The sequence below is a fragment of the Rhyacophila brunnea genome, unplaced genomic scaffold, assembly GCF_057557595.1.
Source record: "Rhyacophila brunnea isolate RB1 unplaced genomic scaffold, BYU_Rbru_1.0 scaffold_1, whole genome shotgun sequence".
Classification (NCBI taxonomy): domain Eukaryota; kingdom Metazoa; phylum Arthropoda; class Insecta; order Trichoptera; family Rhyacophilidae; genus Rhyacophila; species Rhyacophila brunnea.
In genome coordinates this window covers 49461577-49533665 of record NW_028232751.1, presented here as the reverse complement: position 1 = coordinate 49533665, position 72089 = coordinate 49461577, and the positions used below count along the sequence as shown (strand labels likewise).

General features: G+C 36.3%; 2 protein-coding genes and 1 long non-coding RNA gene across 3 annotated transcripts; 1 reads left to right on the top strand and 2 right to left on the bottom strand.

Moving 5' to 3' along the window:
- Nucleotides 1–16066: 16066 nt before the first annotated feature.
- On the bottom strand, nucleotides 16067–23935 carry LOC147079899 (uncharacterized). The gene is made up of 8 exons (XM_085948554.1): nucleotides 23882–23935; nucleotides 21716–22051; nucleotides 21487–21628; nucleotides 21152–21217; nucleotides 20335–20512; nucleotides 18758–18949; nucleotides 17057–17542; nucleotides 16067–16667 (listed from the first exon to the last, which is right to left on the bottom strand). Exons 2-8 carry the CDS (start codon nucleotides 22041–22043, stop codon nucleotides 16203–16205), a joined length of 1857 nt encoding a protein of 618 aa, XP_085804680.1. The 5' UTR covers nucleotides 22044–22051; nucleotides 23882–23935; the 3' UTR covers nucleotides 16067–16202.
- A 6098-nt stretch (nucleotides 23936–30033) lies between these two features.
- Nucleotides 30034–32035, bottom strand: LOC147079898 (uncharacterized). Its single transcript, XR_015070839.1, has 3 exons — nucleotides 31833–32035; nucleotides 31371–31596; nucleotides 30034–31066 (listed from the first exon to the last, which is right to left on the bottom strand). It is a non-coding gene; the product is annotated as an uncharacterized LOC147079898 (long non-coding RNA).
- A 1028-nt stretch (nucleotides 32036–33063) lies between these two features.
- LOC147079897 (uncharacterized) lies at nucleotides 33064–42161 on the top strand. The gene is made up of 2 exons (XM_085945829.1): nucleotides 33064–34078; nucleotides 42088–42161. The coding sequence occupies exons 1-2, from the start codon at nucleotides 33064–33066 to the stop codon at nucleotides 42159–42161; spliced, it is 1089 nt and encodes a 362-aa protein (XP_085801955.1).
- The last annotated feature ends 29928 nt before the right edge of the window (nucleotides 42162–72089 follow it).

Below are 72089 nucleotides of genomic sequence, written 5' to 3'. Positions count from 1 at the left end.
TACGTCCTATTGGATTGCTGGACATCACTCTCTTTGCCGGTTCATTGTCATTCATACGGTGCACATGACCTAGCCATCGCAGTCTCCCAATCTTAATTGATTGAACTGCGCTGCAATCATCGTACAGTCCGTAGAGCTCAGCATTATATCTTCTCCTCCAATTGGTGCCATCCCTGATCGGTCCATATACCTATACGGCGGAGAATTTCTCTTTCAAAGATGTTCAGGGCTCGTTCATTTCGCAGAGTTAATATCCAGGTTTCCGATGCGTAGGTGAGCACTGGCTTTTCAAGTGTTTTTGTAAAGAGTGCTTTTAGTTCGACGAGATAGTAAGCGGGACTTAAAATATCTTAACAGACCAAAGTAGAATTTATTCGCAGACATGATTATGTCGAGTTACAAGAGATCCAAGGTATATGAAACTGTCGACCGTATCAAACTTGTATGCACCAATATCTAACTTTGGTGCGACTTCTCGTGGTGTGACATAGACAGGCATGTATTTACTACTTACTTGGGATATAAGCTTTAAAATGAGGGATGCCAGGACGGTTTTTAGCGTCTACTCCCGTAATATCTAGTGCCTATCTGTGCAGACGCTTGATTGTTGTTGTTGAAGGGACCCGGCCTCGGTGGCTTCGCGACCGAGCGAGGCCGGGTTGGAGGTCTCAGTGAGATGATCTGGATGATGATTAAAAAGTAAAGCAAACTTCACGCAGGCGTCCGTCGAATTCTTCGCACACCTCTTGATGCTTCGGCTCGTCTTCTTCATTTCCGGTCACAGCCAGTGCCTGGAAGAGCTCCGAGTATCGCCGCTCGGAGCTCTGCTTCTTGGCGGTTGGCAGGGTTGGGCTGGGTCCTGGTTCTTGCGTGTGGTCTGGAGGCTTACTTCTTTTTCAAGAAGTAGGCGCGTTGAATGGTCTCTCGGCAGTAATCTTTATCTGTTTTGGGCGTCTTTGTCTTCTTCTTTTTCGTTTTCTTCGGTTTTTGGTCGGGTATCGGTGATGCAGGGTCTGGAAGGTTGTTGGTTGCATCGTGTTGCGGTGTAGCGCTTTTTAACGAGAGGGCAGTGTGTTCTGCTACGTCGAGCTTATACACTATCTCGTTGTAGTCTGTCGGCTGGTATTCATTTTCGGAGTCTTGGTCGGGAATTGGTGACGCAGGGTTGTTGGTCTCCTGTGGTTCATCAGGAGTTACATCTGAAGTCTTGCTTGATTCATTTAAGCGGCAGTTAAGTGCCTCTGAGTATACGTCCAAGAAGAAGTATACTCTCGGATCATTCTTGCAATCCTGTTGTTTTTTGAGTCCTTCAGTTTCTCTGAGGTCGGTTCTTATGAGGTTTTCGGGGAATTCGGTGCGATCTAGGAGGTCTCTGACTCCTTCGCGGAGCAAGCGTTTCTGCTCGGAATCGAGATTTGTTCTTGGAAGACTGTTGAGCAGCTTGTTCCTTTCATCATAATAAATCATCAAAGAAGCGCGGGACTTGGGTCGTATTGCTTCCGGGGACTTCCGGCTGTTGGTCTGCTGAGGTTCATCAGGCAAGTCATCTTGTGAGTGGTCGTTGTCACTCTGATCGGACAGTTGGAAGTTCTCGTCTTCTGATTCGGAGTCGGTTTCGGGGTCGTCCGATGTCTTTTCTACGAGCTCATCGGGAGTCGGGGTCTCGGGACTTTCTACTTCCGGGGACTCTGTCGTTTCTGCATATGAGTTGTTGGCAGAGTCGGGAGTCAGGGTCTCAGGTGTTGTGGTTGCGGCCGGTTGTGTTTCCGGGGTTCCGGGTTCGGCCTCAGCGAAGGAGACATCAACTTCCGTCGAGGTCTCCTTGTGAAGTCGAACGTCTGGGATTAATGCTTGTGTCTGGGTCTGGGAAGACGTCGTTGCATTGCCTTGGTTTGTGTTGCGGTGAGAAAAGGCGGTGGTGGTGATCTTCCTCGGTGTTTCGATTGTGATGCTTCGGTGAAGTGCGTGTTTCAGTGCGTGAATTTGCCTCCCTCTGTCATTGTCCAGGAGCTTGACCAGGACAAGGGGCAATGGATGCCGGCTCCTGCCTCGCGTCAATCTCCGGACGCTGATGATCGGGAGGCCTCTCCGAAGAAGATCGTTTGTGATGTCCTCCGTGTGCGTGCCGATCTGGAAGCCCCTGATAACGACCGATAGATGGTCGATATCGTGTCCTGAATGAGTGGCTGGGTGTGCCTCCTTGATCGGCGCGCTGTTGTGGTGTGATGATGTGTGATGGTGAAGAGTGGTCCTTGTCCAAGTATGCGGTGATGGTCGTCTTGGCGGGTTGAAATTTTTTCTCCAGGTAGGAGGAGGGCGGGCGGGAGGGTCTGCGGGTAACGCCGACTCGGCCCGCTCTTGATATGCCGTCAAGAGCAGGAAGTGCAGCGTCATGAGATCCCTCAGTTTGGTAGGCCGGAATGCGGCGAGTCTGGATATTTCAATTTGTATATGCTCCATCTTGTCGTAGGTGGATGATCGGGATCACTTGCGGTGGTGAGCAAAATGGGTATTTGCTCGGTCGGCAAGTAGCGGCAAGAAAGTAGGTAATTCTTTGCTGGTCGGCAGGCGGCGGCAAAAAAGTAGGTAATTCTTTGCGGGTCGGCAGGTAGCGGCAAAAAAAGTAGGTAACTTTGTTGCTGTTTTGCGGGATGTAGCAAAGTAGGTATTTGCTATGTCGGCTGGTTCTGCGGGTAGATTGAAGGTCTTGATTCGGTTGAATATCTCAGCTGGAGTCGGAGCGCACGGAAAGTTTTTGCCTCGTTTATTTGTAAACCCATTCTTTTGGCAGAGGCTTCTAGTGCTGTGAATGCCTTTTTCAGCGCCAATTCTGATATGGCAATGATGTCGATATCATCGGCATACGCCAGCAGCTGCACAGGTTTAGTAAATATCGCGCCGCTGCCACAGGCATCAATCTTTGCATCCTGTATCGCCTTTTCTAGCGCAATATTGAAAAGAAGGCATGCCAGAGCGTCACCTTGCCTTAGGCCATTCAGTGATACAAATGGCTTGGATATTTCCGCTTGAAGCTTTACCCGGCATTGTACTGGTGTCATTGTCATCGGCCAGGACCAGCAAAACAAAACAACGTTCGCCTAAAACTCCAACCAAAAAAACAACGAAAAACACTTCTCCGAACTCAATCGAAGAACCTGAGGCAAAAAAATCAAAATCCAGAAACAACCACCAGCCGCCCCCCCCACAAGTAGATGAAGACTCTTCCTCCTCTGGCGAGGATTACGAAGTGGACGTCTCCCGAATAGACACGGACCAATATGAGGACATCTACACCGACGTTTCAACCTACCTTAATGAGGTCATTACGGCCTTCCGCGGCAAACAGGCAGGTGCCAAGGAACGCATAACAAATGCCCTCCTGAGTCTGTCTGAAGCCCATAGCCGACAAAATCTGGCCATGGCCAAACTGGAGCGGAAAGCAATCGTCCAAGAGGCTAGGATCCTGCACCTCGAAGGACTGCTGAAGGACAGGACCTCCGGCCTAAACATCCAAAAAAAAGCCATCAAGGACCTACACGCCCAGTCCAAAATACTCAAAACCATCCAGCCACAAGCGGCCACAAACGTCATACCCATTGTAACCACTCCTGCAATGTCATGGGCCACAGCACTGGGAAGGAAAAGCCGCCCACCCGCGGCGAATGCAGCAACACTTGCTCCACCCTCCACCTCAACTTCCGCCAACCAGTTTCCGTCCCTACTTCCCCTCGCCCCCAGACCGGGAGTTCTCTTCTTCCCGACCGGTTCTGGGGAGAAGAAGTCGGATACCACGAAGGAAATACTCAAAAAGGCCTTCGACCCCAGGTCTCTTGGAATACAAATTACGGGTATCCGTAACATAAGGAACGGAGGTGTCATTGTTCACCCCCGTTCTGAAGTCGAGGCCAAGGCTCTCATGAAAGCCCTGGAGACCTCGGAGGCTGCCCTGCGAGCCGAACTCGCCGGGAAAAAACAGCCTCGCGTCATAATTTTCAACCTTCCATCGACCCTTACTGAATCACAACTCCGGGAAGCCATATTCACCTCCACCAGGGAACAGACCGGCCTGCCAGAAAAGGCATACAAAGACATCAGACTGAGCCACAAAGCCGGGCCAAGAACCGGCAGATGCCACTTCGTGGTCTTCGCCCCGGCGGCTATCTGGTCTGCCCTAATTGCAGAGGACAGACTCTACATGGGGTGGGAATCCTTCCCCCTTAGCGATTACGTTGGGGCAGTTAAGTGCAATATTTGCCACCTTTTCGGTCACATGGCCAAAGGATGTACGAGCAAAACTCCAACGTGCAGCCACTGTGCCATCACCGGCCATGACCGCGAGGACTGCCCCAACAAAGGAAACCCCCCCAAATGCGTAGCCTGTCACAAGCACAAGCAGCCGTCGGACCACTCCACCGGCAGTCTTGACTGCCCAGCAAGGCTCCACGCTGAACTGCGTGAGAGGGCCATGGTGGACTACACTGCCACGCGATGATCTCCTTCGCTCAGTTGAACGTCAACCTGAGTGACGCCGGCTCGGCGGAGTTAATTGAGACTATGCAGGCCAAAGGCCTGTCTCTGGCGCTGGTACAGGAGCCGTACCACTGGGCCACTGAAAGGGGCCCAAAAGCCACTAAAAAGGGACTCAGGTGTGCGGGTTTTGTCGTCAGCGCCAGGGGTGCTGAGCCGAAGGCCTGCGTTTTCACTCTTGACCCTCGCCTTGGCGTGCTGTCGCTCTCGCACCTGTCAACTGAGTTAGTCGCGTGTGCAGACATAAGCTTTCCCGGAGGAGGCAGCGTGGTGGTTATCTCCGCCTACTTCAGCTTTAAGAGTACAAAGGAACACGTGGCATCAGTGCTCGACGGCATCCTACGCGCAGTTGGTGGCAGGGATGTCATCATCTGTGCGGATGCGAACGCGCAATCCCCCCTCTGGGCGCCCGTGGATACCCCCCTGTGCGACGCGGACGTCATCGAGGAGTTGGTTCACCAGCACAACCTGGTCGTCCTCAACGACCCTAATAGCGTGCCGACTTTTGTGTCGCACGCAAACTCCGGAAGTACCCACATCGACATCACCCTGGCCACTGAGTCCGTCGCGAGACGTATCAGCGGCTGGAGAGTCCATGAGAGCGCTTCCATGAGTGATCACCGGTTGATCATTTTTGAGCTGGCCCCTGACTCCTCGCACGATGGCGGCTCTGACGTTTCCCCAACCCCTCCCGCGCGATTTAGAACGCGCAACGGGAATTGGGAAAAGTTTGAAGAGGCGCTTTCCAAAAAGCTTGACAGGACATCCAGAACCCGATTTCCGGACCTACACTCGGCCGCCTCACGACTGACTGCAGACATCACCGGATCAGCCGAAGCTTCACTCGGACGCTGCAAGCCCAAACCACCAAGCCAGTCGCCGTGGTGGACGCAGCATGTTTCTCGCCTGCGTGATCTTTTCAGAAAAGCGCGTAAGGCCCATCAACATGCACGCCTGCGCAAGCAACCACCTGCCTCCATCGCTCCCCTTGCAACCATGGCCAAATCCACTCGAACGGAATACAAGAAAGCGATCACTCAAGCCAAGAAAGACTACTGGCGTAATTTCGTCACCATTGAGGGAGGTTCGGACCCCTGGGGTCCTCCATATCGCGCACTGAGGCTGGGACTCAGACCGACGAGCCTCTTGTGCGGCATCGAGAAACCGGGTGGCGGATTCACCAGTACCGAGTCTGAAACGGCTGCGGTCCTACTCGAGGCCCTCATCCCCCTGGATGATGAATCCAGGGACGATGACGCCATGAGGATGGCCGCTTTGAGGCTTCTCTTCCCATCGACACGGATCACTCATCGTTGCCTTCCGAACAGGAGATCAACCACATCGTGCGTTCGTTGATTGCTGGCAAGGCCCCGGGCCCGGACTGCATTGACAATTTACTTGTCAAACGCACATGAGCCATCGCCGCGCCAGAGATTACAGCCCTCTTCAGTGACTGCATCAGAAGCGGCACGTTCCCCGACTGCTGGAAGAGGGGCTTACTTAAGGTAATCCCCAAAGCTGGCAGCCGAGAACCGTCTAGCCCTAAAGCCTACCGCCCTCTAACACTTCTGCCCGCTCTGGGCAAAGTGCTGGAGAAGCTACTGTGCCACAGGATTGAAGCCCACCTGGAGACACACTCGCCGCTTTCCGATAAGCAATTTGGATTCAGAAGAGGCAAATCAACAGTCGACGCCATTAGGAACGTGATTGCCATTGCTGAAAATTCTCGCCGTAAATACGTCCTAGGAGTTTTCCTGGACATTGCAGGTGCGTTTGATAGTGCGTCCTGGCCTCTTATACTTCGAAAGCTCCGGCTAAAGAGACTACCAGGAATTTTGTTCGCGTCAATTCAAAGTTATTTCACGAATAGATCGATCGAGTTTCGTGTTGGATCAACAATAATAGAGAGTAAAACCAGCATGGGATGTCCCCAGGGCTCAGTCCTCGGGCCCCTTCTCTGGAACGTACTCTTCGACGATCTCCTTAGAATTCCGCTTCCAACCGACTGTACTGTCATTGCCTACGCAGACGATGCGCTGCTGCTGGTCGAGGCCGACAGCAGGGCGAAGATTGAGAGCACCGTTGGCGAAGCTTTAGCATCAATTGAGGCTTGGGGTAGATTAACTAGACTATCATTCGCACCTTCCAAGACAGAAGCCATTGTCCTTAAAGGACCGAGACGACTTAGCTGTTCGAGACTACACACAGTCCGATTCGGTGACACGAGAGTGAAAGTGTCGAAGATCGTCACCTATCTAGGCGTCAAAATGGACACAATGTTAAATTTCCTACACCATGCCGAAACCCAAGTCCACAAGGCTGGGGTGGCCTTCCAGAGGATCGGCCGCATGGCTGGTGAAGGATGGGGCTTAAAAGTAAGGGCGCTCAAGATCGCCTACGGCGCCATTTTTATGGGAATAGCGGCTTATGGCGCCAGTGTCTGGTGCCCGCGCATTCCCAAGAGTGTCAAACTTAGAATCTCTCTTTTAAGAGGACAGCGCAGCGCGCTCCTGTCCATTACCAAGGCCTACCGTACGACATCAACCGACGCGCTCCCGGTCCTGGCCGGTATTCTCCCACTTGACCTGCACATTCAGGTCAGCGGCGCTTCAGTGTTGCTCCTCAAAGGTGAGGAGGCCGACGTTGGTGATTTTCATCTCGTCCCCCCCCCCTCGACGAGCCGGCGAGGGATTAGCACTACTGAAGCGCAAAATTAGACTCATGTCGCTAGATGCGGCCATTAAGACCTGGCAGCGAAAGTGGGACGAATCCACCAAGGGCCGGCACACATACAGCTTTTTTCCAGACATTCAGTGGCGAATGGAGATAACCAAGTATTTGACTCCAGACCATTACACCAGTCAATTTGTGACTGGTCATGGTGGTTTCGCTGGCAGGCTCTTTGAGCTTGGACTTATAAGCCATCCGACATGTCCATGCGGATGGGAGGTACAGGATGCCAATCACATCCTATGGGAGTGTCTGAGTATGTGCTCCGAACGGGAGGAAATGCTCAGGTCGGTCCAACCAGCTGTTGGACCCATCGGCCCGTCCGACCTGGTTGCTACTAAGGCCAACTATCTTGCATTCAAAAAATTTGCGGCGTCTTACTACGGGCGTGAAGATCTCTTCACATAAATTTTGCTGCCTGTATGATTAGCTTCGTTCTTTGTTATATTAAAATAGTAGCTTCTTTTTCTTTAAAGTAAATTCCATGTGCTTTTTCTCTCCCTGGCACTTTGCATTAGAGTAAACTCAGTAAACTCAGTCAGAGCTCACTTTGAGCGTAGCAACCTAAGTCTTGGGCATCTTCTCCCAGGACACTCCCAGGCCAATTTTTAGATGCTTCACATCACCAATTGATGGGTCCCGTGATACTCTCGATTAAGACCGAGGGTGGTACGGGGCGGGTTTTGGTGGAGGGAATTTAACTTCAATGGTGTCATTGTCATCTCTACAAGTTTAATTATTTTCGTCGGAATTTCAAATTCTCTCATTGCTTCGTATAGCCGGTATCGATTAATGCTATCATAAGCTGCCTCAAAATCGAAGAACAGGTGATACGTGTTAATATTGAATTCAGTGGTCTTTTCTAGAATCTGCCTTAGAGTGAATATTTGAGTAACACATGATCTCCCTCGTCGAAAGCCTCCTTGGTAGCGCCCGAGTATTCCTTCTACAATGGGTTCCAGCCGCTGGAATATCAGAATCGACAACAGTTTATATGCAGAGTTAAGGAGTGTCACACCTCCATACTTGGTGGATTAGGCTATGTAAATGTTTGAGCAGGCTTTCTCCCCCACATTTTATTAATTCACTCTGGAGGTTATCTCTTCCAGGCGATTTGTTTGTTTTTAACCTTGACATGGCACATTTTACCTCATTTAATGTATTGTATTTAATGTATTAAATTCCTACAAAATTAACACCTGGATTTAAAAAAAATGTACAACAGTTTCATTCTTCTCATTAATTTTTTTGTAATGTTTAGTTTTCGTGATAATAAATAGTGTATATCTAAAAATGGTATTTGACTTGCGGCCCGCCGCTCATTTTGAATTTGGCCCTCCATCCAAAAAGTTTGCCCCCCTCTGAACTAAGGTAAGCTCCGATATGGTGTTTTATCGAATATTAATAGATATTGACTGTTTTCAAAAATAAAAAGAACTTTTATCTAATAATTTTTGATGTGTATAAATGTTTTGAAAAAATACGTAATTTAAACTGATCGCTTAATTTTATGTCGTCAGTGAGTTATTGAAGTTTCATTAAATTGGTGTATCGTTGTCATTAGTGTGTACCTATTCATTAGTAGTAATATCGTATTATCTTCTTATTTCTCGTAAGTATACCTGACAAGGGTGTTCTTTTTATCAGATCTCCACAGCCCACTTCTTTCCAAAAGTCACCCTTCGCCACTGATAATTATAATAATTTTAGTATGTACAATTAATACTAGACTCCGATTTCTATATCCAGACATCACGTCACCGCGGTCATTTGGAACTAAGCCCGTTACAATACCGCCAACGTGCAAAAACCGCGTGGCGTAATACTGCAATCGCAAACAGCGCCCTGATGTAGATGTCAATATACTAGAAGGCGCACGGTATAATCTTGATGCCGCATAAAAATGTAATACTATAATTTCACGCGAAATATGCCAAAATACTATAATTTTGAAGAATTCAAGACGAAAAATGTTCATGTAGGTACCTACTATAGCTTTTTCAGAAATACTTTTACACCTTTATACTAATAATCAGCATACAAAAAAAGTCAAACACTGCAGTGTAAGATAAACAGTTTAAAAAAATATTTCTACAACTTATATAAGTACCTACGTACGTAGGTACCTACTTATTTCAACATTTTTATGCAAATGTTCATATGTTGCATTCCGTCACGGTTGTAAAACATTATTAGAGCATATTTGTCTGGACTGGAAAAATCACTGTAGGTATATTGACGATGTCGCACCAGCCCCTCCGATTTAGCGCTACCCTGCACCGCGTGGATCGATATAGTAGCATCGCAGGAACGTGTAGAAGGGTTGACTATATTCAAATTAGGTATGTAATGTTAAAATTGTACATATTATATTCGTATGGCCGTGTAGCTGATAAATATTCGTAATCGAAAGAAAATACAAGAAACCATTAGATACCTATTCATTCACATTATTTACTTATATTCAAAGCAGTAGGTATAATATACCTATCAACAGAGCTTTTTTGTCATGTAACGCAGTGGAACGGCGTTCCTGCACCTTTTTTCACGGTATTTTTAATGTTTCGTAAAGCAATTAGACGAAACAATGTTCGCGCTTACATAGTACAACTTAATTTTCCTGAATCATCTCATATGAAAAGACATAACCTGTAAAGTTTATGTAGAGTTCCCACGAATTTCAGATAGGTAACACTGTTCTTTTTTTAATTTCACTATTTGTGATAAAATGATTGATTCATCATGTTATCACAAATCGTCAAGATTTAACGGCCCACATGCTCAGCGTACGTCAAAATGGAGCTTTTATGCTATTTTCAAAGCATGATCCTGGACATTCCTTAAACGTTGTAGATAATTTATTTACATCATTTTAAAGCCTTATTATCCTTTATATTTATTTTAAACATTTGATGACTGCATTAAGTATTTTTATTACATAAAATAGTTTTCTTTTAAACCTCTCGCTCTAATGTTTTAGAATATAGTCATATTTCAGTACGTCCATGTGAAGTGGTGTTAAGATTTTTTATATTTATTAATTTTTAAAAGCATTTATAAAACCATTAGTAAAATTTATGTCGACATTATTATAGTGTATCGTTTTTAAAAAAAAAAAAATTTTCAGTTAGGTTCATGTTCAAACACGCGCGTTAACATGATCTTACTCCCTACTTCATTTATCATTTGTCAATTTATGGCTACGGCCGTATGTTGTAGCTTAGCCACTGGGGAATGCCAATAGAAATGGCGTATTTCAAAAAAATACTACCCTATTCTTAGGTCAATAATTATTATAAAGCAAACATTATTCGTAAAATGTTTATCACATTTGAATAGTCAAAGACATAGCTTATAATAAGTATCTTTAAATGTGTAAATCTTGCCCATATTTTGAATAATAAAATGCCTAATTCTTGTCAAATTTGGGATCACAGAGATTATCAATATAACAAAAATCTTAACACCACTGCACATTTATGTACTGAAATATGACTATATTCTAAAACATTAGAGCGAGAGGTTTAAAAGAATACTATTTTATGTAATAAAAATACTTTATGCAGTCATCAAATGTTTAAAATAAATATAAAAGACAATAAGGCTTCAAAATTATGTAAATAGATTATCTACAAGTTTAAGGAATGTCCAGGACCATGCTTTGAAAATAGCATAAAAGCTCCATTTTGACGTACGCTGAGCATGTCCCAGTTTTGTCACCATAGTTTCGTATATTAATGTCATAATACCTACTCTATTTTTCATTGTTTATTTTGATTACAATCGAATAAAATGATTTACTTTCTAAAACTTACCTTAGAAAATCTATTTTATTTATTGTTGATATACTTACATAATTTAAAAATTATGAATAGAGCATAATATTGTATTCTTCAAAGATGCGTAAGTATATCACATAGGTAATTCAGTCAATAGCTGATCAATATATTATTATAACGGTACCTAATACGTATTCCTCTTAGTAATATGTATGACAGGTTTTGCAGTGTACAATTATTGGAAAGAACTTTGAATTTGAATTATAGAAAATTGAGTCCCTTGCCAGATTGTCACACATAATATAATAGCTGGTACTGATTGATTAAATCAAACAAGTTGTTTATTAGAATTTTTATTTATTACAAATCTTTGATTAACAATTCAAATTCAGAAAAAACATATGTATAAACAATTTAAACAGATGATTAATCTGAACCAAAAAAAATAATACTTATGTACTTTTTTATTACAAAACTTTGATAAACAATTTAATTTCAAAAAAACATAAACAATTTAAACAAATGAATAATTTGTACTAAAAAAATAATACATATTATGTACTTATGCAGAAATTTTACAATGACTACCTACTTAGGTACTTTTACAAATCACAGGTAAGTTTCAAATATCACAATCAAAATTTAATCATAAACAATATTAACAAAGGAATATTATAATCTCAGTTCATAACCAAAACGAAAAATGTACTCTTCCAGGATTATTGACTCACAAACAAAAAAAAAACATAAGAGGCCATAAATCATGGAATGAAAAAGAAATGGCTAAAACTCATTTTTTACTGGTCATAACTACAGTATGTAAGAAAGAAGTCTTTGTGAATCGGATAATGTTGGAGTAAGCTATACATTAAATCATAAATCTTGCAAAAATGCAATGAATTTAGAATGAAAAGAATATAAAAAAATAAGTGTTTAACATGGACTTGAGCGGCTTTCATTTTAATTATTGCAGACATTGTAATCTGTCAAAATATTGCTGAATAAAAAGAATGCAAAATTTATTAAATACTCATTTTAATATCATGACTTAACATTCACAAGAATTAGTATTGTATATTACAAAATCAAATAATGTGACTCAGTACAAACTTTATAAAATAAAGTTACACTTAAAAAAATAAGTCCAAAATTAAATTCAGATAAAACATAAGTATAAACAATTTAAACAGATGATTAATCTGAACCAAAAAAAAATAATACTTATGTACTTTTTTATCACAAAACTTTGATAAACAATTTAAATTCAAAAAAACATAAACAATTTAAACAAATGAATAATTTGTACTAAAAAAATAATACATATTATGAACTTATGCAGAAATTTTACAATGACTACCTACTTAGGTACTTTTACAAATCACAGGTAAGTTTTAAATGTCACAATCAAAATTTAATCATAAACAATATTAACAAAGGAATATTATAAACTATTTAAACTCAGTTCATAACCAAAACGAAAAATGTACTCTTCCAGGATTATTGACTCACAAATTAAAAAAAAACATAAGAGGCCATAAATCATGGAATGAAAAAGAAATGGCTAAAACTCATTTTTTACTGGTCATAACTACAGTATGTAAGAAAGAAGTCTTTGTGAATCGGATAATGTTAGAGTAAGCTATACATTAAATCATAAATCTTGCAAAAATGCAATGAATTTAGAATGAAAAGAATATAAAAAATAAGTGTTTAACATGGACTTGAGCGGCTTTCATTTTAATTATTGCAGAAATTGTAATCTGTCAAAATATTGCTGAATAAAAGGGATATTTATATAGCTGATCGAAGAATGCAAAATTTATTAAATACTCATTTTAATATCATTCACAAGAATTAGTATTGTATATTACAAAATCAAATAATGTGACTCAGTACAAACTTTATAAAATAAAGTTACACTTAAAAAAATAAAGTCCAAAACCGTATAACAATGAAAATCTGTATAATAATTCAAAAATAGATTTTTTTTCAATACATATAATAATATGTGCAAATGACACATTTGCAGCTGCTACGGATCACAAAAAATACTGTAAATTCTCAGTTCATCTTAGATATCCTAGATAGATTAGATTTCAGTTCATCTTGGATAAAATTACATAACATGACTCTGTGCAAACATAATACACTAAAGATGCACTTAAAAAATGAAGTTAACAATCGTATAACAATGAAAATCTCTGTAAATTTGGATATGTATAATAATACAAAAATAGATTTTTTTTCAATAGGTATGTATCCAAATTAATTTTCAAAAAATACTGTAAATTCTCAGTTCCATCTTAGATAATTATTTATGCCTACACTATTTTAATTCTGTCATGGAGTCGATTCTCGATATTACCTACTACACACAAAAACCTTTTTTTATTGGGAAAATGATAGGTAAATTGTCAATTTTGCACATCTCAGGTGACTACAGAATACTTTACTTTATAATAAATAGACTAGCATTAAATATAAATAGTTATGTTAATATCACTGGAAAATCAACTTTTCAATTGGTACCCAAAAAACTTTTAGTAATTACAAATATATTTTTATCAAACTAATAAACCACATAACCACCATGTGGACTTAAGAGTCTGCAAAGGCAAATTCTATAATAGATTCTATAATTAATTTTACACAGCTACGGATCACAATAAATACTGTAAATTCTCAGTTCCATCTTAGATAATTATTTATGCCTACACTATTCTAATTCTGTCATGGAGTCGATTCACGATATTACCTACTACACACAAAAAACTTTTTTAGTGGGAAAATGATGGGTAAATCAATTTTGCACATCTCAGGTGACTAGAGAATACTTTACTTTATAATAAATAGACCAGCATTAAATATAGTTACATTAATATCACTGGAAATTCCACGTATTGATTGGTACCCAAAACAGTTTTAATAATTACAAATTTATTTTTATCAAACTAACAAACCACATAACGAGGGTAAATCAATTTTGCACATCTCAGGTGACTACAGAATACTTTACTTTATAATAAATAGAGTAATTTGGTACCCAAAAAAGTTTTAATAATTACAAATATATTTTTATCAAACTAATAAACCACACAACCACCATGTGGACTAAGAGTCCTGTAAAGGCAAATTCTATAATTAATTTTACAGAGCTATGATCACAAAAAACACTGTAAGTTATCAGTTCCATCTTAGATAATTATTTATTCCTGCACTATTCTAATTCTGTCATGGAGTCGATTCTCGATATTACCTACTACACACAAGAACCTTTTTTTAGTGGGAAAATGATAGGTAAATCAATTTTGCACATTTCAGGTGACTAGAGAATACTTTACTTTATAATACATAGACTAGGTAGCATTAAATATAAATATTTATGTTAATATCACTGGAAATTCAACTTATTGATTGGTACCCAAAACAGTTTTAATAATAACAAATTTATTTTTATCAAACTAACAAACCACATAACCACCATGTGGACTAATCCTGCAAAGGCAAATGCTATAATAGATTCTATAATTAATTTTACGATCCCTGAAAGAATGCCATTAAATTGAACAATAATCACTCGGCAGGATTCGAATCTACATTCATTGTTAATCATTTCTAGGAATGGCAGCTTCTTTAGTGAGCATTTGAAGTAATAAATATAATTTAATAATAAGATTAATCGACCAGCTATCACCAACTAACTCTTAGAAGAATGTCAGCATATCGCCTCACAAAATACTCGAGCAACATAACCTAACAATAAATGGTAGGAAAATGTCATGCATGTTTGAACCATATTTGTATAAAATTATAACTGACTCCTACGAAATATAAAAAATACTAAGCTACAGACCTTTTGCTACAGTGCAAAAAATGGCAAGACTTCTTTTAAAATACACTGATATTCCCATAGTTCATAATACAGAGAGATGAAAATTACATAATTTAAATTATAATGAGGTCATTTTAATAATCAGAATGTGGACTGACTCAACTTATCTCACATAATATGATAAGTCACATAAATCTATGGAACTTTACGTCTCTTTTTCTCAAAGACAGTATTAATTATTGATGGAATGTTTATATTGTACCTACTGTTAAGTCAGATGACAGAGGTGGAATATCTTTGAAGATTGATTCATTGTAAATATGACACTTGAAAAATTTACAAAGTCTGCAAAAAAATCGTTGCTACTTTACTAAAAAAAACCCAAAAGAATAATTTGATTCATTATTTCAATAATTGAAAAATATAAAAGTAGGAATATTGGGAAAAAATGCAAAAATATAAACCATTATCATCACGGCCAGTTGAAGCACGATGATCAAATAACTTGAAATTAATTTCACTCGGAAATATGTAGGAATTCTTAGTAAATAAAGTCTGCAAACAAATCGTTGATACTTTACTAAAGAAAACCCAAAAGAATAATTTGATTCATTATTTCAATAATTGAAAAATATAAAAGTAGGAATATTGGGAAAAAATGCAAAAATATAAACCATTATCATCACGGCCAGTTGAAGCACGATATTAATTTCACTCGGAAATATGTAGGAATTCTTAGTAAATAAAGTCTGCAAAAAAATCGTTGATACTTTACTAAAGAAAACCCAAAAGAATAATTTGATTCATTAATTCAATAATTGAAAAATATAAAAGTAGGAATATTGGGAAAAAATGCAAAAATATAAACCATTATCATCACGGCCAGTTGAAGTACGGTGATTAAATAACTTGAAATTAATTTCACTCGGAAATATGTAGGAATTCTTAGTAAATAAAGTCTGCAAAAAAATCGTTGATACTTTACTAAAGAAAACCCAAAAGAATAATTTGATTCATTATTTCAATAATTGAAAAATATTAAAGTAGGAATATTGGGAAAAAATGCAAAAATATAAACCATTATCATCACGGCCAGTTGAAGCACGATGATTAAATAACTTGAAATTAATTTCACTCGGAAATATGTAGGAATTCTTAGTAAATAAAGTATGTAAAAAATTGAGATGAGATAAGATATTATACATACTTGGAATAACACTTATTATGTAGGTAACTATCTAATAAACATAAAAATATAAAAAAGAAATTTTCAGATAATCAATTCCAAAAAAAACAAAAGCTGGGTCAGTCAGGTCTATAACTGAAGAACCAGTTTAATACTTCTTTTCATGAGGTGATTTTTGAACCACCTTTGCAGAACTGCTTTGTGTTGAGTGCTGACATCCCGATGTCCCAGGTCGTACACCAACATCACTATCTGTAATATTCAGCGTTTCAATTTTTTTTGGTGGATTGTCCTGATTTGATTGTGCCTTTCTAACAATTGGCACTGGAATTTTAGATTTTTTATTCAATTTGACAATTTGCGGTGCTTTAGTAAAACTCAGGGCTGACGCGGTTGTTGCATCCTCTGACAAACTTGATTTGGTATTTTTTACCTTTGCTGTAAACACGGTTTTTTGGTCAATATCTGTTGGCTTAGGAGCATGTTTAGTTTTAGTTTGGTCCTGAGGCCTACGTTTTTTCTTCAAACAGTCATCTTTTTTCTTTGCATTACAGAAATCCACGGCGTTAACGATAATATCGGTTTCTTCTCGTACTGTCATGGTCTTTTTTCTCTGCAAATAAAGAAAAATAATATAGTTAACACAGTACGTAGCCATTGTAAATATTCTAAATGAAAGTAACACATGAGGAAAGTATACGATTACGTGATAAGAAAACTTTTTGTTTTTGTTAGTTACAAAATTGGCACAACGATTCGATGTGGATCTTGGCCGCCTCACGAAGAGGTCCATAACAGATATTTTTTGACGAGAAATGGATGTTAGTCATTTATATCAACCCATCAGGTCCATTCTCTGGGTCTAAATACACATTGAAAAAGACATGTATTATTTCAAACGCCCACGACGGCCGAGCGATAATATTTAAGCCTATAATGTGTTATGGGTCCTGGATTCGAATCTTGGGTCTCGTGAAAAAAAGGAAAATAAAATAAACTTACATTGCGCACAAGCTTAAAGTCCGTATATGCCCGTACTGCAGAAAGTAAATCGGCGATATGCTGTTTCACTGATGGTTTTAGTATTTTTGGTTCCACCACCCATTGTGGCCGCTGCTTGTTTAGGAGTACACTCTTGATTAAGACTTTTTCGCATATCACTGATAATCCGCTATTTAGATTAATCCACATTTTATGCATCTGGTCATCTGCCAGATCATCCAATTTATCGTATGCTCTGATTGCCTCTTTGATATTTGTCCGTTCTGCTCCCAGCAAAAGACAATTGCTAACAATAGGCAACAGATGCTTAACTGTGTCCTCCTTTAATTTTAAAAATGCATTCGAGCAGACGACAGCATTTAAATTACCAGCAATGTATTCAATAAATTGTTCGACAACTGCATACGTCGCCACCATTTCACCAACGTTTTTATTAATTAGAATCGTTGCGAACACCGCTAAGTTTTCCATGATGTTATCATTGTTCTGAAATGAAAATACATTGGTTTAAGATTATTTTATGAAATTGAATTAAATTTAAATTAAATTACTTATTGAAAATTAATATAAAACACACATTTTACTCTGGACGGAGCATTATATAGACAATAAGAGAACTACCATAACCTATTGACTGTTACTACTGACACAATAATACACAAATAAAAATATAATACCTCTATCGCTAGCGAACAAAATCTCATTCAAGAAAGTGCCAAAGTGCATATTGTGTATAAGTAAATATTTTCCCATTAACAGATTCAACGAAAGCTACCAATGTAAGGTATTCCATAATTGTGGTTATAATAATTTCGATAGAGTCGCAGCGGTCAATAAGTAATATTTTAGCATGCAGCATTTTAGCGTTTTTGACGAGATCACCGTGCAACTGATGCATACTAATATGTTGGAATTATTATCCAGAATTCAGATTTAGTCATCGTCGAGATGTTGGCCAAGTGGTAGGTACTGTGTAATATGATGTATTGTATGACAAAGTAATAGCTCTGTATTTTTTTTTTAATAATTGTATGTAATATTATATTTTATAATATATAACAAAGATTAGTTGAATGAAATTGATTATCGAATTAATATAGTGTGGACTGTATTTCAAACGATGAAATGACTTACTATTTTATTGATATTTCTGGGTATGCTTCGCATCCACAGAATGAATGGACCGCTCGCCACTGCTAGGTAGATACTAAATTAATGAGTTATTTTTTTTAAATAACTTTTGTATAAATATCGTATTTCAAAACTTCAATACGAAAGATTATTAAAATCAAAAACTAAATGATATGATTTTATATCACCAACAAGCCACAGGTGACTTACATTATTACATCTAAACAAGCATACTTGGTATTTTATATAACATATAGATATATATTATTATAATCGCGTGGCAGCAGAATTCCGCACGTACCATAGGTTCGCCACCGCTGGATCAGTGCAAACACGCCATAGTAGGTTACTTGTGATAATTGTGAATAAGATTTTTTTCAACACAAATTTAATTATAAACCATTATTATAGGGGAAAAAAAGAAATCTAATCATTTACAAATTAATTAGTTTAGAGGTTAAAAGCATAGAGATAGGTACATTGTGTAACTACTCCAGTACAATTATATTATCAAGGTAATATAAGAAAAAATCAAATTCCATTATTCTAATATACATTCTTTTAGCTTACCAGTTCTGGATGGTAATCTTCGAAAACCATCTCAACTACATTATCTGGTAATTCGAATTGCGCAATTCCGCGTTTGAATAATTCAATATATTTTTTAATCCATTTCAAAACTGTACTGAACATCACATCATTTTCTGTAGAATGCGTTAACCTTAGGCACTCTAACCCTGAGACTTTGCAGGTCGAACAAGGCTGAAAAGAAAAACATGACAAATGTGTAGTGTCACATCACAAAGAAAAGCTGACACATGAATAAAATTCATAGTGTTTTTGTTGCTCTGTTGTAAAATTTTACAATAAAAAATTAACAGATGTAACACCTTACTACATTATTATTTTAACAATAATATTACTGTCAATACTTAGGTGATTTGTATATCATCGAGCTATAAAAATCATCTAAGCTTCTGTTGGTAATGTGAAGCGGGTGTTGGGGCACACAACTATAAATGTGAAATGGTGCAGATCGCAGACTGCAGTGTAACTCTGCATTTCCAAAATTTTAACAATCTGGTGAAAAACAATTGATAATTGGCATTGTGTAGTTGTTGGACAAAGTGATCCTAATAATTAATACAAATGGGAAATTAGTTTTCACAACATTCAACACGGATATGTGACGTGTTGTTATATATTACATTTAAAATTTACCAAATATTAAAAAAATTAACACTGCAAATAATAATATATATGGTACATAGCCACGATGCTACCAGTCTAAAATATGAAAAGTTGAGAAGCGTTTATTTGACGACAGTGTTGTACTTTTATAAATCGCTTGCAGGTACACGCTCGGCAAATATCGTAATAAATACATAAAACAGACATACACAAACGTAATGTGTGACAAGTACCTGAATTTTAAACAAAAAGTGATCATCTACATCTCGTAAGCGAAACTATAATAAAGACAGATAGGTACCTATCCCATTATATAAAAAAAATAGCATAATGCATAATTGCGCAAAATAATTTCACCCACGAACATGCGCGTGCATAAACAATTATTATATTATCACACTTGTTTTACATTAATTACACATCCTAAAAATTGCATTCGCATATTCATCATGTAAATCATGTAAATATGTATATAGATTCTGTTTATAAACAACGTGCTATATATAAACACGACATCTAGAAAAAGTTAGGTTAGGTTAGGTAACATTAGATCGAGAGGTTAAAAGAATACTATTTTAAGTAATAAAAATACTTTACGCAGTCATCAAATGTTTAAAATGAATATAAAGAATAATAAGGCTTCAAAATTATATAACAAGATTATCAACGACGTTTAAGGAATGTCCAGGCTTATGCTCTGAAAAAACCATAAAATCTCAATTTAGACCTACGTGGGGCATGTGGGCCCTTAAGCAAAATGTATTGTACGACCTGTCAGTTCATGCAATACTTACTAATGATACAAAATAATATGTAATGAGTGGCACATAGAAATATATAATATGGTATATAATGATTTTTTTCTTAATTATCATTCGCAGAAGGAACACTCAGCTATAAGTACCAAATCAAATATTTTGTGCTCGCAACAAATATGCTAGTATGAAGACACTTACCTCGTGGAAATTGTGGCAATATCTACTGGCCAGGGCATCATCCAAAGAAGCGGATATCCCATCGGAGAGCAGCTTTGCTGCCAGGTCAGCCAAATCCTCCAGGTTAACACATTTTGGCACTTCTATGGTTCCCGCATACAGGTGGCATATAGCAAAATGGACAGTCCTAAACATGTATCTGAAAAGAAAACCCAAGAACGCGATTAAAAAAAACAATATTTTATAGAAATGACTACCCCTAGGGCAGTGATGGTGTATCAACAAATATATTCATAATAATTGGTGGCGAATATTAGGGGAAAAAATATAAATTAAAACCATTATGTACATACTTATTATGTATCACATTGATACTGAAGACACGACATTGAGCCTAACTACGTGACGTATTAGATATATCTACTTCAAGAGAATCTCAATCAGGCCTGCCTGTTCTTCAAACCAACCAAATTCCGGCATCTTGTAAGGCCGTTAAATACCATTCACATGAAGTATATGATAAAACTACGTGATGCTGGCATAACATGGGAAAATGCAATAGGACTGGAGAGCGACAGGGATTATTGGAGGTGCTGTGTGGTATTCATGTGCTCAAACTAAGGAATGGACGTGAACTAAGAAAAAGTTATTTGCATCAACATCCAAAGTAGAACATGACCGCCTGCCGAAAGGAATATTAGTTCATTTGGCTTAGAGCAACACTACAAATTTAACCGTTATTTTAAAATTATTAAAAATGCCAAGCATTAAAGAAACAATAAAAAATTAATGTAAATATGAATATGGAAACAAACTTAAATTAAAAAAGAAATCATACCCGTCTAGAGCGATAACATCTTCATAATTGGATTCACCGCTGAACAGTCTTGCAAAATAGTGGCACCTGGAAAAGAATTGTTTAATAATTATTATCAAAACCAAAAAATCCTTAGAAACACCAAAAGATAGACATTTTTCATTCATTTTAAGGTTCAAAAAGAAACTCTTTGAAAATGCAACCTACATTGTATTTATTTTTAGGATACCATAAAAGTAAACAAATACAATATGAAATCTGAGTAGCAACTAACAAAATTGTCACTCACAAGAAGTTGTAAATAAGCAACTTTGTAAAGTAAACTCATTTCATAATTTATTTTAAGTCATTCATACCTTGAAATGAGAACATTTTTATGGGCTTTGATTTGCATCTCCTCATCTGTAAGTATAGTAAGATCCCAGCAAATCTCTTTCAGGAAGATTGTCAGCAAGTCCACGGCGAAGGAACTCTCCGGTGTATAATTTGTAAAAGGGACTGAAAATTGTATTCAATAATTTATTAATAGAAGTTTGGCATGTATTCATTTGAATCAGATTCATATTAGTTTGAAAATATTCTTACCTATAGGTTGTGTCTGAGGTACTACTTCATCATCGATTTCAAAGCTCACAGGTGTGCTCTTCTTTAGCTGAGTGGTTAATGTTGGGAAGATTCTGAGAATACTAGATAAGTTGTAAATTACCACCGATGTATCCAAAATTATATTATTTGGTGAATTTGTCATGTGCAAAGTCGGAGCGGATTCGGTCATTTTTTGAGAACCTATTCTCGCAAATCTCTCATCAAATGCTATGAAATATGATTCATATTTTTTTTTTTTATCTTTTCTATCTGAAGTTTGAACAGATAGTTTTGGTGTCTGCAATTCTTCCTTATTTTCACTCGACATTATAAATTCTGAAACAAAACAAGAAGCCAAATTTTAAACCAATTTAAGTAATATAAACCGGGAATTAGTTATTGATAATTATGTATTTTAAAACTTTAAAAGAATGTCAAAATTTGAAGTTTGTGCAGCTTTGTAGTTGGCCTTTTCATATTAGGATCATTATAGTTTGGATTCGATGTTCCATAGCTCCGGACGTAAATAAACCACATTAATAAGCTCCAATACCCTGTCGTTTGTCCATTTATTCATTGTACGTAGTGTGAATTGACGATTAGTAATAACACCATAATAATATTAATAACGACACGGCGAAAAATTATAACAATGTATTGTCGAATCGGCTGTCAAAAATGTTTTTATTGTTGCTAGGGGTGAGGTCAAACAGAGACGCACATATGGAGCAGAGCGAAAATGAAATAGATTTATCTAGCAATTATTGCCATATTATCGATTGAGTTCGATATATCGACCAACCATGCTGCCAGAAAGCAAAGACAATAGATGGAAAGTTTCGGCAACGTAGACTACTATTTTCGTATTTTGGGGAACTTTTAACAGCAACACAATTGCCGTCAAAAGTTGTTTGTTTACGAGCCCCTTTATGTCACGTTAAAACACAATTATTTAGACAAATAAACGAATAAATATGCGATTAATCTAGGCATCTTTGTGATGAAATACATTTCAGTTATGCTCGCACAATGATATCAGAAATTATGTTTGCGATTAATCAATGATATCATGTTTTCCAATTAAACACACAAATTCACGACAAGGTCGCTTGTATCTCATGGAAAATCACTAGAGTCGACTAATGTCACGTTAAAACACAATTATTTAGACATATAAACGAATAAATATGCGATTAATCTAGGCATCTTTGTGATGAAATACATTTCAGTTATGCTCGCACAATGATATCAGAAATTATGTTTGCGATTAATCAATGATATCATGTTTTCCAATTAAACATACAAATTCACGACAAGGTCACTTGTATCTCATGAAAAATCACTAGAGTCGACTAATGTCACGTTAAAACACAATTATTTAGATAAATAAACGAATATATATGCGATTAATCTAGGCATCTTTGTGATGAAATACATTTCAGTTCATAATATGCTCGCACAATGATATCAGAAATTATGTTTGCGATTAATCAATGATATCATGTTTACCAATTAAACACACAAATTCACAACAAGGTCGCTTGTATCTCATGAAAAATCACTAGAGTCGACTAATGTCACGTTAAAACACAATTATTTAGACAAATAAACGAATAAATATGCGATTAATCTAGGCATCTTTGTGATGAAATACATTTCAGTTCATAATATGCTCGCACAATGATATCAGAATTTATGTTTGCGATTAATCAATGATATCATGTTTTCCAATTAAACACACAAATTCACGACAAGGTCGCTTGTATCTCATGAAAAATGACAATATTTTAAATGAAATGAAAGCACTTTCAACGAAACTTTTAAAAATTGACAAACAACAGACATAACCTCAAACCGAATGATTTGAATATAGGTACCCAACTCAATGAAAATCTACAAATATAAACAGATAAACTAGCCAACTGTAATACGTTTAGTCTCACAGAATGTAGATACAAGCTAAGAGTTGTGTATTTAATTGGACAAGACACCAATCTCAGAGTAAGGTTAAATTCGATGAAGTGGAACAATATCTACAAAAAACTGATTTTCGGCAATGTTCAAACACTAGAGTCGACTAATGTCACGTTAAAACACAATTATTTAGACAAATAAACGAATAAATATGCGATAAATCTAATAATTTACGATTTGTGAGTTTAATACCGGTCAATAAACGTCAACTCCGCGTGAGCGTCACCTGCTACCATAGACTAATATACTCCTGCTACTTAAAATGCAAATATTGCCAGATGGAGTAAAATAAAATTTATTAAAGAAAAAACCTTTTTACTACGAAAATTCTTTTGCCGTCCAGAAAGCTAATTTTATTTTCGAGCCAAAAGTCCGTATAATGCATTTTATTTCAATCGGACACTTCATATTTTGTCATATTAATATTAAAATACTGACATTAGTCTATGATACTGACCATAGACATGGTAATAATAATTATAATGAACGTACCTATTTGTATTATAATCCAGATTCTGGATTTAATAGTCATTTTAATTAATATATTATTTTACAATGGCCTTATTTATAAAAATTACTTAATATTATGGGATAATAATATTTAAATTTAATAAATACTATCCCGTGACAGTCATCTTGTCTATGGCCTTTACCATAATACGATACATAACCTAAAAATGTGACGTTTACGAAGTAAAAATGTAGTCACGATAATTTTAGCAAGCTTTCTTCGGTAATTATGCCGCAGATGCCGTCATGAGCTTCGGGATATACATTCATAATTGCTCATATTTTTATACACCATTTTTAATATGAGTAGATAATGAAATGTATAGATTAATTCACCTTATTACAATAGCGATGGTGCTATAAAAATAGTATTTTGGCAATCTCACTTATGCGATGATTGCAAATCAATGTCATTTGAATGTAGATTCGGTTGCGATGATCGCATAAGTAAAATGACAGAATTAGATCTTTATAAGTAATACAAATGACAAAAAAAATTAGCTTCTTCAGTCACTGTCCACACTTATGGATAACTTTCTTGAGATTTCATCGCTGCGGTCATATGAATGTTAGTCGGCTCTCAGTCGCCTCGTGTGCCGCACAGCCATAAATCAAACTTTCAGAGAATCGCGATCCAATGTTGCTTGTGGAGACCGCACACATCTACCTAGCGACAGTCGAAACGTATAAACGGAATGTCCAATTCATAGGGTTTTGTATGAAATCTGGCGTCTTCGACTCGGAGCCCGAGAAGCATGCTATAGCAGTCTTGTACATAGTCTATTATGCGATTGATGATTTTGCACCCATCATCAATCTTTGCCATATTCTCAACAGTGAGATGTATTATTTACTCCCGGGCAGCATGAGCATAGGTAGAATGACATTTTGTTGGCTACACACAACATCTATTAGTCTCAGTGTCCAAGGCGTCAGGGATCTGATATGACTGACCTAGGATAGAGAGGTGTACTGCAAGTTGGTCGCCAACCTTTGATAGAAGACAGTCTGACAAAACATCAGTCTCTTCTTTAGATAAAATATTTATAAGGCTGATGCCATAACAACTCAATGTGTATTCTTGGAGCTCTTCAAGTCTTGCAGGCTTTTTTTCTCGTGTTACATTAGCCAACGGTTATGCGGAATACAATAACATAATATCTTATTTCTTACTATAGTAGCGATGGTGCTATAAAAACAGTATTTTGGCAATCTGACTTATGTGATGATTGCAAATCAAGCAGGCGATGATCGAACAAGTCTAATCATTGTCGTTTGAACGTACATTCGGTTACGATGATCGCATAAGTAAAATGACAGCATTAGATCTTTATGAATTTTAAATACAAATGACAAAAAAACTTATACATAGAAAATATTAATTTATTACATTTGCAATAACGATTCACATACATAGACATACATCATCGTTCTTCCTTGGAAACCACACAAATCAAAAACAATGTTTTTTCCTGGACACGTTAAAAAAAAGTTCCTGGTATTTAGAAAGTTTACAAATTGTCCCATTGTGTGAATAAAATTTAGTCAGCATTAATTATTGTGGATTATTTATATTCAAATTTTAATTATTATTTATTTTACATATTATGGTGAACTTTACCAATGACATTATTAATGGACGACGCACTCAATACAGTAGCTAGCAAGTAAATTCGCATGTATAGCTAAACGTCACGCAATATCCATCATGCGATATCACGCATCGGGAATTTATAGCAATATGACCTTTATTGTAATGGCGTTAGAGCAGTGTTTCTAATGTCAATGTTCATTTGAGCGAACCCGTTCGAACCGAACTATTCGGCAGACCCAACAAAAAGCATCAGGAATTTATAGGAATATCACCTTTATTGTAATGGCGTTAGAACAGATTATGCCATTCGGCAGACCCGACAATAAAGTGAGTGTCATTTTCTTTTCCAGATGATTCGTCCATATTAATGTCATTGAACTTTACAGACATTCACAATATGACAATTAAAAGCAAAGAAATAGTAACAGTAAAGAGTAAATACAAAAAATATAAAGTAGATACATGTAAGTACTCCAAACGTGGTAGACCATATTATGTGAAGAAATTATAAAACAACGCCCCCCTATACTATTTATTTAATTTAATTATAACGACCGATCCAATCGTTGTCGGTTTATCGATGCTCAGTCAGTACGTGGCTATTTGAAAATGAGTTTTGTAATTATGAAATAAGGATTTTATATCACAGCGTTTGATATTGTGCTTTCACAAAGAGTTTGAAAAACCTACATCATTGTTTATTTACTTGTATATGGTGCTTGCAATTATTATAATTATATGTAAAATATGGTCATACAACGCCAACTGGGCATCTACACACAAGGCATACGTAAGAATATCCCAACTCTCCATGACTCCAATTCTGTTTGATTTTTACATTTTGTATAATATATTTATTATATAGTATATATCAATAATTATTTCATGATATGCGTAAACTTTATATATAAAGAATTTTCCTCGCGTATACAAGAAGGCGATGTGAATAGTGATAATGTGAATTATGAGATTATAATATGTAAGTATTTTAATTTTGTTGAGACGAATAAAATAAATAAAACATAAAATTTATGAAGATTACACATTCACAAAGCTGTGGATAGACAGGGACGATAATGAATGTATTACAATTTCACTGAAACAATAGTCAGGTGCATCAACGTCAACATGACACAGAAATGTACAAATGGACGTGAAATCAGTACATATTTGTTGCGGTGTTTTTGCGATCGATATTACAAAAACTTAAAGAATTCATCGTTGGCAATAGATGTCGATATAACCTTCAAATCAAAAGTCAGCATGGAATATGACGTCTGCGAGTTTGATGTAACCATGGAAAATAACGTTTGCGAATCTCGCCGTTTTTTGAACATACCATTTCTACGAATCCCGTGTTGCGAACGTATTCCAAATAGAGTAAATCAGGAATAATTCAACATTGGTCGTTGAGCGATCCAACAAAGTCATTCAGAAATACACACCTTCCGGAAGACGCATTGTTGACATTGCCTATTTTATCAAACAGGTAAAAGAAATCTCATTGCATTCATTGACCTGCACCGGTGGGGAATTTACATTGCAACGAGAAGTGAAAGAAGGACTTTTGTCAACCAATGACATTATTAATGGACGACGCACTCAGTACAGTAGCTAGCAAGTAAATTCACTCATAGCGACATTCGCACGTGCATAGGTAAACGTCACGCAATATCCATTATGCGATATCACGCATCGGGAATTTATAGCAATATCACCTTTATTGTAATGGCGTTAGAACAGTGTTTCCAGTATCAATGTTAGTTTGAGCGAACCCGTTCGAACCGAACCATTCGGCAGACCCAACAAAAAGCATCGGGAATTTATAGCAATATCACCTTTATTGTAATGGCGTTAGAACAGATTATGCCATTCGGCAGACCCGACAAAAAAGTGAGCGTCATTTTTTTCCCCAGATGCTTCGTCCATATTAATGTCATTGTTGTCAACATTGTAATTTGAATGCAGATTTTCCGACATTGCATTCATGTGCAGTGCCAGATTCCGAAAACATGAAAGAAAGGTGGCGACGTCGTGGAGAAGGCATTTGAGTAATCAAATGACAAAGAATATACAATTAGAGAAAGATAGCTGTAGAAAATGATGAAATTGACGAGGATACCCATATATTACAGTAATTGTTAGTGGAGGATGGTCGAAAAGAAGTTAAGGACACAGTTTTTCTGCTAATTCTGGTGTGGCTTGCGTAATAGGTAAACGCACTGGAAAAATTATATACAAGGGTATTAAAAACAAATATTGTCATATAGTGTTCAACTAGTAAAAGTGAAAAACGTCAGTATCGGTGTAATATTTCTTATTCAGGCCCGTCTACTGGTATGGAACAGACCATTATAGTGGAAGGTTTGAAATATATGATTGATCAACTTAAGGTATGGGTGAAATTTTTGATTGGAGATGGAGATTCAAGTATGAGCGCAAGAGTGCGAGAGAGAGCTCCATTTGGGAATAAAATAGGAAAATTGGAATATGCCAATGATATTGTTAAATGTTACACAGTAGCCAATAATACAAAATATAATTCTCACAGCCGCACTTTATTATGAAGGGAAATCAAACGTCTGAAGGCTGCTAAAAACGAATTTGAAGAATGGCCCTAATCATATGTTTGGAAGCCACTCAGAATGTCAGGCAGAATTTTGCAAGAAATAGGCAATTACAGCCATGAATCCCAGACATTCCTCATCGACATAAATGGTGTTCCAGCTATTTCCGCTCAGATTGCGATCTCTCTTTGCGAAGTTCCATGTCGTATCGTCACTGTACAGGCCAATTACCTATCACTAATCAGGGGGAAATCTGGATCAGGACAGGTGGTAATGCCATAACGCTTGTTGTCAAGCCGATATGAGACAAATTTTTATGCAGCCTGTCGATTATCTCTTGGAGATCGATTATCGATTCAGTTATTTTGTATATTTGACGTCACTAACATACTGATACCGGCCTTTCTCTTTCGAGGAGAATGGTGAAGGCCGTGTCACTAGCAGGCCAGAAGCGGGGTGGAATTGAGAGAAACGCACGTTGTGGTTGCTGGCAGGAGTTTATTATATCGCTATACAGGGTATTGTCGTTGGCTGGAGATGCTTGTTGGTCGAGGTAAGAGTCAGGGCTTGCGGCTCGGGTGCTGCCGACGCGGTCTTTTCTTTTGCTGGTGATGCTGTGGCTTTTCGGTGTCCGAGGCAAGAGAGTCAGGGCTTGCGGCTTGGCGTGCTGCCGACGCGGTCTTTTTGGCCGGACATCTTGTGGCTCGGGATGCTTAAGGCTTGGCTTGCCGCCGACGCGGTCTTTTTGGCTGGATATCTGTGGCTTGAGATGCTGGCAGTTCGGTGTCCGAGGCGAGAGAGACCTTTTTCACGCCCATCCAACTGACAGATCTTCGGCGTCCTGTTCGTTTGTCGGTTGCGAACATCCCTGTTTTACCGACGAATTGACTAGTAAGTGGCGGCGCTTTCGGTAGACCACGACTGTTTTGGCGGGAGCGCGGACGAATTTGAATTTCGGATTTTTGAGGCAGGCCCCGCTCGGTCGAGGGTTGCGAGAACCGCGAAGAGTGGACGTAGGCTGTGGTGTTTTGGGAAAGATGCTGGTTCGATCCGCCCTTTGAGGTGGTCTTCTGTGGGAGACCTTCATCTGGTATCAATACTATTGTCAACGAAACCATTATGACCAATAATATTATCAATAAGTATGTAAACCTAGTGAATCTACATACCTAAAAAACTAAAAATCCTATTTCTGTAACAGTGCCTTCCAATCTGTCGCTGTTTTTTGTGCCGTCATAACAAACGCAGGTTCACGTATTTTCATACCTCGTTCAATATGGCTATCTGCCAGCTCTGGAAGAAATGAGTGCATGTAAAAGTAAGTCAGGCAGGGTATGACTTCTTGCTCAAAACTTGGATCACGATATAATCTTACAACTTCTATTCCACTGTCAGCATATAAAATTAGATCGCAAAAGTCTTTCATTGCAATATACAGTTGACCTTGTATTTGAAACCAGTAATTGTGAGTCTTTTTCAGGCAAATGGTGGAATCAACGATATTGATGCAAATATTATTTTCTAGAGCTGCTACCATAAATTCGTTTGTTGCCAATTGAAGGAAAATATTTAACCTCAATTATTCTATTATTACCTATTAACCCATCTGGACTTGCGACTAAGAATGCTAAATATTTCCATAACCTCTTGAGACCCGAGATAGAACCAGTCATGAGAAAAAATATTTGTGCATTTTACTGTTCCATAAATATTATTAAGATCACAAAAAAAAATTAAAATATTTTTTTTACTATATATTAACTAAAATCCACTACGTGCACGTGTGTGCATCTCAGGTCACAATAGAGTACAATATTGGATACAGTACAAACAATGAAATGAAACAAAAACAATGTGATATCCATATAATGATACAATTTTATTAGAAAAATAATACAATAATCATAATAATATAATGGTGATTGGAAAATTATATTTATTTAGATTAAAAATATAGTACATTAACGGTCAAAACCCTAAAATACTACACATTAATAAGCGCACTTCAGGGAATAGGTTTAGGGACAACCATTCTTTGCTGTAGAAGTAGATCTGTGTTTACTCAGTGTGTTATTGAAGCTAATGGTGAAGAGTTTCTTGGATGACCTTGTATCGATGATGATACTGATGGCTAAGTGACTTTCATACCAAATCGTAGGGTTTGCAAGTCTGATTTTCCATGACTATGAAGTATTCCAATCACAGTGAATATTTTCTTTCCTATAAGTTTGCATGTACAATGAGCAAACAATTTCATGTCCATGTCCAACAAGTCCATGTCCACAGTGGTCAAAGATCCTCACAGTTTACATGCTTGATGTCCTGTGAAGGCAAACACACCACTGTGAAGATTAATGCGGCTCATCGACTTGTAATCAGTATTTTACAACAGCTGACTGAGTGATGCATATCGTTCTTCGTCTTCTTTGAATCATAACACGTATTGGCCTGAAATAACGAATCGGTGAGGTTGAAGCTGGTAAAAAAGTCATATGTGTAGACGTACAAGGGGAGTTGTTGGGAAGCCAACGTAACATCACAGCGTTGCATTGAGATTGTATCGTATCTTCATCAGATAGGTAGGATTCACTTCCCCACATGGAGAATAATTTATAGAGCAATTGGAGTCCAGCACCCAATAAACCATATATGGCCATGAACTGAACTCTTCAGCTCAGCATCATTCGTCTTATTAGGCTCAGCGTACTGAAACAATAGAAAATACAATACTATGAATTAATCGATACATTTATTCCTATTTATTAAGTATTCAACACCAGGAATATAAATACTAATGGCCAATAGTATTAATCACTAGGTATATTAAGTATATTAATTATTCTGTCCATCGAATCCTCAATATGGAGATCACAAAGCCCTTTCATCACAAACTGTATCAATTTAATTGGTACTTAATTGATTTTTTAGCAGTGCATGCACTTGCCTAATAAAATGATAAGTTTGATATTTATGACTAAATGATAAAGTAATATAATATGAGCATTGATACCTTATGGTTTCATAAGCCAGGATAGGATCCTGGATTGTGATTTTGAAGGATGTATCTCAGCCTCTAGCAGTGAGTAAAGTTCACTGGTTCTCCAGAATAAAGTCATCATCTGGGCCCAGGAGATGAATGTGAACATCATTACTGTCGTCAGGGTTATATCCTCCACCAACTTCGACATCATTATCATTCAAAATATCACCAATATGCTGGCTATTCAAGGATTCGTCTAAATGTAAACAAAAAACATAACCTCAATAAATCAGATATACTAATGTCAAAATATATCACTCTAGACCTGAGTTACTCATGTGTGTACCGAATTTTGAAACTATGATATAATATTTTACAAAAGTGTAAAGATAATTTAAAGTATACGGAATATTACTATGATTCATTGTGAAACTAAATACATCATTGGTTTTTAATATAAATAAATATTAATATTTAATTAAACGCACTTACTTGTCAGAGTTGACTTTTTAGCCGCCATTTTTGTCTTGTGCAAATATCCATAACTTCAAAGTCAAAATAACAATTTATTTTAAAACTACATAGGCTAGTGTTTTGCTCTAGTGGTAGAAAAATATACTATCTATACCACTGTAGTCAAATGCGGTTCAAGTATCCATTCAAATCATTACTAAAAAATATTTAAATAACGTCCACATATGTGTACCTCAGGACGCAAGAGGTTATAAAAAGGCCACATTCCTCAAATTTTATATTATTTTTCTGTTCGTATAGCCACACTTTCATTATTTGTACCATATAATATAATGTCTTTGGTTACAACATGACCATTGAAAAGTAAATTTATGACAGTATTGTGTTGCGGAGTACAATCCCTCATTTTGAAAATGTTTCCAAATTTGGAAGCTGCCAGTCTTTTGCGTCTGGCTTCAACCCACAACGGATTGTTAATTTGTCCAACTGATTTCAATTGCAATTGTTCGCAATCCGCCTCAGAAGAAACCTCCGCTCGCAAAGTCTGTAAAATACTATTCATTTTATCCTGTAATTCAGTTTCAGATATATCAGGGTTAGCGGCATTAGGTCCGTATTCACAATTTGGTTCATTATTCGTATTGACATGCACTCTTTTATATGATGAATTAAAATTTAAACGCCCGGCTTTGAGAGTGCTTTTACGTTGGATCCGTCTAAGTACCATTTTTTGTGGTTTCACCAGGTGATTACCCAGTTATATCTTTATGTAAATTTATAATATGAGCTGAACCCAATGTGTGGACTATACCTGCACCAAAGCATCTAGACTCGTACCTAGCTTTTACTTTTAGAAAAGTCAACTCTCTTCCCACCAGTCAATTTACTGACCAACGCCATTTTATAACTCTCTGCAGAGTTTGCGGTAATGTTGGTTGTTAATCTATCAGCTTTGCGTATTATTGCATCTAGATGGAGACGTCTATGTCAGACATTACATGTGATTTTTCTAAGTACGGAACGTGGTTTATTTCAGGATCTTTATTCTTGCAATATTCTGCCTGACATTCTGAGTGGCTTCCAAACACATGATTCGGGCCAATTTTCAAATCCGTTTTTAATTGGTTAACTCTCTTAATTGCACCAAGTACACCAGCCTTCAGACGTTTTTTCGCAATAAAGTGTGACTGTGAGTCATATTTTATATTATTGGCATTTTGTAGAGTTTACTTGTGTAACATTTCACAATATGATTGGCACATTCCAATTTTCCTATTTTATACCCAAGAAACCAGATCGACCACATTTTGGTCAAAGCGAAATACCGGCTATACTGCTAAACGTGCGGACATATAGAGGTGCAGACATCCACAGTGACCACGAACTCTTGGTCGGGAAATCCCGTATAGACCTCAAACGAGACCCAAAACCCAAAAGGACGGTCAGACTCGATGTGGAAAAACTGAAAAGTACCTGTGTGCGTGCAACCTATGAGCTGGAGCTGCGGAAGCGCTTATATGATGCTCGAACTCTTTCTGGTACGTCTTCCATCGACTCGGATCCCTTGGAAGGAAAATGGATATTATTCCGGGATGCTATAATGAGCTCCGCAACTACTGCCTTAGGAGAGCGGCATACGCACAGGCCGGACTGGATGTCACCTCATACATGGGAGATGATTGAGAAGAGGAAGCTCCTGAAAGAATTGCGGGACAATGGTACATACGACCCACAGCGCAGCGCGGAATACCAGACAATGAACCGCGTGGTAAAGCGTTCTGCCCGCCGCGATAAGCGCCAACGCCTGGATGACCTCATTTGGGATGCGGAATCTGCTGCCTACAAGAATAATTCAAGTGCTCTCTTCCGCATCACTAGAGCAATTTGCGCTAGGAAACGTCCAGTGGTCACTGCATTACGCAACTCTGACGGAGTGACAGTCACTGAACCTGCAAAGGTCCAGGAGCTATGGCGCCAACATTTCAGTGATGTCCTGAATCGCCGACCTCCATTGCATCCCTTCGATATTCCGTCGGAGATCACCGCCCTCGGAATCACTACTGCATCGGGATTCTGCGAAGATCCTCCGACAACTGCTGAAGTTAAAGAGGCAGTCAAAAGACTGAAGCGCAGGAAAGCTCCTGGAGATGATGGCATCCATGCAGAATTTCTGCTCTGCGGACTGAGCGCTGTATTGCCGCCCTTGTGTGACCTTCTGCACGAGGTGTGGGAAACGGAGCAGTGCCCCAAAGCCTGGAGGGATGGTACCGTTGTTACTCTGCACAAAAAGGGTAACCCACAAGACTGTAATAATTACAGAGGAATCACTCTCCTCAGCGTTCCCGGGAAGGTGTTGGCGCAGATTCTCCTGTACAGGATTAGAAGTCCCATGCTGGAGGTTTTGCGTGCGCAGCAGAGTGGATTTGTGCCGGGAAAGTCCTGCTCGGAGCATATTTCAACTCTCCGATGCCTCCTGCAAGAGTACCAAGAGATGAATATACCTGTCGCCTGCTGCTTCGTGGACTATGAAAAGGCATTTGACAGTCCTCATCGTGAATCTCTGTGGCAAATTCTGCTAGGCTATGGTGTCCCACGGAAACTGGTTGCCGTGATAAGTGCTCTTTACACCAATACAGAGTGTCGCGTGAGAGCAGCCGGAACATCCTCTGACCTCTTTGAAATCACGTCAGGAGTCAACCAAGGATGTGTACTTGCGCCCTTTCTTTTAATCATCATGATGGATTTCATAATGCGTAAGACGATTTGCCCCGACAGTGGGATACGTTTACATCATAATGACACAACCGATATATGCGAAGAAAAACTGTGCAACTTGGAGTATGCAGACGACGCAGTCGTGTTTGACTCGACGATTGAAAGGTTGGAGGTGACCGTGAACAGGCTCGCTGCGAACTCGAAACGTGTGGGTCTTCATCTGAATGCGGCTAAGACCAAATCCATGTGCAGTGGTGCATGCATCGACGCCGACACTCCTCTCCGGGTTTCCGGTCGGCCCGTCGAGCTGGTGTCCAGATTCAAATACTTGGGGGCCACGGTTGCCGATGATGGTGGTATTTCTGGTGAGCTTAGCATCCACATGGGTGTGGCGGGCTCTGCGTTCAACCAGTTTGGAGTCGCATGGAGGTCAAGGCTGTATTCTGTGAGGACCAAATGTCGTTTGTTTAACGCGTGCGTGCTACCTGAGCTCCTGTATGGCTGTGAGACATGGCATCTTACTTAAACTTCAAGAGTCTCGGCTTTTGAGCTTTGAGAATCGATGTCACCGCCGAATCTTAGGAGTACATTGGTACGACCGCGTTATAAACACCCGAATTCGTGAGCAACAGAACAGCCTTCGGTGATTGAAGTTATCACGAAGAGACGATTTACGTGGCTGGGACACGTATTCCGGATGCCGCCAAAGAGTGCGGCACATCGTACCCTTGTGGCACAGCCTCAAGGATTCCGTCGCTGTGGCCGGCCGTTCCTCACTCTGCAGCGGTGCTACAAAAGCGACCTACGTGCTGCAGGTCTGACATGGCGGGAGGCGCAGGAGTTGGCGATGGACCGAAGGAAGTGGCGCCAACTTGTGCTTGCCCTATGCCCCAATGTTGGGACGTGACAGGGTGGAAGAAGAAGAAGATAAAATATGGAGCTCTCTCTCGTACTCTAGCGAACACACTCGAATCTCCATCTCCAATCAAAAATTTAACCCATACCTTATGTTGATCAAACATATATTTCAAACCTTCCACTATAATGTTCTGTTCCATACCAGTAGATGGGCTTGAATAAGAAATATTACACTGATGCTGATGTTTTTCATTTTTACTAATTGAATATAATATATGACAATATTTGTTTTTAACACCCAATCTTTAATCTAAGCACCCAAGTATATAATTTTCCAGTGTGTTTCCCTATTATGCAGGCCACACCAGAATTTTCAGAAAAAAACTATGTCCATAACTTCGTTTCGACCATCCTCCATCAACAATTACTGTAATATATGGGTATCCCTCGTCAATTTCATCATTTTCTACAGCCAATTCTTTTTCCAATTGTATATTTTTGGTCATTTGATCACTTAAACGGCTTTTCTACGACGTCGCCACCTTTTTTTCATGTTTTCGGAAGCTGACACAACACATGGATGGAATGTTCATTGTACCTACAGCATAATTCTTCAGCCTGACTATGCTTAGGCCATCATTCAAAGTACCCCATACAAATGACGTACTTATTTGTATTTGATTTAGGTGGCTCCGAATGTACAGTAGGTAGCTGTTTTATCACAAAATCAGCATTCAAAGTGCAATGTTGACAACAGCCCATATTTCACTTCTCGCAGCAATGTGAATTCCCCACCCGTGCAGGCTTATGGATGCAATGAGATTTCTTTAATCTGTTCGATAAAATATGCAATGTTAACAATGCGTCTTCCGGAAGGTGTGTATTTCTGAATGACTTCATTGGTTCGCTCGACGATCAACGGTGGCAAATTGTCGCTGTCATCAGTCATCGTAATAGCTAAATGCTCTTCATACGACACTGGTTTCTCTATCATGGACGCTTGGCCCGTGGTTGACGTACCTACCTGACTTACTCGATTTGGATTGGAATACCTACGTTCGCAACACGGGATTCGTAGAAATGGTATTTTCAAAAAATGATGAAGATATCGGCATCTATTGCCAACGATGCATTCTTTAAGTTTTTTAAATATCGATTGCGGTTGGCATGTAATTTCTGCATCAACTGGGACTGGTTGGACTTTCTATTTTTTCTTCTGGCTTTGAAGACATGCGTTTACGACGTTTTTTCAAGTATTTTGACAGTTATAAAAAACATCAAAATACGACAAAAATGCATGCCTTAAGACATGCGTTTACGTCGTTTATTCTAGTTTTTTGACAGTAACAAAATAAGTAGGTACTTACCAGTGGCGCACCCAGGATTTAATATTGGGGGGGGCCCAAGGAGGGAAATGTAAATTAGTCCTATAGGCTCTTTTTCTTCTTCACAGCCTAATTTCTCGTTTATCGGTCTTTTGTCTATTGCACTCGGGTGTACTTACACCATGGTCCCCACATCCTGAAACGGGCCCGCAGGCTAGGATATTTGGGGCCCTGACGCACACTTAATTTTCCGCCCCTGTGTAGGGCGCTCCCATAAGGAGTAGTGCCTCCCAACCGCTCGGTCTGATCCTGGTAGTCAATGTACCACCGGTTAGATGATTACGACCCTCGACAAAGCAGAACAATATTTAATATATGTAGAAGTCCCGCAGTTTGCTCTGACAAGTCCCACCACTTCTCAGGGTGAACTGTGGAAGAGATAAGTCGGTCACAGACCATGTACATATAGGTAATAAGATAATAGGATTAAATTTTGACTAAATATAATATGCTTAGGTAAACGTAACGTGCTCGTCGTAGGTCAAAATTGAGTTTTTATTGTATTTTCAAACCATGATCCTGGACACTCCTTAAACGTTGTAGATAATCTATTTATATAATTTTGAAGCCTTATTATCCTTTATAGTTATTTTAAACATTTGATGACTGCATAAAGTATTTTTGTTACATAAAATAGTATTCTTTTAAACCTCTCGCTCTAATGTTTTAGAATATAGTCATATTTCGGTACATAACTGTGCAGTGGTGTTAAGATTTGTTACATTTATTAATTTTTAAACGCATTTATAAAACCATTAGTATAATTTATTACGAGATAATTTTTGTAAAATATTCACGATAATGACGAATTGTAAAATAATGGTTAATGAAATGTAATATGCAATGGGTTAGCGAAATAATAAAGTGGGACATATGGACGGGCGTTAATAGTATATGGTAATTAATGTAATTAAAGTAATATTAATATTAATCATAATATTATGTACATCGATATCACTATATGTTTGGTTGATAGACTGACATCCGTCAACCTTATATAAATGTGTAGCATATGGCGGTATCGGTGTGAATGGGTAAGAAATACGACCACCACTAACGGATAAAAAGGCAAGATTTTAAAATCCGATATCAGAAAACGTCTGTTTTGTGGATTCCGGGGGTCGCCTCGGCGACGCTTTGTTGCCCCGGGACCCTCACGATCTCGTCTGCATAACTAATTAGAAATAATTAGGTTAATGTTAAATAATTAGTTAATAATAATCAAGTTAATTTTAAAATAATTAATTAATAATATTCGAATTAATTTTTACTTAATTAGTAATAAATGTGGTTATTTTTGTGGACTTCGAGATATAAATAAATCAGACGTATTTAAATGTTTTTTTTTTATTTCGAGATTTAAATAAATGACTTTTCATTATTTACTTGTGAATTTCGGATGCGAACAATTCAGACCTTTTCCTTTTGGATAATTGTGGCTTGTAGACGTTAAATAATTTTGACATTCGACTTATCGTGATTGTTTAACGAGAATCTAGTTACATATAAACATTATTTCACTGACATTTGATTATAAACTTTTGAATAAAGGGTGACCATAAGTTAAATTGTGTAACAACATTGATAATATACCAGTTATGAAGTTTAACCAGTGTTTTCTTGGGTTATCGACTTTCTTTCTCTACCGTAACTTCTTGGTTACTCCACGTCTATGAGATTCCTGCCTGTTCCTCCACATTAATGAACCTCCACTTCCAAGTGCCTGAGCTAGTCAGGAAGTCGGAGGCCTTCAGCCCCCTACCTACCGCTAAGATTAAAGGCAGTGTGAAACATTACATTAAAGTTTTTAAAATTGTGTTTTAGTTCAAATTAAGGCTACTTATACAGTGAATTATTGGCGATTTTTAATACATCTAGTTTAATAATGGAACTATCGAGTATCGACACATAATAATAAAAAAAAAAATTGCACAATTATATAAGTAATTGAAAACGTTTATGGCCATAAAGTATAATAGCGCCGCAGGCGACTTTTTTACTAATAAAGCTAATTTATGATGTGTGTTTATCTCACTTATCTGGTCAACCCGACCCGCCGGGCCCCCAGGCTAGAGCCCTGTCAGCCCTCCCCAGCCATGACCTACACCACTCCTGAATTCGGGTGGACACCGAGAATTTTTTGACAGTTCCATTAGGGATTGGGTTTCTAAAAAAAAAAACTGTCATTAGTGTTTCGAAATTTTTGTGTTAGAAATTAAAATCTAAGAAATTTTGGGTGCTGGCTATTATTACAAATCATTTTTTTGCCGTGTTTTTATTTGTCTAAGCCCAAATGTATAGTTTATTGGCTTTCAATTTCAATGTTTAAAATCATTCTGATAATTTTCATTTTTGGAGGGTGCCAGGGCCCCTTGCCCCCCCCCCCCTTGGGTGCGCCACTGGTACTTACATAAAAAAACGACAAAAATTCACGCCTTAAGACATGCGTTTGAATCGTTTTTTCAAAGTTTTTGACAGTAGGTAACAAAATCGAAAAACGACAAAAATGCATAGTACCTACCTTAAGAAATGCGTTTTAGTCGTTTTTTTGAAGTTTTTTGTTTCCTAGGTACCTACTGTCAAAAAACTTGAATAAACTTGCATTAAAATAACCTATAAGTAATATCAACGCGTTTGGTTATTTATACATTAATAAACTCTCTGTGCAACAATTTCAAAATAAGCGTCAACATCTTTTTGTAGGTATAAGTATTTTTCTATAATCTAAGGTATAAGTACCTACCTACTTAATATTTTGCCGATCAAAAAAAATGCCGATTATAAATATATTTATATTACTTATATGTATTTATAATGTAATGTATATTTAGAAAGTTGACATTTTTTCGGTGAACTCACAACCAATCAAAAAACATCATCGTTTACGTTGTTTTTTCAAGTTTTTTGACAGTAATAAAAACATCAAAAAACGACGTAAACGCATGTCTTTAGGCATGCATTTTTGTCGTTTTGCAAATTTTAACACAAACTTCGATAGGCGAGATAATATCAAACATTTTGTTTTGCTGTGAGTTCACTGAAAAATTTCAACTTTTAAAATATAATATAATAAGAATATATTCGGTATTGTTTTTGATCAGTAAAAATATTATGCAAAAAGATGTGATACCCTTTTTGCAATTACTATACAGAAATTTTATTTATGATTAACCAAACGTTTTGGTATTACTTACCGTATTTTTTTGTAATAAAATATACTGATATAAGTGTGCATTAAGTTGGTTGTTGTCATTTATTGTTGTACCTATAGACAGTGGATTTATATTATAATTAACCAAACGATTTTAAAATAAGCAATATTTTTTAGCTTTTTTTTGTAAAAAAAATACTGCACGAGACTATAAAGTCATTGACTCAATAAATCAACATTACACTGGGAACATAATTGAATATTTCTTTTGAAGAGGTAAGGGCGTGGAGTAGAATGAATTTGTACATCATCATCCCTAAATAGGTACATACGTAATAAACGGTGGCCGCGCGGCATAAGCGTTGGACTATAAAGCCGTGGGTCCCAGGTTCGAATCCTGGGTCTGGCAAGTACACATATTTTTTTTCAATTTGTGTGTGTCAGGGTATGGACCTAATAGGTTGAGCAAATGGCTGACATCCATTTCTCGTAAAAAACAAAATCTGTCAATACAACCTCCACTCTGTGGAGGCCCATATGATCCTATCAGGATCGGACATGGTCGGAAAAAAAAAAAAAAATTATGTATTATATTAGTAGTTAAAGTGACTCTTGGATGTAGTTAGAATGTTTCCAAACCACCGATCATGTTATTAATAATTGTGATTAATTTTCACGGGATATATTTTTTATAAATTTTATTTTCTGGAAACATCCCAATAGGATCCAGACGTGACCTAAGGCCCCTTATGTTGGACAATGGATAACATTGAAATTCTAATTCTGCAAATGGATATAATAAATGATGTCTGAATTCCTAATCATCGGCGGATTAAATTAACCACCGAAATCTAGCGAAAACCAAAAAAAAAATATTGGGTTGACATTTTATGTTTTTAAATAAAAGTGAAGCGTAGTTAGTAATGTTCAAAAAATATTATATATTATAAAACAAAAATATATCTTTTTTGTGTTCGGTAGTTATTGCTCGTTATGAAATGTATACTTACCTAGTATTGTTTACCTAACAGAACTACGTTATCGTGTCCACACTAATAATTAAGATGCTTACTTACGTAGAAGATGAAATTATTGAACACATAATCGTATGTAGGTAAGTATTATATAGATATGAATTATTTTAGATCACTATAATTTTGTAAAGGTGCATTCCGCTTGACGGTGGCCCTCCTTGTCCAATGCGTAAGGCACTGGCTTTTCACTGAAGATTACATAATATTAGAGTGATTTTTGCAAAGTCTGGGTGTATTCACTGCTACTACAATACTACCACTACTGACTACTTTCATTGTGCCTCATAACCTGTTGTAGTGTAAAATGAAAAAACAATCTCTTAATCCATAAAATAATTTTCGAACGTCGCTAACTGTGAATAAACTGTATTCTATAGTAAAAGTTTAAAATAAGAATAATACTTATGTACCTACCTACTTATTATCAAACAGTGACGTCCAGTGAAAGTAGGCATATTATGCACTTTTTAATGGGCGAAAAATTGAGGAACGAATGTAAATAATGATTTCAGTTTTATATTACAATAAGTACATTTTTTAAAAATCAACCATTAAAAATAACATATGTTTGGCATTCTAAATATAATTATGTAATCAATAATAATGAGTGCTGATAATTAAGTACCTAAATAAGTAGGTACAAGTGGCATAGCCTTAAAAAACTGTTATGATCAGATTTAACACTGCATGAAAAAGGATGCCATCAATATGCAACTGAGTTATATGACAAGAATTAAGATTAATAAAAAACAGTTTAATCTCAAACTCAGTGGCCGCTCGACGACTTTCTAAGTGGTGGGGTTCAGTCATTAATAAATTATTAAATATGCATAGTTACTTACTTTTTTAGTACTTAGGTACATCAAGCTCTCAGTATATTATAAGTACATCAAGCTACTTATAGTTTTTTTTTTCAATTGTTCAGAATAAATAATAAAATGAATATCTGAGTCGTTACTCAATCACGTGTAAAAAAACGTTAACTTAATTAATAATAATAATTAGTACATACTTACGATTATCGGTTTTGAAGAACGACATACAGCGATGTTTTTTTATTCGCCTAGGGGTTATTTGAATCGCTCCCCAGTATTCGTATACTAATGCTAATACGTTCGCATCTTTTGTAGAACGAGATTTGTACGGCGGCGACGAGCTGGGACCGAATCACCCCACACCCCACACCCCGGTCAGCGAAAAATAGACGCTATAGCTTTGTTTATTTTAAATTAAATTAATTATTTTAATACCGCGTAATCCTCATAATGTTATTAGATAATTTACAACCATTGCATTATTTATTTGTATAATAATTAATAATTATAATAAATATCTCTATAAAATAGTGACAGGTTTAGATACACAAAATAAATAATTAAATTAGTGGTTCATTTAATCATGTAATGAATGATGTTGGTATATTATGTCCAATAATAAAAATATCTAAGGTACTTTTTGACATCATAATATGGATATGAGGATGATCCGTACGAACCCTTAAGGTAAAGCCGCACCTGCTGAAACTGTTGGAAAGCCTTAAAACATTAAACCAAAAAAACAGAAAACCTACTTTTATATAAATGCAGCACACATTAATACAGCAACATATGAATGTGAAACAAATAATATTATCTACTATTTTTTTCACACCACGTTGGTGGATAAAGCCAAAGTAGGTTACCGTTGGGTCTTTTGACTCGCTGGTAGGTAACTACTGGAGCTTTCTTGCCTGTTGTTGCTGGATCAGCATATTGTGCTACAATATAATATTATTTAAGGTGCTGTCCATCCGGAAAACACAACCATAATGGTTCTACTAATTTCTATACAAACCGCAAAGAGTTAGAAGGCTTTCTCACGCTATTTTTACACTATATGGTTTATGCATAGTTTTTTCCCCATCACAAGTTCAGTTTGTGGTTGAGTGTTGTCGACTTAAAACCGTCTAATGTGAAAGCGTGCATTAGGTCACTTACACCACTGAGTCATCGGTGGCCGTCCGGGTGCCGTGAATACAGTGGAATGGACGGCTGCTATACGACGCCGTTTCGGTTTTAAACCATCGCCGTGTAATGTGAAAAGGGCATTAGGGCTATACCTCAGCTGAGGCATGGTCTAAAAAGATCGTAACTGTGCGACGCGCGGATGGTGCTAATGACGCGTGCCGAACGGAACATAATTTGTCGTAAAAATTCAACATGCGTCCATTTAGTGTTATGTTTATTGTTATATTAGTACTAATAATAATATATTCATTGACATGTTTGCTTTTTCAAGTACAAGTATAGGTAACGTTTTTTACTTATCTTTACACAATATAAGAATATTATATTCTTACGACGCTATCACAAAAAAAATCGACGTGCTCTCACCTCAAATGCCGCTCGGCGATTGGTGACGATACGAAATTTCGTCCCACCCATTGAAAATTATTTGCCGTTTCACTTATGATGTATGCTCTTAAGATAAATGGCAATAGCGTCAAGGAGCATGCTTCAGCGATGTTGATAAACTTAATAATAAGTATAAGGTTTCATAATATGGTGGAAGATTTTTTTAAATCTTTGGTTTTCTCACTGTTGGAAGCTGTAGTTATATAAATAGTTTTATATTTAAATATTGTAGGTAGGTATATTTCATATTTATGAAATATATCGCATTTCTTTGGTAGTTGTTGAAAAAATGTAAGCCGTTTATTGTATTGCAAAATAGATAAAAGATATTTTATATGACATACGCACTAGTGTATATTATTAAATAAGTACCTATATAATTGGAAAAATGCAAATTCTTGGATAAATAATATACGCTTTGTACCTATATTTAATACAAATTTAAAAATATGATTTCATTTAGAATGGATGTGTGTTTGTTTGTTTATACCGTCGTATCGGTTTTTCTTTATACAAATACACACGCGCAGTCGGATTAAAACAAAATTTGGAGGGTAGACGGAAGCCAATAAGCCGGAGTGCGTGGTGGTGGTCTCGCATTTCAGATTTAACCCGCTTCTTCTTCCTCATTCTATCTTCTTTTATTCGTATGGTTCCTATACCATTCATCCGATTGCGATGAAACCTTGGTGAGTTGTTGTGTGCATACCCGCAAAGGTTTCTGAATTAGTAAAACCATAATCTTCTTCTTCTTTATTCTATCTTCTTTTATTTGTATGGTTTCTATACCACTCATTCGATTGCGATGAAACTTTCGTTAGTTGTTGTGCGCACACCCGCGAAGGTTTCTAAATTAAAAAAACTACCTTCCTCTTCTTCTTCATTCTATCTTCTTTTATTGGCATGGTTTTTATACCATTCATCCGATTAGAATGTAACTTTGGTGATTTGTTGTGCGCGCGCCCGCAATGGTATAAATATTTTTAAAAAATATCGATTTTTATAAAAATATTAATGTGTATAACTTGAAATCATTTTTATTTATGTTTTTTTATATATAATATTAAAACTATGTATTAGTCAAAAATATTTTATTTTATTTATTATTGAAGAATATATTTGGATGTTTGTATCGTCCTTCGGTTTTTCTTTATAAAAATCCACACGTGCAGTCGGATTTCGAGAAAATTTAGACAGTAGACGAAAGCCGACAAGCCGGAATGCGTGGTTGGTGTTTCGAATTTCAGGTTTCACCCATTTTCAACAATGTCACTAGAATGTGTACAAAAATATTGGCGCTTATTTCGCCTGATATTGGCGTTATGGAACGCATTGAATATTCAGCACTTTATCAAATACCAATGCATTTTTTGCATGATAATATACTCTTACAAGAATTTTAATAATCTAACACAGTATTTCTCAAACTCTGCTACGCGTACCACTGTTGGTAACTAAGATGGCAATATTGCCAACAGTACCATAAGTACCTACTTAGTTATATCCAATATTAGTACTATAGTTTTAATTCGCGTATTATGGGTATACGATTATAGTAACAGTATCTACTTACTATAAATGTATTTTGTCATAATATCGGAAATAAGTGGGTACTTTATATAACATATTATGCCAGTGATACGAGAGAAAAGCACCTTGTACATATTATTATCTTAGGCTGTAAAAAAAGAAGATTGACAAAACTTAGAACGGCGATGTAATAAGAATAAGTATATGTCTCTTAAGGGGGGGCTGAAGAGCATGACATTCAAATATAATTTAGTATAAAAAGGACCTCGGCGTCGTAAGTACGTTAATTTAAATCGATCTTTTCGCGAAAAACAATAATCATCGGAGATTTTATTTCAAGAAACATTATTATTATTATGGATATTGTCTGCCGCTGAACATTATTATTATTTTATAAACACCTGCAATATGTACGCCGATCATAAAACAGGGCTGTCAAAATAATATTATGAATTAATATTTTTAAAATGTTAATTTCATCATAGTTTTTAATCAAACCTGTGCAATTATGTACTGATAACTTGGGTGGATTTTGTGGCAAACATACTATTGATATATATATGGGTATATTATTATTATAACCCAATTCAAATTGAACATAGGTTGATACTCAAATACTAATATAGGTAGTATGTTTATGATTTCGAGAAAATAATACGATGGTATAATTAATCCATATCTTGAAATACTTTTTATTTTTAATTTTATTTGAAAACATTACATTCGCACTTTGCAAGATAACATAAAAATGTGTAAGTATATACTTATCTAAATGACGAATGACATTCATGAGTGAGCACGGGCTGAAAGCTTGGAAATGTTTTTTTTTCTATTTCAAAATCTTTTAATTGTGTTTTATTTTATTACAGATTCAAGGCCAACTTCATATAACTAATAAAAAATACTGTTTGTTTCTACGAATAAAAAAAGACAGGAAGGAAGATTTGTGTACAAATCACGGCAATCAGAAAGGCCGGCAAATATGGCCGACAATGCGTGATACACAAATATAAAATACACAAAATTACAAACACATTCTAAGTTTGCCGCACACGTACAGACCACGTGATATTTGTTTACGCAAAATCGTCGCTTTTCAAAATGGCGAATTTGATTGCCAGATTTTACTGCGATGAATCAGTATGTTCCTGCTTGTCTTTTTATTCGTAGGTTTGTTTACACTATGTACACCGAGACATTTCTATTTATAAAATCGGAAACGATTTTTACAGAAGAAGTTTTGGAATATAATGCAACCAAAACTAGAAAAAATTCTATCATGGGTGTTGCCTTACTGAATTAGTTAATCCCAGGTCCATGCCACCACGTGAACCACTGTGGATATTCAGCCATTTTCACACTGGCAACTTCATTAAATTTTACGATACTTACCATAATTGCTTAAGAAATTTTACGATAATCATCATAATTATCGTAAAATCTAACGAGGTTGCCAGCAACTTAACTTGTTGCCAGTGTGGACCCGGCATTAGATGCACAAAACTTAAATAATATATATTATAAATAAAAATTTAAAATTATAAATATTTATGATTTATGTCTTCGACAGCCCTGATGAAATATGAGTCGGATCGAGTCATAGAGCAAATTTATTGACACAAACAACTTTGACACGACCTTTTTATATTAACTAGTAGGTAGACCAGATATTATGGACCACATGTTAATAAATCATATTTTCAATTCTCAAGGCCAATTCTGTAGAACGTCCCCTTAAGGGTGTACACTATACAGCATGTTATAAGTTTGGGAAATACTAATCTGACACAATATTTTACTAACCACTCTCAAGATTTTTTAATTAATTTTATTTATTGTTTTATTTTTTTCTCTCCCTTGTGTTTGTAAATAAAACATGTTTGCACTCTACGTATGTGTTTGTCTATATGTCATCATCATTACGTGTAAATAAATACATTTTCGTAATAAACCTTCCACGGTGTACATACATATTCACTCTTAAATTAATGTATGTACGTAAGTATGTATATTGGAAAATATTTAATTGTAAATATTCGTTCAATAATATACATAATAAACTATTTTTATGTATTGATCATGAGTGTTATTTTGACAATGTAAATTACCTGATTGGATTTGTTTATTGTCAACAATATCCATATTTTTCACCGTATTTTTGTTGTTATGGTGAAATTGTAATATTCATATACAATGCCGTTTTGCGCAAAATCAATTATATTATCGATAAAATATAACGCTTTCTACGTTCTGCTCCCGATATATTACGTTATCTCTAATCAAATATTGACAATGCCCATATACATTGTTATTTGTTATTTAATTACTTCATTATTATTTTATTGTATTATGTCATCAATATCTGGCTACGCTTTAAATACATGTATTATTGATCTCAATGGTATATACATTGGCGAATTTCTAAACACTTTCTGTCAATTACATACATGTACTTATTGTATTTATTTTTAATGTTTGTCATGCTTCGTGTTGCTAATACATACAAATAAAAACAATTCCTTGCACTTTGAAAAAAATATTTTCATAATAATTGATGGAAAAATATTCTAAAACTTCTATTTTCTGTCCTTTGTAAATTATAAATATTTTGTTGTATTGACGTATTTTTATACATTTTCTGTCAATTACATACATTTATTGTATTATTTTTATTATTTGTTAATTGCTTTGTGTTGTTAATACATGCAACTAAAACAATACTCTTTGTGAAAAATGTTGTTAAAATACCTTTATAATAATTAACAAACTTATATGTATTATTTGTTAATTGCTTATACATATAACAATTGACGAATTTTTATACATGTTATACATAATATGTTGTGTTGTTTAAAATTTAAATTGTTTCGTATTGTTAATACGAGTACATACGAAATAATTCGCTACGCTTTGTTGTTGGAATACTTTCATATTTTGTAATGGAATAATATTGACAAACTTCTATGTAATTTTTGTTGATTATTTATTTTGCTGTTTTTTGTCACAATGTCCGTCTATGTCAATTTTTTCGTGTTGTCAATACACTCGAACCCTTGCTACGCTTTAAACTTGTTCTGGCTGCCTCATAATTAACCAGAGGCCGAGCTGGAAAAAGTTGGCTGGCCGCTCCTCCCATGCCCTTGTAGAAGTTGTATCCCGACTCGACCACCAGGTATCAGGCGCTTCTCAAGGGGGAGCCATCAAGGCTCTTTAGGCCTTGGAGGACCCCAGGAGCAGGAGGAAAAGGCTCTACAGACTGGCTTCCGAAGAAAAACCGATGTTTCCTTTCCAACAAAAGAACTTCTACTCACAAGTGATGGAGAATAAGGAGGTCGTCAAAATTCTATCGCTCTTATCAACATGCACTCAAAATGTTAAACAGGTAATTTTAAACATATTAGATAGGTATGTTATCAACTTTTCTAAGTAATCTAATCTTTTGATTTACTTAATATCAACATTACTTTTTTCTATCAAAACTCGTTTCTTGTTCAGTGTATTAAACAAATAAAAAAATATTATACATACTTTAGTAGATGCCAGTAGCGAATGGTGGAGGTAGGCTGTTAAGATCCGCCGTAAATGGTGCATATTAAACTTTGTTAGTCATACGTATTTGTTTTTATTGAACTAAGACTACAATTCACAAATGGTAGGTATTGGTTATTTTTTTAAAAATCAATTAAACCCTGCCTAAACCAAACCATAACAGTTTTGGTATATTTTGGACGAAACAACCAAATCTTGCACACTTTTTCGTTCGTACTTATTTGTTTTCGTTGGATTAAGAATACATACCTATTACACAATATATTGTTGGTTCTTTTTTTTAAATTTGTTAAGCCCTGCCTAAACCAAACTATAATTATCTACAAAGTATTATTATATCTTTAAAGTATTCAAAGCTATGTATGATTTAACTGCATAATTTTAGATATTTTGTAGGTAGACGAGTATTTTTTGACTATTATCTATTAAGGCTTGGTTTTCGCAGGGTTTAATTGAATTTAAAAAACTAACCAACACCATCTGTAAATTGTAGTCTAATTTCAATGAAAACAAATACGTATAACTGACACAGTTTAGTGTGCATTATTTATGGCGGATCTTAATAGCCTACCTCCACTCTTCGCTACTGGTAGATGCAATTACAAAAATGTATTACTTACTTATTTACTTACTAAATTAAAATATTAAGATTACCATTTCCCCCCAGTTATCTTCCACTATGAAGAGAGCCACCAAAATAATTTGTTGATCGGGTACATTAATTATACAAGTGATCAGGATGAGCACAGTATTTGACAATAAAAACTGAGACTATGATTTTTTAGACAAAACATAATATATTATATTCTATTTAATACTTTAAAAGATGATGTGGACCAATAAAGTCCAACTCTTTGCCCCGAAAACATATCGGAATGAATTTATGGGGTTAGGTTATGGTTATGTTAGGGTTATGTTTACATAGAGTCACGTTGCATGGAGCTGTCAACATAGGATGGAAAATACTTATTGGTATTTTAAAAAGACGAAACCGTGTCATACCAATGGCGATTTTACATTTCTCCAGGAGTTTAAAGAGCTATAAATTTCAATAATTACTAATATATATATATATATATCTACTTACTAACATTAATACGCATGTGTGCATGTATTGATACCATATTAATACAAAACCAACATAAGTGCAATTTTAACAAAAATGAGTAAAGCATTAAGACACATTGAATAAATCAGTACCAGCGCGGCGCGAAACGACTTCAACTGTAATTTGCTGCATTGAAATGAATGTCTTTACGTAGCATATTATGTAACTAAAATATATTATGAAAAAACATTCGAATTATTACTATAGATTCACCAGTATATACATGTTGTCCGCTGAGTGAGGGCACCACATGCTAACATTTGACATAGGTATCATTCAATAATTTTTATACAGACCTACAAACTAATCTGTGGAATGGCCAAAATGGAACTACGAACTACCATAAGACGCCATTTTGAAAATTTCATTCGAATGACAGATTTTATCCATTTACGAGTTTTGATTAGGTAGTTTTCGACAGTGGCTCTCCCATCCCATTCTTCAGATAAGTTTGTAGGTCTGTACCTACCGTGATGAGCTTAGTTCTAAATTCGAGCACCCGGACGATGTATGATGGTATATCTATAGTTAGGCTTGTTTTGTATATGGAAGTGATGCAGGGATCAGAAAACCAAAGTATTTACCTCTGCTCCAATGTGTGATATTAGTACGTGAGTTAATATCGTCTCTGTTCTGGCAGAACACACTAACTGGAGAATACTAGTTTTGAGTAATTTGACTTTGAAGTTGTTAAAATGTTTGAAATGATCTATCATGTGAGTTTATTAAGTAATTGTAAAGAGGATGACTTTAAAATAAAGACTGTTTATTTATTAAGAAGGTTTCCAGACGGTAAAGTTTGAAATAAGGAACATTTTGGTATAACTAACTCAATATGTCATTTTTTCGAATTAGTGTCTTCTGCCAGAATAGTGACGATATATCAGTTATTTCTCTACCTCGATTTAATTTCCAGGAACTGTTGACGTTCATAAAACGTTGGAGACCATATCAGTATTTGTGGAAAAACGAAAAGACTCTCAGAGAGCTGTTATGTTCAGGCCTAGCAGACTTTGAGCTTTCGCTAAGGAGACACAATGACTTGGAAAGCAAACTTGGTACTGAACTTGATATGCACGTCTTTGGAAGTTGCTTAGTGGTATCTACAGATAAACTTAAATTTGGATTATTAACTGAAATCAAAAGTAAGTAAAAAAGTTCACTCATATTAGCAGTGCTCGAAATGGAAAATTTCACGAACAGGAACGCTCTATTATTTTCCGAAAAAACGGTATGCTTATTTTTTTCTTTACATACGTACGTACGTTGGATGTATAAATGCAACAATAAACTTTGAACTTCTTACGTGGATGTATATTGAGCAAGTGGGCAAGGATTGTCAGCGCCGCAGGCGAAAGAACCTCGTCTCAACAAAGTATACCGTCAAGAATTGTATTATTCTTTACTCTTACTTTATCTACCACCCACAATCAGCAGGCATGTTACTTCTACCACCACTCGTCACTGCTTATAACTTATATTACTGTCTCATTTGGGATAGTTCAGTTTGTTAATTAATTAAACTTAAAAACAACATATCCACATACCTACCATAAAGATTCAAATTAAAAATAAGTTTACATATAACAAATTTTACAGATTATAGATTCAAGACGAGCACAGAATATTTTTAAAAAAATCAAAGAAATAGTATTAAAATAGTGTTTAAAAATAAAGAAATAGATGCAGCAACTATTAGAAAAAATAGTAAGTACCTATACAGAGACGAGTAAATACAAAATTTATACAGTACATATCTGTACGCCGATAGAGCTAACTACGCCATTTAATTATTTAAGAAGTTATAAAACAAAGAATTATAATTATAATAAATCGTTCACATAAACTCGTTCTCACGCAGGAGGAATATAGCAATATCCGAAGCAATTTGGTTGAACACAGTGTGTAAGCGTTCTTAAGATAAATCAATCGGATAAAGCCATGGATGGCATCCACACAGCTTCAAACAAAGGATCCTCAAAGATTTCTTTTGAACCTTCTCCACCATAAGGGCCATTAGGCCATACCTACTTCTAAGAAAAGCTTCAAGCCATCATCACCAAACTACGTAATTATAGCATTTTAAATTACCAATGGTGTATCATTAATTATCGGCTTTTGAGCTTTGAGAATCGATGTCTCCGCCGAATCTTAGGGGTACATTGGTACGACCGCGTTACAAATACCCGAGTTCGTGAGCACAGCAGCCTTCGGTGATTAAAGTTATCACGAAGAGACGATTTACGTGGCTGGGACACGTATTCCGGATGCCGCCAAAGAGTGCGGCACTTCGTACCCTTGTGGCACAGCCTCAAGGGTTCCATCGCCGTGGCCGCCTCTCCCTCACCCTGCAGCGGTGCTACAAAAGCGACCTATTTGCTGCAGGTCTGACATGGCGGGAGGCGCATGGCGATGGACCGAGGGAAGTGGTGCCAATGCTTGCCCTATGCCCCAATATTAGGACATGACAGGGTAGAAGAAGAAGTATCATTAATTATATAAGATAAAACATGACGGAAGGTGCAACTCGAGTTGATAAACACGATTCCTATAGAATAATATAAAATTGTCATTAATCAGTAGGTAGTGTAGGTACCTACCTATATTCAACATTATAAGGACTAATATTGTAGTGTATGTATATACCTATACCATAGGCCCCACATCGTGAAGCTGGCCCCCAGGCTAGGATCTTTGGTGGGGCCCCCTTCTTATCGCTAAGAATAAAGGCAGTATGTACGGGGTAACAATAATCTGTATATTTAGTGTTTTATTGTATATTTTAAAACATTCATACGAATTATGGAGATGTCCAGTATTGATAAACAATTAAGAATTGTTTCGTATAACCACATAACTATAAATAATATTATTGTAAGAAAATTCTTTTTTTTACTATTAAAGCAAATTTGTGATGTGTGTTTATCTCACTTATCTGGACGATTCGCCTCGCCGGGCTCCTCCTGAGCACGGGCTCCCAAGCTAGAGCCCTCTCAGCCCCTCGTTGTGGAGACCATGACCTATATGTTACAATGATGATGCTTTGGTTACCATTATTGTAATATACGTACACTTACCACCTCAGATTAAAGAACTTACCACCGTATTTATTTAATCTATGACTACCATCTAAAATTATTTGTTGTCCGCACTGAACACGTACCTACCTAATTTGTGAGTGTATTTTAAACTAAACGATTCAATTTGTGATGTTTGTCCTTAGCTAGTCTCATTATAGTCATTATTATTGCCACGGTGATGAATAATGATAATACAGAACAATAATTTATTATTATGATAGTAATAAAATTTTATTGGAGGAAAGTAGCAAGTTACAACGTATGTAATTATAACACAATAGAAACGTCCCTTAAAAATAAACTAATTACGGTAGGCTATTCAATAGTTTCATACCAAAAACATTTTTGTAGGAAAATGGCATAATGGTGCATTTATTTATTATTCACTGTAAAAATAAGGGTTTACGACACGTCATAAATATTTTTTAACACGTCGAGTCAATTGTCGAAATGACATTGAATCAGAAAACCCTGTTTCAACTGTATTGTCGATCTTAAATGCTTATCGGAGTGAATTCTTAATGTTTTAGCAGATTTACACGAAGTACCTACTACTTAATTAAACCTTCATAAAATTTATAAATATCCACTCATATTTATCATTTTCAAAACGAAAAAATTCTGCTTGTGGCCACTGGTCAACAGCATTATATGTTAAATCAGTTTGGATACCAACGACAAAAAATATACTTTTATATGTAATATATAGAAAGGTATCGCCTGCTGAGATGTTTAACCAAATTTTAAGAGAACAAAATTAAATAATACAAAATGTTTTAAAAAACAAGCGATTATCACTAATAAGTAGATTTTAGCGGAATTGTACGATTTAAATTACCAAACTTTATCATATTAATTTTACCACCGAAAATTTTGCCCGCAAAAATAGACGTGGGTATAAAATTAACACGGCGATTAGATGGCGATGAAAATAAATAAGTTTTATCACTCACAATAAAATATAAGTAATAAATTAGTAGGTAAGTAAATTCGCAATGCATACCAGTCAAAGGTAAAAGCGAGACTGTACTGAGATGTTTCATACTTTAGAAATTATTATACAAATATGTAGGTGCCAACTTTATTTTTTATTGAATTTAAGTTATTTAAGTACAAAAGGTTTTCAAACAATGTCAGCAAAGGCACAATTCTTTTGTAACTTGCAGCTGTAGTTACTTTTTATGTAAGTATGCAATAATTATTTGGAGTGCTTAGACAATGCATTTAGACACGGATGTATCGACACAAAAAAGAAAATTGAAAGAAATTTAGGGATGTCATAAATTTTATTTTTAACCCTTGCACGCCCGGCATGACATAACTTCGTTAATTTTTAATTTTGAGAAAAACTTTAAAAGATACATTCACACATAAATATCTCAATCTAACGAACCGCAACGCAATTTTAAATGAATCCACGAGCCGGAACGGTATATTTTGGAATTCCACGAACCACAACGGCGCTCCGGTGCGTTCCTGTCCATTTCGAGCGCTGCATATTAGTAACATATTTAAAACTTAATCAATTTGTTGTTTCAGGCAAAACTCCTCGATATATTGATGAATTAACTAAGTATATCACAATTTTAGTAGTAGGTACTATTGTCAAATGCCTACTTTTGTTTTTGTGTAGTTCCAGTGGCAGATTACTATGAACCCGGTGAGGCAGTTGCTTCATCATAAATTACGGATGCGCGAAATCATAAAACATTAGTATTAATCAATCTGTAAAAAAGACCAGGTAAAAATTGACGTAGGTATTTCTAACACTCTAACACTTAGCAGTTTATAGCATCGGCAACATTCCAAACCTGTTAAAATTTCGGGCATCTTTGTACTGTCACTGTACACCGAAAAAATGTATCTAAAAGACCATTTTCTCTATATCAACATTTTTGATTTAAGTATCGTATATCCAAGCCCATTCAGCAATACTATGTAATATTGAAAGATACAGCATACTTACACTAATATTGTTAATAAAAATTGTAAAATAATACTAAATATGTAAATATTACATTATTATTGTAAAATAGTATTTAAATAATGACAATAGCCTATAAAATAAAATTACAAAAAACACGATGCCAATGCATTATTTTAATACTTTTAGCCATCTTTAAGTAGAATTGAATTCATTTTCAGTTAATTCTGTTTTGTATGAAAAGTTATTTCGGAAGAAATCCGTAATTCAATCCACTAGTATTGGTTGCTAAGTGGGTGGTCCTAGCAACTAAATTATTAATATATACGTGCGTTACTATGGAAATCAAAATGACATTTCAGTATTCTATATTATTTGTTTGTTTGTTTGTTTTTTATTTACTTCATATCAAGTACAAGTTTGAGCATATTGAGCATAATAATTCAACAAGACAATTTAAAAACGTTGTACTTATATAAAACGTTCTTTTTATCTAGTAATTATTTCTATTTCATATTATTATTTTCCAAGGTTTTTTTTACACATTATGTATTTACAATAAAAAGGTTATTACCTTCACATTCTACCATGTAGGTATATTATATTCAATATTGAACCAAATTGGTTTCAGAAACATTGGTATTGGGTAGGTACTAGGTATACCAGTGGGCCCAGTGGCGAAGGCGAGGTAGGCTGTTAAGATCCGACATAAATAGGCCATACCTACTCGTATCTATAGTCTATGGCCATACTAAACTTTGTCAGTCGAACGTGATTACAGTGTATAGATAGTGTGTGTTAAACCCCGTTCTAATCCAAGCCATAGTAGATAACAGTCAAGAAAATCATTTATCTTTCAAATATTTCAAAGCATGCCATTAAACCATACATAATTTTAGATATTTATAGATAAAAGAATATTTTTATCGATTATGGTTTGGTAAGACAGGGTTTAATGAATTTTAGAAAACAAACAGCACCATCTGTTATAATATGTATTCTTAATTCAACGAAAACAAATAAGTATGGCTGAAAAGGTGTGTACTTTTTTTTTCGGTTGCCTATAGTATACCTAAACTATTATGGTTTGGTTTAGGCAGGGTTTAATTGAATTTTAAAGACTAACCAGCACCATCTGCAAATTCTTTTCTTAGTTCAATGAAAACAACTTAGTATGATTGACAAAGTTTAGTATGTACTATTTATGTCGAATCTTAACAGCCTACCTCCACCCCTCGCCACTGAGGTATACCTGGGTACGTACGGCCCCAAATTGAATAATATTATAAAATCACAGGACAGCAATAATATTGTCAACAAACTGACTTTGGGATAGTTTCATTTGCTTGAAAGTGCATTATATTATAAGACGTATATATTATTATTATCTATAAACCTAGTGTGATTATTTCTAGGTGGTACACACAAAATTGACCAAGCTATGAGAAAAAAGTACTTACAAAAGAGAGATGGACTATGTGTATGCTGTTATGAATGAAATGGAAAGAAAATTAGAAAGACCAATACGAGATTTAGATGACGTCAGAATGGTTATGGAGACACTGAAAAAGATCAGAGAACAGGAAGTGGATATGGAATTAAAAATTGACCCAATTGAGGTAAGCCACGCTTTTTTCACAAACATTTCCTTTCAAGACAGTTAAGATTAGGAAGTAACAAATTGGAGACGGGCTGAATTTTTTGAATAACTTAAAAAGGCACACTGATAGCTAAAATTGATAGGTATAACTAACGTGACCATACGTTCCGTTTTTAGGACGCCAAAATGTTCCATTTTCAAAAATAGAGCAATCCACGGCAACAATTAGAAATATTTTAATTGGCGAATTGAACCAAAATACCTATTATATAAAGAAATTCAAAGTAAAATGGATGTATCGATTGAAAAGGGATTTATGAATTTTAACCAAGATACAGAAGTATTTAATGAGTAGGTATTCACCTGTTTCTAACTATATTATGTACACCGCAAAAAGTGACTGAATGGAACAATGGGAATGTTTCAACCGAAAGTCATTGGGTGGAACACTTTCACATCAATAATTTGAATCATACGAATTTTCGTATAATTATTGAATACATTTTATGTCTGCCCGGCACTAGTACACCAGTAGAAAGGGTTATGAATGAATACGTGTATTAATCAAGGCGCTAAGTACCAAAAACATAAAAACTGACATTTTTATAGAAAAATGTTCTACATACCAACGCCAATAACCAACTATAGTCTAAGTTCCTCAAGCAAGTCAAAAAAATACAGCAAAATAATTAAACCTGTCAACATTGTAAGTTCGTTGGCGTGTTTTATTTATAATGGTGTAAGTAGCACTGCAGTGGTCAACGGCATTCCATATAAAATAGCTGATGATGGTGTTTTGACACTACTTGCGAGTTCTTAATACCTAAAATTATAGAAGCTGCCGTGATTGCTTCACACTGTAAAACTACAATTTTCAAAAGGTCTGCTTCATGAAATTTTACTGCAATGACTCGGTATTTTGTAACTACAGGCAATACTACTTTTTGGTACTTAGAGCCTTATTTAATACACGTATTCTGTTGTAGAATTCATATTTAAAATCAAAATCAAATATACTTGAGCAAATTTGTTCTTCAGAAAAATATAAATTATTTATTTTCACGTGTTCATTCCTGGTCTTTTCATTAATAACTTTGAAGAAATATGCGTTTTATTGAATACACATACTATTACCTAAAAATTAGTAGGTGTCCCGTTTTGAGGAAAAAAATAAATGGTTACATTAAGCATAACCCATTTATTATTCATTTAATATTATTTATAGGTATTAAACTCTCCTATTATTAATTTATATTTTATGTTATTTTTGTGTATCAGTGAAATCAAGAAAACATAATTATCAAATATAGTTTATAATGTTTTTTATTGGCCTTTTTTATACAAAATGACAAAGGTAAAATATCTATCATCGAAATAAATTATAATAGAAAGGCGTGTATTTTTGAAGTAAGTATTAATAGACAATTTTGAAAAGTTTTTAAATTTCAAGTGTCAGAATTTTTAATCATTGGTAAGTATTCATTTCGAAGCGTCAGAATAAGGACGCCAGTTTCAATGTGGAAGGTAAAATAATGCTTTGGCAAGAAATAATATTAAAAAATCGCTTGTAAAACTAAATAATCATTATTTAAATTACGTGTGTCAGTAGATAAAACATACATCCATTATTATAATGATAGTTTCAGGGCTCGAAATAGACCGGAACGCACCGGAGCGCCGTTCCTGTTTGTGACATTCTAAAAGATACCGTTCCGGCTCGTGGATTCTTTGAAAATTGCGTTCCGTTTCATGTTATTGAGATGATATTGCATTGATTGCATACTGATTCGTGGGAAAAAAATTCAGTCATCAGTCCTACAAGGTCTATAATATAATATAGGCTGTTCGGACTTCAGATGTGTTTAAAAAAGAGCTAAAGGGGCTACATGTCCAGGACCGTAAATTAGTAGATTTCCGGAACTTGAAAAATAATTTGAAATCACAAAAGAACCTTGACAATTATTCACGAAAAATAAGTGATTTTGCAAAAATGAGTATACCCATTTAAAAAAAAGCTACATATTAATGTTGTATGGGGGGGGGGGTAATGCGTATTAGTGCAGAGCCCCTTCAAGTATAAATGAAACCCTGATTATTAGGTATATCGCCCTTATGATATCCGAAACATATTTACCATAATTTGATGTTTTTGAATGATTATTCAGCGCTCCGGTTCGTAAGATTTTCTATTTCGAGCACTGGATAGTTTGATAAGTAAACAACTTTAGATGGGACGAAGAGCAATTAAGAGTTATCATCCTCGCACGTTAATGATATTAGTCTATGATCGCACGCCATATTCATGAATATTCGGTACAAATAACCATTATTGTGATTATTAAAAGAACAACAACGCAAAAGTATCGAAGTTGCAGCAAATAAAGCTATATGAGCACACCACAAAGGCAAGACGAATAACCTCAATTTCGATAACTTTAAACCAAAAATATAATAAGTGATCAATTGATTGATTGACAGTTTACAAATATTATGGAAATTAAAAATCTATGAAACTATTATTGTCTAATTAAAAAAAACCCGCTTTATAAATTATTTCTATTGAAATAATATGAATTTGTCTACAATAATTGAAATTGCATGCTTTTCCGTATGTAACGGAAGAAATAATCAACATAATATCCCCAAAACAGTTTTTCGTGATTTACTCAAAACTCAAAAAAGTCTCTGGAGCGAGTTTAGTAACTCTACGCCTCAAATTAGAAGTTGTGAAAAAATGCTACACATTAGTTACAAAAATTAATATTTTATGATTGCATGGCACATCACTAACTAAAACTTATCCATACAAAAATATAACAGTGCATGGGGGAAGAGCGTCGGACGCTCTTACCCCAATGATATTTTTTGGTGGGGGGAGTGTGTCTAGTCTAATAAAACATAATCATTGGCAATAATCGCAAATATTAAATTTAGACAATAAAATATCATTTAAGATAAAGGTACTTACAAAAATCACTTGTTTAGGACGAAAGATTGTCGAGATACAGATTGATCAAAAAAACGTGTCGATCTCGGCCGTTGACTTCAAATAACTGACAATATTTGAAATGTCATACTGACCTTAAACAATGCTATTATACTGCCATCTTTGGATGGTGTGTGTGTATTTACTTGTGTAATAGATACCCACAGATGTCACAACTTATATTTAAAACACTAAAAAGTTATTGACTATAGACGCTCTTACCCCGTAGACGCACTTACCCTAACTCACCTTATATAAAGAATTATAATCATCCTGTTATATAGAAGATATATTCTTTTTAATAAGTATATTATTAATTAGTGCGATAGTATTTTACTTACCGATAGTCCAAAAAAAGTTTTGCAATATTTGATCATAAAATCCCGCTCTAGTAATTTATTTCACATTAATAAAAAAATATATAATCCTACTCGCCGCCACTGCAACTGTGTGCATATATCGAAATATGAAACTTTTCAATATTTGCATTGAACGTTTTTCATTGTATTACTGTTTCACACTGATTGTTATGTAAACATTAAACAAATGCAAAATGCACAGCCAGCAATATGGATTTGAAACAGCAACAACTTACTGACTATCTATTAAACCTTATGTCGTCCTGATACTTTCAAGCTAAAATATTACTGATGAGCATTTTTATGATTCACTAATTTCGATTACTTATTTACCGGTTTATGATAATTACTGAATAGTAGGTAGATATATGATCTACCTATATAATATTTTCAATATTATCATTAAACATAAATATAATTACGCAAACATTTGGGTCCTCATAATGTTGCGTCTACGTCATTCTTCCTTAAGGGGCCGCTGAAGAGCTCGACGTTCAAATATAATTCAGTATAAAAACGACTTTGGCGTCGTAACTACGTTAATTTAAATCGATCTTTTCGCAAAAATCACTAATCATCGGAGATTTTATTTCAAGAAACATTATTATTATTACTGATAATTTCTGCCGCGGAGCATTATTATTTTTTTAATGAACACCTGCGAGATGTAAAGCCGATCAGAAAACAGGGCTGTCAAAATAATATTAAGCATTCATATTTTTAAAATGTTAATTTCATCATAGTTTTTAATCAAACCTGTGCAAGTACGTACTGATAACTAGGGTGGATTTTGTAGCAAACATACTATTGATATATATACGGGTATATTATTATTATAACCCAATTCAAATTGAACATAGGTTGATACTCAAATACTATTATAGTATGTTTATGATTTCGAGAAAATAATACGATGGTATAATTAATCCATATCAATTATTTGAAAACATTACATTCGCACTTTGCACAAAATTACAAACACATTCGAAGTTTGCCGCACACGTACAGACCACGTGATATTTGTTTACGCAAAATCGTCGCTTTTCAAAATGGCGAATTTGATTACCAGATTATACTGCGATGAATCAGTATGTTCCTTTTTGTCTTTTTTTATTCGTAGGTTTGTTTACTATGTACACCGAGAAATTTCCATTTATAAACTCGGAAACGATTTTTACAGAAGAGTTTTGGAATATAATGCAACCAAAACTGGAAAAAATTCTATCATGGGTGTTGACTTCCTGAATTAGCTAACCCCAGGTCCATGCCACTACGTGAACCACAGTGGATATTAAGCCATTTCCACACTGGCAACAAGTTGCTGGCAACCTCATTAAATTTAACGATACTTACCATAATTGCTTAAGAAATTTTACGATAATCATCATAATTATCGTAAAATCTAACGAGATTGCCAGCAAATTAACTTGTTGCCAGTGTGGACCCGGCATTAGATGCACAAAACTTAAATAATATATATTATAAATAAAAATTTAAAATTATAAATATATATGATTTATGTCTTCGACAGCCCTGATGAAATAAATGTGAAATATGAGTCGGATCAGTCATAGAGCAAATTTATCAACACAAACAACTTTGACACGACCTTTTTATATTAACTAGTAGACCAGATATTATGGACCACATGTTAAAAAATCATATTTTCAATTCTCAAGGCCAATTCTGTAGAACGTCCTCTTAACAATAATTCATTACGGCCGCGCTCTTCTGTGCAATGCATTCGCGAAAATCCTAAATCGTTTTGGGATGACAGGATCAGGGTTCGAAATGGGCCGGAGCGCACCGGAGCGCCGTTCCTGTTCGTGCAATCGGTAAAATTATCGCTCCGTCTCGTGGAAAAAATAATTTGACCGAATGAGCTAGATAAGCCATATAATAGAAAATCTAATACACTTATTTTTATAAAAAACACATACAATTTGATAAATATGTGAATATCTTCAGAAAACTGTAAATTTGTTCATTTCGAGCGCCGGACAGGATGGTGGATTTGCCAATTCGATGACTTGGAAGGGCGAAGAGGTGACTGGACATAGAATGGCAGAAACATTTGCTGGTCATTTCAGGTCCGTCTACGCAAGTAGTACTCCGAATCTGGATGTCGCCTCAACGTCAAGAAAACGATCGTGCGGTACCCAATCCGTTGACATCTTCTCAATTGATGAAGGTGACGTGTTTTGATTTATTAAAAAACTTAAGAATACGCGCTCTTTGGGACCGGATAACGTCCCTACATTTTTTTTAAAAGGGTGTGTTGATTTTGTCAAAGGCCCACTTGCATATATATATAATCTTACGATGGAGACAGGTATCTTTCCGGAAATATGGAAGATGTCGAAGGTGACTCCAATTTATAAGAGTGGTACAGAGTCGTCAGTAGAAAACTACAGGCCGGTAGCTGTTCTCTCTGCACCAGCAAAAGTTCTGGAGATGATCATGCACAGCATGATTTCTCCAAAAATTGAGTCATTTATAATGAATGAACAGCATGGATTTAGGCAGGCCGATCAACGGAAACCAACCTAATGGTATTCACTGATTATGTGTCGTCAGTACTAGATAGAGGCAGCCAGGTTGACTGTTCTTACAATGATTTCTGGAAGGCATTTGACAAAGTCGATCACGATATTCTAATGGAAAAGCTCCAACTTATTGGATTGTCGGATCGATTTTTGAAGCTATTCGGGAGTTATTTTTGGTACCGTCAACAATACGTTTCGTACGGCCTTTATCAGTCACAGACCTTTTACACATTTTCTGGTGTCCCCCAGGGCTCAAACTTAGGGCCATTGCTGTTCACGATTTTCATAAATGACGTAGCATTGGTAATTAAATATTCTATGTTTTTGTTGTTTGCTGACGACTTGAAACTCTTCATGGAAGTTGTCACCTTTCACGATTGTCGTCAACTCCAACTTGATATAGAAATATTATATTAGATTAGGGCAGGCGTAACAAACTGGACTTCAATATTGATAAATGCAATGTTTTATCGTTTACTAAAGCCTCACGAGTATTGTTTTTCCAGTACTCGATGCACGGCAGAGTTCTCTCGTGAATATCATCTGTAAGAGATCTTGGAATTACGTTTGACGGTAAACTGACGTTTAGTGGTCATATAGATACCATTTGTAAAAAGAAGTTAAAGATGTTGGGCTTTGTCTTGCGTACATCCGGGTCTTTTCGGATGTTACTGTACTAAAAATTCTCTATAACTCCTTAGTTAGAAGCAGACTTGAGAGTGAGTCTGTCGTTTGGGCCCCGCATCAGTTGAAGTACGGCCTTATGGTGGAGAGAGTCCAAAAGAAATTTTTAAGACTCCTTTACTTTCGGCTGTATGGATATTATCCGTGGCTCTATCCGACTGATTTTCTCTTAGGGATGCTTACATACTGTAGCTTAAAGTTTAGAAGGGATCTTTATTTAGCTACATATTTTTTCAGACTTATACGTGGCGTAAATGTGAACTCTGCCATTCTTGTTGGTGTTGGCTTGTGTGTCTCTGATAATTACCTTAGGAATCGAGGACATCCGTTGTTTGTTCTCCCACGGTGCAGAACTAACCTGCCATTTGTAATGCCAATTGGGAGGGCAATAACCATGTTTAATGAAATCGCTTCGGATATTGATATATTCCACTTACGTGAGGGTGAATTAAGGTGGACGTTGTTTTTAAATTCTTAAAATAGGGTCTGCTTAACTCATCCGGTGTACTTCCTTGTACCTATATACTTAATATTTTTTGTATTTACACATTTATACTGTAGAATAACTTAATACTGATCTATCTCTTGTGTTATGTACATAAAACTGTTTTAAATTTGTTTCTAAATGTCATGTTGTTAACGTCTTAAACTTATAATTTGTAATGTCCACGATATGTAAAATAAATAAATTTAAATTGAAATATGTGTGGCATACGGGCGGACATTCTGCGACATGTGCGGCATTGAAGCAATGAAATGCGCTTGAACTCCTGCTGATCTGAGACGTGCACGTCACAGCCTGTGCTGTGAATCCCAGATGAAAGTGAAGTTGACCTCTTTGTAATGTTTCCCAAATATTGTAAACGTTGAGCTTGCATGTAAGGCATGCAAATGGTTTTCACGAAATTACTCCATAAACAGAGTGTGTTTCTTCCACAAAGGAACCTTGATGTTGCGAACACGCAACGAGATCTGTACCAGAGATGTACACCCGATCTCACGATACAGATGAAATCGATATGGATGCCACAGAGATGTCAAAAATTTGTAAATTAGTTTAATTAAAGCATTTAAGAGCTTGGCAGCTGTGAGAAAGACAACTGAGAGGTCTAAGCTCACTTGCTCTGTTTTGTTTGGTAAATTCTCCAATTGCACACTCTGTGCTATGAGTCGTGTAATTGGTTGAGGGTCAATCCAGCTGGGAAAAGCAGTGTGTCCTGGCGTTGTGATCTGACTGGTGATAGAAAGGAACTGGAAAAGTCCGATCTATCAATTTTGAGGGTGCACGACCAAGTTAACCCAAGTGGGGATCCAAAGAACTAACTCTTACTAGCTTATTAAAATTCGTATTGTTCATATCTTATTCCTTATAAGCTGGAAGCATCTAGAATTAGTATATTTCGGAAAAACGACTCGGCATAAAGACCGGTAAAAAAGATTTCAATTTCAATTTCAATTTATCTATTTTTACATATTGTGGACATTACAAATTATAAGTTTAAGACGTTCACAACATGACATAAAAAAGAGATAGATAATATGTTATTAAACAAATATGTACATACAAAAATATTAATTATATAGGTACATGGAAATACACCGGATGAGTTAAGCAGACCCTATTTTAAAAATTTATAAAATAACGTCCACCTATACTCATCCTCACGTAGGTGGAATATATCAACACCCGAAGCAATTTCGTTGAACATAGTTATCGCCCTCCCAATTGGCATTACCAGTGGCAGGTTGGTTCTGCACCTTGGGAGAATAAACAACTGATGTTCTCTATTTCTAAGATAGTTATCAGGGACACACAGGTCAACACTGCCCAGAATGGCAGAGTTCTCATTTATACCTCGTATAAGTCGAAAAAAATACATAGCTAAATAAAGATTTCTTCTAAATTGCAAACTGCAGTATGTAAGCATGCCTAAGAGAAAGTCAGTTGGATAAAGCCACGGATAGTATCCGTACAACCTCAAATAAAGGAGTCTCAAGAATTTCTTCTGAACCCTCTCCACCATAAGGCCATACTTCAACTGATGCGGTGCCCAAACAATAGACCCACTCTCAAGTCTGCTTCGAACTAAAGAATTAAATAAAAGTTTTAATACCGTAACATCCGAAAAGACCCGGGAAGTACGCATGACGAAGCCCAACATTTTAAGCGCCTTGTTACAAATGGTAACTAGGTATATGGCTAATAAATGTCAGTTTACTCTCAAACGTAATGCCAAGATCCCTTACAGATGATATTCGTGACAGAACTCTGCCATGCATCGAGTATTGGAAAAACAACACTTTTGAGGCTCTGGTAAACGACAAAAGATTGCATTTATCAATATTGAATTCTAGTTTGTTACGCCTGCCCCAATCTAATATATTATCTATATCAAGTTGGAGCTGACGACAATCGTCCAAGGTGACAACTTCCAAAAAGAGTTTCAAGTCATCAGCGAACAACAAAAACATAGCATTTTTTATTACCAATGCTATGTCATTTATAAAAATCGTGAACAGCAACGGCCCTAAGTTTGAGCCCTGAGGGACACCAGAAAATGTGTTAAAGGTCTGTGACTGATAAAGGCCGTACGATACGTATTGTTGACGGTTCCTAAAATAACTCCCGAATAGCTTCAAAAATCGATCAGACAATCCAATAAGTTGGAGTTTTTCCATCAGGACATCATGATCGACTTTGTCAAATGCTTTCGAGAAGTCATTGTAAGAACAGTCAACCTGGTGACCTCTATCCAGGGCCGATGACACATAATTCGTAAATACCATCAGGTTAGTTTCCGTTGATCGGCCTGCTCTAAATCCACGCTGTTCATTTATTATAAATGACTCAATTTTTGGAGAAATCATGTTGTGCATGATCATCTCAAGAACTTTTGCTGGTGCAGAGAGAACAGCTACCGGCCTGTAATTTTCCACTGATGACTCTGTACCACTCTTATGGATTGGAGTAACCTTCGACATCTTCCACGTTTCCGGAAAGATACCTGTCTCCATTGTAAGATTATAAATATATGCAAGTGGGCCTTTGACAAAATCAACACACCTCTTTAAAAAAAATGTAGGGACGTTATCAGGTCCCAAAGAGTGAGTATTTTTTAGTTTTTTAATAAATTTTAACACATCACTCTCATCAACTGGAAAAATATCAATGGACTGGGCACCGCATGATGGCTGTCTTGACGTAAAGGCAACATCCAAATAAGGAATACTACTTGCGTAGACAGACCTGAAGTGACTAGCAAATGCTTCTGCCACTCCATGTCCGGTCACCTTTTCGCCTTTCCAACTCATCGAATCGGCATACCCGCCATCCCTTCTTAATGATTTAATATAATCCCAAAACGATTTGGGATTTTCACGAATGCAATCTTCTACCGATTCCATATATGTTCGATAGGCCATTCGAACAGCTTGCCTCACTCTCAAGCGATAAAGGCTAAACATTTCATAGTCGCGTTGACCATGCTCAGCCTTCCAAGCTTTGTGATAGCAATGCTTGATCTGAATGTCCCCAATAATCTCTCGAGAAAACCACCTCGGGTATCGCCTTCCACCACGACATGGCGACTTCCTTGAAAAACATTCATCAAACACATTATATACAGTATTATAAAAGAATTGTACCGCCTCATTTACATCACAAATCCCGAGCAACTCACTCCAATCTACTTCACTCATTAATGAGTAATTGTATCACAAAATCACAATCTCAGCACATCACAAAATCTAACATTAGAGTCAGATGCAAGTTTGAGGATGGACTGTGATGTGGGGGATCTGGCTGATCGCTGGGTAAATTCCTTACAGCATCTTGTTGCTCTGAGACATCTGTGACCTTGGCGCACTAGCGTAAGATCACCTTATTTTAAGCAGCGTCAGGGGGGCATATGCCTCAGAGGGACATCAGTAACTCTCGGATTGTCTGGTGTGGTCTGGTGGGAACCGGGGTATAATACGAGGGTGGGTCAATAAGTCCTTAGAAAAGCCGACAGGTGGCGCGACTAGTACTGTAAGCGGTTTGTTTTCATGCAGCGGCACTACCGATTCAGTATGCTGCGAAGTTTCAATCAGATTGGTCGGGTTGTTGTTTTTTATTTTCGTACATTTAAAAAAAAAATTTGCTTGTTTACAAAAATGGAGAAAATTGAGTTTAGAGCTGTTATTAAACATTTTAATATAAAAGGGTTAACAGCAAAGGAAATAAAAAATGAGTTGGATTTAGTTCACGGCATATCTGCTCCTTCACTTGCAACTATTTATAACTGGTTAAATGAATTTAAACGTGGTCGTACATCAACAAAGGATGAACCACGCTCAGGACGTCCTGTAGAGGTGACTACACCAGAAATGATCAATAAAATCCACGATAAGGTGTTAAGTGACCGAAGATTAAAGTTGAGTGAGATAATTGAGGTTACAGGGATCTCAAAAGGTAGCGTCATTTCTATTTTACATGACAAATTGGGCATGAAAAAAGTTTCTGCAAGATGGGTGCCGCGTTTGCTCACAGTCGACAATAAACGCAATAGGGTGGTGGCCTCTAAAGCCCTGTTGTCGCTCATGCAACGCAATCCGGATGAATTTTTTCGTCGCTTTGTGACTGTAGATGAAACATGGATACACCACTATACTCCCGAGACGAAAGAACAGTCAAAGCAGTGGATTGCGAAAGGCGAACCATGTCCAAAGAAGGCGAAAACCGTAAAATCAGCTGGTAAGGTTATGGCTACTGTATTTTGGGATGCACGTGGAATTATTTTCGTTGACTATTTGGAAAAAGAAAAAACAATAACAGGGGATTATTATGCATCTTTATTGGACCAGCTAAAAAACAAAATTGAAGAAAAACGGCCTCATTTAAACAGGAAAAAAATCCTCTTTCATCAGGACAATGCCCGTGTTCACACATGTTTACGATCAATGGCTAAAATTGAAGAATTGAAGTTCGAATTGGTCGACCACCCACCGTATTCGCCAGATTTAGCCCCCAGTGACTTTTTCCTTTTCCCAAACTTAAAAAAATGGCTAAGTGGACAACGTTTTTTTTCAAATGAAGAAGTCATCGATCGGACAAATGCTTATTTTGAGGACCTTCCGAAAACTTATTTTTCTGACGGTTTAAAAAAATTGAGAAACGTCTTACCAAGTGTATTGAGCTCCAAGGAGATTATGTTGAGAAATAAAAAAAAATACAAAAATAAAAACTGTTTTAATGCTTTTTTCTAAGGAATTATTGACCCACCCTCGTATAATCTAGTTTGTAAGCACACACCACACACAAGGATAGCGTACTGATGAAGATAGAGCTCTGGTTTTAGTCAACGCCACAGCTAGACAACGTTGATAGAAGTTTATAGATTCATGATAAAAATAAAACTTCTGCGCGCCTAATCAGAAGAATCATTTTAGATATAAGTAAGTTAGTAGGCCGACGTAGCAATAACTGGTATTTCTCTTGTACACTAAATTCTTTTTCAGTGAGAAGTCCGGGCCCGCCGCGCACAGTACCCCTTCAGATTGCATCACTTCGTAACATGTCTTTCAGAAAACCTGCACTTATCGTCACCGCCTAATAGCCGCGATAAGCGTGGAGATGGTTTAGAAAACCATTCTTGTTTTAAATTTGAATTGTTAATAATATGAGATTAGAGAATCTCAGAATACGACATCGGACTTTGGCCACTCCAGATGCGAAAGAGAAATGCTTACATGCAAGGCCGGCGTAGGAAGACAGGTCAAACTGTCTGTATAACGAAGAAAACAACTTCTCAATAGTGAGAGTTGGGAGTAAAGTAGTCAGCAATGTATGTCATTCTATAGATACACATGTGCAATTAGTTCATTGTTTAAAAAAAACTGTGATACAAGGTACCCCCCCCCCAGAAGGATGGTTGAAAGGAGCAAGGAGCGCCGAGGCGACATCAGCAAGCGGATCCACCACACACTCCAGGGTCTGCACTGGATCGCCATCAGCAACTCCGCCACATGCCCCGTCCAACCCACCGTGCGACTGAACAACCCCAAAGCGTCGGAAGGAACCAACTCCTTGCCGTAAATTGCAGCAAAGGATGACCCCAGCGGAAAATTGATAACTGTGTTTCAATTTCTCCTGACCAGGCGGGTAATGTAACAAGTAACCGTTACAACAGAGAATCATGATATTAGTTTCTCTGATGGCAACACCCGTCGATAAACGTCACTGGCCGCGAGCGCTGACAACCGAATCAGAAAGGCGGAAGGGGGCCGCGGGCGGCGGGCGGCGGTGAGATGCGAAGCGGTTCCCTTTCCTTCATCTTCTTTCTACAGTGGTGCGAGACAGACGTGCCGGCGGGCTATCCGCGCCGCGGGAGAGGCGTCTCGCTTCTCGGACACGTGCTAGGTGTGGAAAGTGTTTTCGATAAAAGTGTGTTAGCACGTAAATCCTCAGATGTTCTAGATGTGATGTGCAAACCGATTTGAAGGACTTGGTTAGATCCGCAATGCTTCAGCATGCGGACCCAAGTAATTATGTATCATATGTTGTCTTTGTTCTCATTATGTATTGCTAAAAGTTAGTTTAATGGTTGGCGACGGAGATGCGCGAAGGGCGATCTCCGTCCCGTGTATTTTCCCCTGTAACAGATTGTAACCGTCGCTGTATTATTATTTGAATTATATGTTATATTGTACAGCGACCTATATTGCAAATCTATCTTTCAATTAACCACCTAGAGTCCCTTATAAATACATGGTCTTTTGCAGCTGTTTCCCTCACAAAGAAAAGCTTGCTGGCGTCCATCCGCCTAAACGTTTAGTGAGACATGCAACCCTCATTCCAGACTTCATCAGAGTCTGGGAGTCCACGCCATGGAAGACATTTCCCGGCGTGGGTTTCATTGCTTTGAACAGCGCCCGGATCCACCTCCCTGAGAAAGATCACCTCATGTTCTACACCGAAAGGTGGCAATAAGGTGGGTGGATGTGAGAGTGTGGTCGGCATACACATCATTGATGTTATAAGACCGGCGTAAGTATTAATAACCATCTTTCAGCCTTATTTATTTTATTAAATTATAACAACATTAAATTCCTCTTCGTTACACTGGTGAAAAACCATATGAATGCGATGCTTGCTCATCCAAATTCTCGCAGTCCTGACACATAAAAATGCATAAAATAAAACAAACTGTTGAAAAACCATATGAATGCGATGCTTGCTCATAAAAATTCTTGCATTCCTGACACCTCGAAATGCATGAAAGAAAACAAACTGGTGAAAAACCATTTAAATGCGATGCTTTTTCATCCTAATTCTGGCAGTGCAGACACCTAAAAATGCATAAAAGAAAACAAACTGGTGAAAAACCATTTGAATGAAAGCTTGGTCTTCTAATTTTTTGCAGTCCTGACACTTAAAAATGCATAAAATAAAACAAACTGTTGAAAAACCATATGAATGCGATGCTTGCTCATAAAAATTCTCGCATTCCTGTCAGCTCGAAATGCATAAAAGAAAACAAACTGTTGAAAAACAATATGAATGCGATGCTTGCTCATCCAAATTCTCGCAGTCCTGACACAAAAAAATGCATAACATAAAACAAACTGTTGAAATACCATATGAATGCGATGCTTGCTCATCCAAATTCTCGCAGTCCAGAAACCTCAAAATTGCATAAAGGAAAACATACAGGTAATCAACCATATGAATGCGATGCTTGCTCAAATAAAATCTGACAGTACACACACCTCAAAATGCATAAAGGAAAACATACGGGTGAAATACCATGTGAATGCGATGCTTGCTCAAATAAAATCTGACAGTCCACATACCTCAAAATGCATAAAGGAAAACATACTGGTGAAATACCATGTGAATGCGATGCTTGCTCAAATAAAATCTGACAGTCCACATACCTCAAAATGCATAAAGGAAAACATACTGGTGAAATACCATGTGAATGCGATGCTTGCTCAAATAAAATCTTACAGTGAACACACCTCAAAATGCATAAAGGAAAACATACTGATGAAATACCATATGAATGCGATGCTTGCTCATCTAAATTCTCAGAGTCCAGAAACCTCAAAATTGTATAAAAGAAAACATACAGTTGAATAACCATATGAATGCGATGCTTGCTCAAATAAAATCTGACAGTCCACACACCTCGAAATTCATAAAGGAAAACATACTGGTGAAATACCATAATAATGCGATGCTTGCTCATCCAAATTCTCGCAGTCTGAAACCTCGAAATCGCATAAAGGAAAACATACAGGTAAACAACCATATGAATGCGATGCTTGCTTATCCAAATTCTCCCAGTCCAGAAACCTCAAAATTTCATAAAGGAAAACATACAGGTAAACTAATGACGTGACCCGGCTCGCGGCTAGCTCATTTGTTAACCGGGCCGTCACTAAGGAGACTAGGGATGAACTAGGAGGGTGGATCTCCCTTGTGGTAACACAACTTTATATTATCCGTAAATAAAACTCTTGGTTGGTGTGATACTAAATTTATTCAGGTTCTATGTTCACAGTGTCACAATCATATTATTCGTTATTGTTCAAACAATTAAAACTTATGAAGATGTCCGTAAACCATTTATTTGATCATCATATAATCTCTATGAAACCTTCATAAAGTTTCGAAATGTTCACACTCAATTCGAGGAATGTACACGTTAATGTTCGATAAATATTTTTATTTCGTAAAATATTTTCTTATACAATGTCACAATAGTATTGTATTCACATAATATTATTTTATAAAATAGTTTTTATTTTATTAACTGCTTACAAAAGGTTCATTTGTATTTATAAACTTATTTATTAAAAATTTATAATGTTTACATACTTATTCACTAATAGTTTACTTATATTTACAAACTTATTTATAGAAAGTTTGTTTATTGTTTACAAATATAGATTCAAAATTTGTTATTATAACTATAAAATAGTTTCTAAAATTTGTTATTATTATTACAAACTCGATTTATTATTTTTTTTTTATTTCAAAACAAACTCTGGCGTAATTTATTTCGATTACGTTATCCCGTAAAACACGTAATGAAAAAGAAGTTACTCCGCCGTATACGTAACAGTCGACAGTTAACTGGTATCCGGTTTTTCCCGTTACTACTCGCCTCCTTTCGAAAGAGGACTTTTAAATTCGATTTCGCGTACGATTTACGCCTCGCCGATTTGGAGGACTTACGATCGACGACATAGAGACTGCTGAATGGTAGAATGTTGCTTGTATGGAAGAAGGGCCACTTTTTATATCCTCGGGATCGAGATCCAGTAAGAAATAGTCCGAGAGGGACGGCGAATCTGTCCCTTTCGTCCAAAATTTAGTTTTGGTATA

Bases quoted from the DNA above. Each gene is read 5' to 3' on its own strand.
- LOC147079899 (XM_085948554.1), bottom strand. From the start codon at position 22,043: ATGTCGAGTGAAAATAAGGAAGAATTGCAGACACCAAAACTATCTGTT. The intron at 20,513-21,151 runs GTATGATTTCTT...TTTTCTTTTCAG, and splicing joins GATGTTATCGCTCTAGACGG to ATACATGTTTAGGACTGTCC. The intron at 16,668-17,056 runs GTAAGTTTATTT...CTTTATTTGCAG, and splicing joins ACTTTAAGCTTGTGCGCAAT to AGAAAAAAGACCATGACAGT.
- LOC147079897 (XM_085945829.1), top strand. From the start codon at position 33,064: ATGATTGGCACATTCCAATTTTCCTATTTTATACCCAAGAAACCAGAT. The intron at 34,079-42,087 runs GTACCGTTGTTA...CATCTTTTGTAG, and splicing joins CCCCAAAGCCTGGAGGGATG to AACGAGATTTGTACGGCGGC.